Source organism: Macaca nemestrina, chromosome 3, assembly GCF_043159975.1.
Source record: "Macaca nemestrina isolate mMacNem1 chromosome 3, mMacNem.hap1, whole genome shotgun sequence".
NCBI classification, from domain to species: Eukaryota; Metazoa; Chordata; class Mammalia; order Primates; family Cercopithecidae; genus Macaca; species Macaca nemestrina.
Window position 1 is genome coordinate 57358553 of NC_092127.1, and position 72089 is coordinate 57430641.

The following is a 72089-nucleotide window of genomic DNA, read 5'->3' on the forward strand; positions in this document are numbered from 1 at the left end:
TTTTATTAATAACACTAGATCTGATGTTGCATCTTCACCTGAAGCAAAAATTGGTGACCTATTGCGGAACTGAGGCTGACTCACCCAATAAAACCCAGGAAGAATATCCAAATAATCACAGACAACTGCAGCTTGTCTCTTTTTTATCAAAAACTTCGTGGAAAAGCCCAGCTACTCAATGGGGTTATAGGAAACAAGGAAGGAATCATTAACCACTTCAGGTAAAAGAAAAATACTTCAGCGATGATTGGTACTGTCCGTGTCTTACTGTCAGATACCTGGACCAGGTTGACAATTATTAAATGTAGAACAGCATTTTATAACCTCTAAAGAGTTAATTTTTGCTGCTAAGGTGTAACATTTTTGTCACTTATGAAAATAACAAAGTAATCAACGCTTTATATTCTAGGGAATCACAAATGAATATGCCTGCTTTCAGGTAGATTGCTGCTTATGGAATATTAATAACCACCCACTAGTGTTTCTCTAATCTAACTGTGCAGTGGAATCACAATCAAGACTTGAAAAGAAATTCAGATGCCCAGAGACTCCTGTAGGGCCACTGGATCAGAATCTTGATTTAAAGGACTCTGTTTTCACTTGATGCTCAAGTAAATTAATTTTCCTTAATACACTTACTTTTTATTTAATTAACTTCCATTTTTACCTTTTACACCCACTTGGAGGAAATTCCTATCATTCAATTAAAAAAGTATTCCCTGTATCATCTTCCTTTGCTTCATATTTCTTTAAAAACTTTTTTTTCTAAAAGGCAATAATTTTGATGTTATATACTAATGCTATGGCTTTCCTACTTCTGCTGTTCAGCGAGTGGGAGGAAAGGGTGCCCAATGGCTTCTTCACTTCCATAATTTGGTGAGTGGAAGGAAGTGTTATAGCTCTTTTACTCCTGCTGGTTAGAGCTCCACGTGCTGAAGCACTACAGTTCCTGTGCTCCTGTAGTTCACCGAGTTCTGGATTCTTGTCCCACAACCAAGAAGAATAAGGTACATGGACACCGGAGAGTGAGTAAAGGCAGAGTAGGATTTATTAAGCAACAGAAAAAGCTCTCAGCAGAGAAGGAGCCCAAAAGAGAGTTGCCTGCTGCAGCGCTAAGTTTGGGGGTTTTATGGACTGGAAATGAGGAAGAATGTGCTCACAAGTCTGTGGGGTGTTTTGGAAAAAGCATCATTCAGAAAAAGACACGACAAGTATAAAGAGCCAATTGGAGGCGGAAGTGAAGGCTTGACCAGCAATCAGTAGGGAGTTTCACTCTATGTAAAGACTCAGCCAACAGCCAATCACAGAAAGATAAGTATCTATAAAACACGTGAAAGGTAAGCATCAACAGGGAGGAAGCACATGAAATGGGACAAAGGTATGCTGAAGGGAGAGAAAGCTACCCACAAAAGAGTGGAATTTGTCCACCTAGGCTCACAGAGAGGGCATTTCCTTTTAGAGATATGAGCTTTTTCTTCTCTGGGGCCTGCAGCTTGGTTTTCAGACTGTTCTTGGTTTGAGGGAGTTCTACCAAGGGCCCGCCTTAACTGTTTGCCTCACCAGTTCCTTCCTTCCTCCTCTCTCCCTAAGTTTTTATGTCCAGCATCAAGACTCTTTGCCACTTTGATATTATTTCTCTTGACTTGAAACTAGTATTCTTCTAGTCTTCATTACCTTTATATGCTTCTATCAACTAGTGTTTTAATTATCCTGTATGTCTACTAATGTGTGCTTTTCCATTTGTGAAGAACAAACTTATACTTCAAATTCTAACTGAAATGTAACTGAAATATAAAGTTTGAGTATAAAAGTATATACAGTGAGGATAAACTTATGCCATATTTATCTTTGCATCTCTAATGCTTAGCTTAGATCATTTAGAGGTGCTCAGTAAGTATCTACTGTGTGGAGATATACAAATATATAAGAGATTTGTGTTTTTCTAAGTTTTCCAAAGGCACAGAGGTCATTACTAAAGAAAATAGTACAATCAAAATAAAATCAACAAAAAAATTCTCATTCTTTCTTTTCCTTTCAGTACCAAGAATCAATGAGATTCTGATGCTTTTTCATACTGTGAAATCACAGAAAGGTGTAGGATCACTTGTTTTTATTTCTGTCGCTGAGTATCAGTTTATTTACTTGTAAACAAATGATCAAAAGACATATTCTCCCTGCCTCAAAACATACTTATTTTCGTGATATTGAAAGAGGTAAGATTCATGATACAGTTGTTGTTATTTTAAAATTGCTTTAAACATGTGTATCAGTAATAAATATTACTCCAAAAAATGAGAAACACTGCCATGCTAATTGGTCTTGTAAAAAAAAAATCAGAATAAATCTCATCCCAATCTAGTAAAAACTTAAAAAAAAACTCATAAAATTGAAAGATACTCTTTCCACTGAAAAGATAAAGTATGGGGAAACTGAACCCACAACACTAATACCAGCAAGCAATTAATTGCCTTAAACATTTTAAATACTAGAACTAAAATAATATTTGGATTTGATAAAATGACAAAAGTAATAACAATCATTTTTAAAAACTTTCATTTTTAAGTCATTTCTATATTCGAGGAATTTACCTCCCTGGCTTAACAGTAAAATATTCAATCTGCACAGATGTGAAGCCCACATATGTCCAATTGTCTCCTTCCTTTTTCGAGAGAAACTCTAACAAATCTGCATTAATATTTCTGCATTTCTCTTTCTAACATACACGCATATCCTACAAACCCCACAAACACCCCCACAATCCTCAAACACCCACCTTTTTACTGCCCTTAGGATGGTATTCTAAAAATGTTTAAGCTTTCTGTAACAAAAGCCAGGGAGATAAGTGCCTAGAATATAGAAAGGATTATTTTTAAAATAACCCTTTTAAAAATGGTTGTTATTATATTTTATCACTTTATCAAATCCAAATATTATTTTAGTTCTAGCATTTAAAATATGCAAGGCAATTAATTGCTTACTAGTATTAATATTGTGGATTCAGTTTTCACATACTTTACGTAACTTTTCAGTGGAAAGAGTATCTTTCCATTTTATGAGGGGTTTTTGTGTGTGTGTGATTACAAGTAAACTACTTAACTCAAAAGAGATGGAAATCAATAGAATTAGCTTAGCTTAGATAAGTGTAAGCAAAACAAGTTAGAACATTTCTGTACAATTTAATCCTTTTCTGCTTGGTTTTAATTTCCATACTCTTAAATACTTGCTACTTAATATAATTATTTTTAAAAAAATCAAAGAAGAAAATACTTCTGTGCTCTGGCAGAGTGTAAACGATGATTTAGTGTATGTTCATAAATATCTTTTTACTTTTTAGAAAGTTATTCAACTTTGTGCTTACCATACCAAAACACTAAACTTTTAACATGATGATATTACTTTGTGTGGTGAACCAAGTGGGTGCTTGCAAGCCTGTGAACAGACCAGAGCACTGAAACATTGTAATTCATACTGGATAGCTCTGGTGAGCTTGTTTTTTAAAAAGTTTTAAACGGTCTATCTTCTGTGAAAAACAAAACTAGGAGCTGCCTGAATTGAATTCCTAAAGGCAATTATTGTTTATATTTTATTTTTGGATTGAATGGTTCATTATGGGAATTTATGAAAAAAAGAGACTGCTTAGTGTTTAAAATTCTTTGAGTCTCTTTGACTGCTGATATGGGCAACAGCAGAAACCTATCGATAACTAGGACAAAGTTAGGTAAAGACAGGGATTGCAATGTATAAATTGTAAATTAAATATTTTTTTAAAACTGCTTTAAATATGTCTCTGAGCAAATGTTCATATACAGTGCACACATGCAGATACACATCCAACAACGTTTCAAAGGTGTTCATTTCTTTCCCACATAATTTTAACTATCCCATTTAATATAACCATGTTATTGATCTAAACGTCTTTATAATTTTCACACTCTTCTCATTTGGAAATTTTAAAGCAGATTTAAATATTTTATTATACATACATTTGAAGTAGGTGCAGCCTGATCCCAATGCTGATTTAATGTTTCCTGGGATGGAAATTTTAACAAAAAGATCTATTTTCTTCTTCAAGCATGGAGAAACTGTTTTCAGATATCTGTAAGCATATCTGAATTTCAGATATACTGTGCATATCATGATATGCACAGTAATGTGATCATTTTAGAAGTTCAGTTATGGAGTGTGTGAAAGGCAGAACCATTCACTCAGCAGGCATAATCTTATGCAGAACTGACACAGTCTGATATTCATCGGCAAGCTCTGTGTCTAACTCCCTGTTCCAGCAGCCCTTCTGTTACTCTACATTTAAAGAGAATATTAAATAATGTCCACATGCATATTTAAATCTTTAAGACGCTATTTTGCTAGTAAAATTCCTCTTACGATTTTACAGACACTTAGGTTTCCTAGCAATCAAAATAGTATTCTAAAAGCAAGTACTCTTTTATCTCTTGAAGGAAGAAATTATAAATTTTTTGGTTTGGGTTACTGGAATGTGATATGTATTAACTTGGGCCAGTTGGTTGATTTTAAGATATTATTATGTTGATATATTCATATAGACTTTACAAAAGAGAACATCATTTCTACTCAAAATATTAACCATACAAAAATAAAAAATAAAGTAAGTTAAAAGAGACAGAAAACATAAGGTAAATATAGCTTTGTAACAGTAGTATGCATACACATAAAACTTTATTAAAAAAGTAAATATTTTATGATATTTCATATTTCAGGAATATAATGTGAACGTCTGTAAGTGTTCAAGTGATTTGGGCAAAGACACTTATAGAATACATAGCTATCAGTAGAAATAAAAGTGAAACCTCAATTAGCTGTTTCAGAATGCTATGTTGGAAAATAATTATATATCTATAGTAATGTTCATGGATTTAATATATTTTAGGTTCATTTTACATACATTCTAATATAGTTTCATCAACAATGTCATCACTTTGAGAATACTAGATCACACCAAAACAATGATTGTATTTTATATTCTTATGAAATACTCTAGCTCCTTCTGGTTGCTTTAACTTTCTTTTCCAGCTATTGTTATATATTTTAAAAATCCTTTAGATTTGTTAGTCATTTCATTATTTTAATAGAATAATCAATAGGCCGAATGTGCTTTAATAATATAAAAATCAAGAAATGTACATAAGTTGTTAATATGAATTTTTTCATTACTTCTGCTAAGATAGAAATTCATGTGTAAATGAAAGTATAAATTTTTCACATTTTTAGGAAACTAAAAATACAGTCTCTACTCAACCGTATCACTTCCAGTAATCAAGTTATTAGTGTATATTTAAAAGTACAACTGGGCCAGGCGCAGTGGCTCATGCCTGTAATCCCAGCGCTTTCGGAGTCTGAGGCAGGCAGATTGCCTGAGGTCAGGAGTTCGAGACCAGTCTGGCCAACATGGTGAAACCCTGTCTCTACTAAAAATACAAAAATTAGCCAGATGTGTTGGTGGGTGCCTGTAATTCCAGCTACATGGGAAGCTGAGGCAGGAGAATCTCTTGAACCTGGGAGGTGGAGGTTGCAGTGAGCTGAGATCGTGCCACTACACTCCACCTTGTGTGACAGAGCAAGATTCCATCTCAAAAATGATGATAATAATAATAATAATCACTACACTAAGTATGTAAGAAGATATTCATTAAAGTATAGTTTGTATTTCAAGGGGGGTGGAGATTGTATTGTATTAGTCAATTCTGCATTGCTATGAAAGAATACCTGAGGGCAGGTAATCTATAATAAAGAGGTTTATTTTGGCTTGTGGTTCTGCGACTACAAGCATGGCATGAGTATCTGCTTCTGGTGAGTCCTCAAAAGCTTACCATGATAGTGGAAGGCAAAGGGAGAGCTGGTGTGCCACGTGGTGAGAGGGGGAAAGAGAGAGAGGAGGAGGTGCCAGACTCTTTGAAACAAACAAATCTTACTTGAACAAACAGAGCAAGAACTCATTACCATGGGAATGCACCAAGCCACTCATGAAGGATCTGCCTTCATGATACAAACACTTCCCACCAAACCCCACCTCCAACACTGGGGATCACATTTCAACATGAGATTTGGAGAGGACAAAATATCCAAACTCTATCAGGTACTAAGACTAACTAAGAATTAATTAATAGAAAACGAATTTTTAAATTTTGCTACATTCATGCAGTTAATTACTCTGGAAATGTTAAAATTAATGAAGTAGTATAACTCTAAGGCAGACATAGAAACTACATTATGAAAATAATGAAGTAAATAAGACAATTTTTCATAAAGATAAGCAACATAATGTTTTCAAAATACAAAAAGAGAAGTATAAATGAGTTTAAAAAGCTGTGGGGAGATATTCATATTTGTTCTACACTTTAATGAATTGACTGACTACTCTCACCTTGTCCAGGCATTACTTTTACAGATATTTATGTTTAATCTCAAAGTGGTTATTGTATTGGGATTATGGATCATTTTAATATTCTCCATTACATTTTTATTTATTTTGAAAATGAACAATTGTTATTAAAAATAAAATAAGATGCCAGTAAAGAGAACAGATTATTTTATTACAATAAAAAAATCCCTCTTAAGTATAATGCTTTTTATGGAATCTCTAATTTAGTTCTAGAAGTTTGAAAACTTGAATCTCCTAAGCCTTCATCTTAATTCATGAACCTTCAGGGAAAGAAAGATTTACTTGTCTAACATTTAAGTAATATTTTGCCTGGAGAAAAATGAAATGATTATAAATATTGAAAGAGTTACTATCCTGTAGAAGTATGGGATTTTACAGATTAAAACAATATAAACAACCATTTCCACACAAAGTGTCAATTATCATTTCCATTCATGAATTTCACCATCTGCACAAGCCTTACATAATTCCGAATTCAGATTTTGCTTCACTAATTAAAGGTACTTTTTAAGATTCAAAGAAAATAATTGAAGCCATTTTTTCTGCAATTGATGACACATTAACATAATTCGTGAAACTTAACTTTTTGTACGATTGTATTTTTACTGCTTTTAGTAATTTCTGAAGATATCTGCTTAATAACATGTTAATGTTTTCCTGTTTAAATTTTTGATTAATAACAACTAATAATTTTTTTGTTTCAGTAAATATATCCCTTGGGGAAATTGCATTAGCTATAAATATTTATCCAAATTTTCAACAGTTAAGTCTCATTTTTATAACAAACATTATCCATTATTATATAGAACTGTTTAAAGTCTGGGATTTTACCATATTTGCTAAGCTAGAAAACCAGTTTGTTAGTGTCTGTGGATGCTGACAGAAGACACATGATGCTTGGATTGAAGACAAATAAGTTTACTACGTATTGCAAAAGCCATGGCAAGACTTTCCTGTTCATGCTGTTTCTCCATGTTCCCCCATCCCAAAGGGGCAACTCAGGTGGCTGAGATGGATGACTGCATACACAGTGGGTTACACTAGAGCGATGGAAGTGCTGTGAGCTGAGGTAATCTATTACTTTTATTGTAATCCTGCTATTTGTCTGGTGGGATGTATTAAATTGAGATTACATATGAAAAGGCAATCCTCAGAAATGGCCCATATAAAGAATAGTGAGACATTGCATTCTCAGGTTACTAGTAAGAACACAGAGCCTTTGGAAGATTGTCTCTTACTCTGTTTTTAACAATTAAGTTTCACTTGTTAGGAGTTTTTTTATTGTATGACCCACAGGATATTTATAAGTGTCTGCCACAAAGCATAATTGATATGTGATGGATTTCAATTTTGGGGGAATCTTCTGGAAACCCTGCTTTAATGTATTATAACAAATGTAATAATATGTATAAAAAGTCAGTAATAGGGAACTTACTATAATTACAAAAATAGTGCAAATTCATTGGGGATTGATTAAAAATATGTCACAAAAGGGAATTATAAACCGGAAAGAGTGTTGAAAGTAGCACAATTAACTTAGGGGAAAACAACTGAAAGTAGTAGTAAGCTATTTAAAATAACAACAGTAACCGAAGCCAAGAAAGGAATAATTATTTCTAGAGATGTTAGAAGTATTGCACACATCAGTTAGATCTGGAATTTGGAATAAATATACAACTTTAAAATAACAACTTATAAGCCTTAAATAAAATCACTCTGGATTCAATTCAGAAAGTTTTAAAAAGCCAAATGAATAAATATTTGATGTCCAATAGTGAATTGGTAACTCATTTGTCCACAAATAACTTAATGAAGTAGGAAATTCAGACAAGTGTCATATCATCTAGGACCATGATATAAAGCTTGTCTTTTATTTTCAATGTAATAGAAAGCTATTAAAATTTTTGAATAAGTTTTAGACATGGTTTGATTTATAATTTGCAAAAATTACTCTGTCAGCCTTGAGTATTGACTATCTGGGAAGAAAACAATGGAAACAGGAAAACTAGTAAGAAAAAAGAGAGTAGAATGGAAATTGGGAGGTCAGTAAGGAATGGAGAGATGTAGGTCAAAGGGTACAAAGTTTCAGATATTTAGAATGAATAAATCTAGAGACCTACTTTAGGGCATGAAGACTACAGTTAGTAATATTTTAATATATAGTGGAAATTTACTAACAGTAGATTTTAGGTGCTCTTACGACATGCACACAACAATGCTAATGGTGTGGGATGATAAATATGTTAATTTTCGTGACTGCAACCGTCATTTTGCTATGTGTATATATATATATATATCAAAACATCATGTTGTACACATTAAATATCACAAAGAAAAAAAGGAAAGAGAAAGACGGAAGGGAAGGGAAGGGGAGGAGAGGGGAGGGAAAGGAACAGAAGAGGAGGGGAGAGGAAGAAAGGGGAGGGGAGGAGAAAGAAAGGAAGAAAAAGTTCATTTAGGAGATTAAAATTTTAGAAAAATTGTTCACGATTTCCTGATATTATAACAGGGTGATTTCTAAATGTGTAAAGAATTAAATATCAAAAATAATTAGTTCATTCCTTTTCATTCTTTTTTTTCTAATCTTGTCTTCATGCCTTATTTCAGCAAGGAGGTCTTCAGTCTCAGATATCCTTACTCCACCTTGATTGATTCAGCTATTGATACTTATGTATGCTTTACAAAGTTCTTGTGCTGTGTTTTTTAGCTCCATTCAGTCATTTATGTTCCTTTCTGGATTGATTATTCTAGTTAGCAGTTCCTATAACCTTTTATCAAGATTCTTAGCTTCCTTGCATTGGGTTAGAACATGCTCCTTTAGCACAGAGGAGTTTGTTATTACCCACCTTCTGTTGCCTACTTCTATCAAATTCCTCAATATCATTATCCATTCAGTTTTGCACCCTTGCTGAAGAAATGTTGTCATCATTTGGAGAAGAGGCATTCTGACTTTTGGAATTTTCAGTGCTTTTACACTCATCCTCATGGATTTATCTACCTTTGATCTTTGAAGATGATGACCTATGGATGGCATTTTTGTGTGGGGGTCTTTTTGGTTGATGTTGTTCTTGTTGCTTTCTGTTTGTCAGTTTTTCTTTTAACAGTCAGATCCCTCTTCTTCAAATCTGCTGCAGTTTTTTGGAGGTCCGCTCCAGACCCTCTTTGCCTGGGTATCACCAGTGGTGGCTGCAGAACAGCAAAGATTGTTGTCTGCTCTTTCCTCTAGAAGCTTCACCCCAGAGGGCACCAGCCTTATGCCTGCCAGAGCTCTCCTGTTTAAGATGTCTGTCAACTCCTGTTGAGAGGTCTCTCCCAGTTAGGAGGCGCAGGGGTCAGGGACCCACTTGAGGAGGCAGCCTGTCCCTTTGCAGAGCTGGTGTGCTATGCTGAGAGAATCGCCCTTGTCAGAATCAGCTGCTGTCTTCAGAGATGGCAGGCAGGAAACTCTAAAATATTGATTTAAAAAGTTAAAGTTTAAGAACTATTGTTTTTTAACTCTTTCATTTTAGTTAGAGTCAATTTGGATTCACAGATACAAAATGACATAGAACGCATATGGATGATATTTCTGTGGAAATAATATAAAAATGGAATAATGAATATTCCACTAAGATAAATTTTACTTCTGATGCTAACCTGAACTCTTCGTCATCTAGACTGTCTCCTACTGTATTTTACTGAATGTTAAATACAAAATATGGCCTATGATTCAGGTTTCAAGCTTGAAACTTGGACTCACCCCTGTTAATCATCCCAAATAGGTAATGAATCAAAAGTTCTATTTGTTTTACCTCTTCAATATCTCACAAATTACATTTTTATTTGTTATTTTCACAACGTAGTGTGTTGTTGCTGTTGCTTTTCCTCTCTCAAACAAAGGCAAGGAATAACAAGTTAATTTCCTCTAGTCTAGCTACTTCAGAATCTCTGTAAGATAACTTTTCCCCATTCAGGGTATTACAATGTACGCTTCCAGGTACAGTAAATGTGTGTGTGTGTGTGTGTGTGTGTGTGTGTAGGTGTGTGTGAGTGTGTTTGTGTTTATTACATATAGTAGAAATCATTATAATTTTGTAAGAAACATTAGTTTGAGTTCTTTAAAAATGGCATTTTAAATTTAATTGTAAAATAGTCACATTTTTTAACAAGTTATATTATGCAATTTTGATTGATTTCCAAATGAGCTATCTATATTTTTGTAGAAGTAATTTTTGGAGAGTTATTTAATATTAGGTATAAAAGGTGATTTATTTACTAGCTTTAAAAGTGAACAGGAATGGTGGCAAAAGGACATTATTCATAACTGATATCCATTCCTGATAGCTTTCTTTAGATTTTTTTTTAGTATATGTGCTGCTGAAGCGAGCACATCTTTAGAATCTTTTTTTCTTCAAATTATAGTTTATTTATTTATAAAATACAGACAATACCATTTAGCTTACAAGTTTTTTGTATAGATTAAATATTAAAATTTATGAACCATAGGACATGCTCTGTAACTGGCAAATATTTATACATGACTGACACCTCCAGCTGCCACCCTTTGGTTCTTTAATGGAAACTTATAACTATATAATGCAATTATTTACGTACATTGAAAACACTAAGCAGACTTTCTATGTGTTTTGGATTTGACAAAATGAGGAAGAATTTCAAATCCGGTTACTACATTTCTAATATAAATTCAATAGAAATGGGAGATAAATAATTTCTTTAAAGTATTCCTTCACAATTTGGTTAAATAAGGATATCATTCAAAAAAGAAGTTGATGAAATAATACTGGCACCTTAAAGATTAATCAAGGTTCCAAGATTGTCAAGCTGGGAAAATAAATACTAAGTCGTGTGGCCGGGCGCGGTGGCTCAAGCCTGTAATCCCAGCACTTTGGGAGGCCGAGACGGGCGGATCACGAGGTCAGGAGATCGAGACCATCCTGGCTAACACAGTGAAACCACGTCTCTACTAAAAAATACAAAAAAAAAAAAAAAAAAAAAAACTAGCCGGGCGAGGTGGCGGGCGCCTGTAGTCCCAGCTACTCGGGAGGCTGAGGCAGGAGAATGGCGTAAACCCGGGAGGCGGAGCTTGCAGTGAGCCGAGATCCGGCCACTGCGCTCCAGCCTGGGCGACAGAGCAAGACTCTGTCTCAAAAAAAAAAATAAATAAATTAAATAAATAAATAAATAAATACTAAGTCGTGTTATTTTTAATTAAACAATTTTCATATTTAAACTGTTAAAATTCTTGAATTCCTTGAGATTGAATGTATATAATATAAAAGAAACTTTTTTTCAATTATTTCTTGCTTAGTTTCAATAAATTACTATATGAATTTAAAGAAACTTTCTATGAATAAATATAGGATAGACATAAAAAGTGAACATAATTTAGTTTTTTTAGTTTTAGGTAAGTTGGAAAGATTTATCTAAAATATATTCTATAATTTTACCTCCAAATCCCCTTTTATGAATCAGAAGTTGCTGTACAGCAGTTTCTCTCCATGTAATGCTCCAAATCTCAGGGTGTAGAGTTCACTTTTCTCATTTATAGGTGTGAATAGAACTTCTACAAATGGCTTGAACATGTGTAGAATCATGACACAGCTGTCTGAATTCTATTTATGGTGGTAAGTAGCTGTCTTTCTGAATCAGCTCTTAATACTGACTGTAGTGACCTCAAGTTTGTATTGATTTGGCCACCATTAGATGAAGAAAACTTTTATTATCTGCTGTCTCATCTATTACTATGAGTTTTCAAAATATTTTTGACAAATAATTTCATTCTCTTAAGAATCATTTGACAGAAAAAATTTTAGAACACAATAAGGCAAATAATGGATTCTTAGTTTGTAACTGCATTAAATAAAGCCAAACATTTATCTAGGTTAACATCCTCTTATAGAGCAATAATTAGTGTATTAACTATATTGAAAAAATGTGTTTTTTATAAAATATGTTTAGCAAGGAGAAATATATTTAATTCTGGAAAAATAATGTCCACTGATATTATTCTAACTTTATCTCAATGTACTATAAAATAATTGTTTACTATTATTATTTTAATTTACATTCACTGCAATATTCACTTTTCTGATGTACCATTATTTATGTTTTGTAAGTGAATAGATTCCTATAACCACAACCACAGGCAGTATATAAACAATTCAAGTACCCTAAATAATTTCTCATGCTGTTCCTACATTTTTGCCTTTTTCAGTATGTCAGCCATAGAGTGGTATACTCTATGTAGAACCATGCAGTACTCCATGGGTTGAGTCTGCTTCTTTCACTTGGCATAATGCATTTGAGAATTTTCCATGTCGTAGCTAGGTAATATTCCACTGAGTAATGTAACACAGTTTGTGTAACCATTTGCCTATTAAGAAGCAGGTAGATTGTTTGTAAGTTCTGGCAATTATGAATAGCCACTGTAAACATTTATGTCTAGATTTTTTAAAATTTAAGAATAATATAATTTATACATGAAAAATCGGTTCAAACATAAGCCTATGAACATACATTTCTTGGGAAAATTCCCCCAAGAAATGCAATTCTCAGGTGCTTCAATCAATTTTTTTAAGTTTATAAGAAACTTTAATACTATTTTTTAGAGAAACTACATCATCCTGCATTGTCATCAACAACGTAGAAATGTTTCTCTTGTTTTACATCCTTGCTAGTTTTTTTTTGTCTTTTTGTTTGTTTAGTTATTCTAATAGATTATAATATGTATTTATTTCTCTAGTTATGGATGTTGATAAGCATTCTTTCATTTGCTGATTTTCTTCCCATTTATCCTCTTAGGTGAAGTGTCTGTTCACATCTTTTGCATGTTTTAAAATTAGGGTCACTAGTTTTCTTACTTTTGTATTTTTATAATTCTTCATATATTCTAGATGTAAGTCCTTTCTCTGAAACTTAATTTGCAATATTTCCCCCCAGTTTGTAACTTTTCTTTTTATCCTTTAACCAGTTCTCTTCACAAAGCAAGAACATTTTAACTTTGATGAAGCTCAATTTACAGTTTTTCTGTTGTATATTGTTCTTTTAGGGTCATATCTATGAATTCTTTGCCTTACCGAAGGTCACAAAGGTATTTTTTTCCTGTATTTTCTTCTAAGGGTTTTGAAATTGTATGCTTTATATTAAGGTCAATGATCTGTTTTGAGTTAATTGTTAAATAAGTTATTAGCTGTAGGTTCATTTTCTCTTGACTATGGATGTCTGGTTGTTACAGGCCCATTTGTTGACAACACTATCCTTTCTCCATTGCATTATTATTGAATATTTATTGAAAATCAATTAAAGTATGTGTGTGGATCTATTTCTGGATCTTCTGCTCTTTTATTTCATGAGTTTTACTTTCATGGATACCACACTGCCTGAATTACTGTAGATTTATAATATCTCTTAAAGTCTGAGAGTAAGTTCCCCGACTTTGTTATTTTTCAAAATTATTTGATTATTTAAGTTTCTTTAACTTTCCATATAAATTTTAGAATCAACTTGTCAATATAATTGAGATTACATTTCATTGATCAATTCACTTGGCAAGTTTTAACCTCTTAACTATGTTGAATCTTCCAAACTATGAACACAACACATCAGATCATATATGTAGGTTTGCTTTGGTATCTTTCATCAGCACTTTTTAGTTTTCAACAAATACATTGTGCACATATTGTATAAGATTTATACCTAAGCATTTCATTTTGGGAGGAGGAACTATAGATAGTATTGTGTTTTAAAATTTCAGTTGTTTATTCCTATTATATCAGAAATACCATTTTTGTAATTGTTTTTATACTCTAAACTTGCTAAAGCCACTTACTATATTTAAGAGATTTTTTCATTAATCCTCTGGAATTTTCTACATATACAATTATGTCATTTGTGAATAGTGATAGTTTTATTTCTTTCTCACTAATCTGATTGTATTTTATTTCTTTTTCTTGCCTTGTTAAAATTTCTAAAACTTCCAGTAGAATATAAAACAGGTGAGGTGATTATTACGAATACACATATATAAGAAAAAAATTAAAAATAAAAATAAAGAAGCACCAAGAGCTGCTAAAATATAGGAGTGGTAAGAGAACAAAACCACTAAACAAAACTGGTATCTCTCTTGTACATAAACACAGACATTCTCAAGAAAATATTAGAAAATTAAATCCATCTCTTGCCCACTCTGTCTCTCTCTGTCTCTCATACATGCATGTACACACACGCACACAAACACACATCAGGAACAAGTAAATTTTTCAAGAAATGCAAGGTATGCAAGGTTGTATCCACACTCAAAAATCCAGCAATAAAATTCACTTTATTGATAGATACAACAACAACAAAAAATAATGGTATAAATAGATGCAGATTTATTGCTTAGTTTCCCACCCTAAGGGGAGAACACAGAATCATCTTCATTAAATATGTTAGCTCTATGCCTATTCTAGATGTTTTGTATCAAACTGAGAAAAATATTTTGCTTCTTAGATTATTTCAACATTCATAGATACTGAATTTTTAAAAAGTTTGCTCACTTTAGATAGATAAACATATGGCTATAGATATAGATAGGTAGGTATTGCTGGATTCAATTTTCGAATACTTTACTGAAGATTTTTGTATCTCTGCTCTGGAGAAATGTTGGATTGTAGTTTTATTTCCTCTTATTATCTTCTGTTTTGACATGAGTATAATACTGGTCTCATAAAATGTGTGTTTCTCAAAGGAAGTTTTGTTCATCTTTTATTTTCTGTAAGAAATTGTCAAGAGTTAGTACCATTTTCCCCTTAAATAATCAGTAGAAATCACCACTAGAACCATCTAAAACCAAAGGGTTTTTTTGGAAGCTTTTAAACTGCAAATGTAATATTTGTAAATAGATACATGGCTGTTCAGGTTATATATTGTTCTGAGTGATTTTGGTAATTTATGTTTAAGGAATGGCTCCAGTTCATCTGTTTTCAAATGTATCATATGAATCCAATTACAGTATTTTCTTATCCTTTAATATCTGTACTGTATTGGTGATACTGCCTAGTTTCCTGATACCACCTCTTTTATTCCTGATGGTGATAATTTATGTCTTCCTTTTTTTCAAACTTATTTGTATTAACAAATAAATAAAATACATTCATTTATATCATGATTTTGACACAATTTTTCCTAAGATTAAAAATATCTCTTCTGATACTGTTTCAAAAATAAACAGCAACCAAATGAAATATGTCAATATTGAAATATGAAGTATGTGGGAACAATTTGCTAATTTATAAAAACTGTCAATTTTATCAGTGATGTACAGAATTCTATTGTCCTCAAAATAACATTAAAGTGTCCTATGTTCTGACTGAAGGTAATAGTTCTGTTATCACTTCTCTCTGTAACTTAAATAGCTACTAAATACTGTAATAGTTGTACATACACATTATTGTAGATTGGATTATATAGTAACTCTGGTTTCCAGAGAAATTTTTAACAATTTTATTTCTTTGTATGTACATACTAGTTGATTTTTCCAATTTTAATTTGCACTATTTGAATTAACCTTTAACAATAAAATCAAGTGCTTTTAAAATTCACTGAATTTAGTATACTTATTTAATATAATTTGATATATTTACAAGTAAAATAATTTAAAAACTCATAGCAGGGAAAAAAATCATAAAATGTATTTGAACCCAATATATAACACAGGTCTAATGCCTGACCTGATTACCTATTATTTTATTGAGAATTTATAATATGTATTAACAAAATAATCTAAAACTCGTCATATTGTTTAAGAAGATGAAATTTGATTTGATCTGATAGCCGATATAAACAAGCTAAATTAGTTTTGTTTACTTAAGTTGTTATCTCATGCAATATTCTTAACTGTCCTTTAAGAATAGGAAAGTTGTCTATTTTCCTTTTTCTTTTTACCCATAGCTCTAAGAATCGGGCTTGGCACATTTCAGTTGCTAAATAATAATTGCTAAATATAAATAAAGTAAACTTTTAAAATATTTTATTGATCCTTTTTTGTTTTTTTTAAAGAAAAAGAAAGAAAACACCTTTTATTTAAAATAAATACTTCTTAATATAAAAACTAGAGAAATTGAGTCATCACTGTGACTTGACTGTACAAATGAGACTGTTAAGAATAATAATGACTTCCCAAACATTGAGAACTTCAATATAACCTATTAAACTCTCAGTCTGAGTGACTTTTCTTAGTTTTATTTTATTCTCTAACATTTCAGAAATGTTGGAAAAAAAAAAAAAACTAGCCTTTTCCTTCTTTAACTGCAACTAATTATATGGCTTGGACTTCAATTTGTTCACTCATAAATTAGATGATTTAAACAAAATTGTTCTTATGGTTCTTTACATTTGTAACCTGTATAAGCTTTGATGCTTTTTACTTTGAAAATGAACTTCACTCAATAAATAAAATATGATAAAATCTGAATTAGTGCAATGACTGCTAAACAGTGAGGTATTGATATTAAGGAAAGTAAGAAAATATAGTGGAAAGAAAATACTCTTTGGAATTAGTCAAATATGAACTTGAATCCCCTTTGACTTGCTATCCATGAGATCTTCAAATGAGTTCAATAAAATAATGAAGATTTAGAAACTCTCTCTATAGAATAGAGGCAATGAGACATAAATTGTAAAGGTAATAGCTATTAATATCATAAAACAATGTCTGGCTTTTTTACATTGTATCTGTCTTCTTTTTAGTGTAATATATTTTGAATGAGAGTAGATGCTAGTAATTATTTTAGTGTGACAGAAATTTATGCTTTTTCGTCTATTTTGCTTCCTAGTGGTAGTTTTATTATTATTATTATTTTAATTGACAGATGAAATTGTATGTATTTATCATGTACAACTTAGTGTTGAGATATGTATACCAAGTGATAGTTTCTAAAAGGGCCCAGTTTCTGTTAAAATTTATCCATATAGTTCTTGAGTTTTTAGAAGCCAGCTAATTTATTTTTACCCTCACCACTATGAATAGTAGGCTGTTTATGGTAGTTCTTTTTTGAGCTCTGTTGCTACAATCATGCACAGCTTGAAAAGAATATGGTTCCAATTTCTTTGGAGCAACATTGTAGAAGCATATCTTAGCTACATCACATTTTGTTGTATTTAGCTCTTTCACTCTCTTTGCTTTCTCTGAGGCAAAACACAGTACTGATGCTCCCTTGGATCAGGTTAAAAACTCAAAACACTCAGATTTGTCTTTCCTGTCTGTTATATGTTATAAAATATACAACACAGGAAGTTTCCCCATTCAGGTATGCAGGGGACTTGAACATATCCAAGAAATCGTTAAGTTCCCTAAACAAAACCTATAAGCCATGGGGAAAAGCAAAATTCAGCTGGACCAAATCTGGGTGTCCCACAGTGCTTTCATGCAAATACCCAGACTAATCTCAAATAATTGCAAGTATATTTAAGGTTTTTACGCAGATTACATTTAATATACCTGTGCCTGCCATCTGCTGTACCTCTCAGGGAAATGACACTAGACATTTGGGAATTCTTTTTTTTATAAGCAATAATGTTTTATTGCTCATAAACTATGAATGAAGTAAACTCTTTTAATTTTAATTACATGTGAGACATTTATATTATGTCACTTCTGGGAGAAATAGTTATATGTCTTTTGTGTGGGAGTGGTGAGATGCGACGAATATATACAGATATATGCATCTCAAATATACAACCTTTTAAAATATTACTTTATATATTTTTTGACTTTGTTAAAGAGCAAAAGTTATTTTTAAAAAACGTGTAGCATCAATTCAGGCAGAGGAAAGACAGGAATTCCATCTTCCCAAGCAGATGTCAAAAACATTTAAACAGCTGTCAGACCAGTTCAAACTGTCATCAGAAGTGACCTTAAACCAAGTTTAGTTTTTAAATGTTCTTAAAGAGTGAATAAAAAAACACAACACAGTGCCATTATGCAGCTGTCTGAAATATTAAATGAAAGAATGAACATCTGTTCAGTTGCTCTTCAAACTTTAATGGTTTGGAGAAAAATTCTGTTGTCTTAGATCTTTAAGAACATCTGAGGCCCACACAGCTTCAACACCTGTGAAAGTTCCTCTCTGAAAACGTAGATTCCCACTTCAAAGCCTTTTACTACTGCTCTTTGCCAAACATATGCCACCAAACAACAGAAAAAAGTATTAATACTGTTTATAATATTTAAGACCTTCTTGTAGTATATTTTAGGTTGATAATAAAATTCTTTGGCCTTAAATAAGCTTTTATTCAGAAAATATACATTTTTTTTCCTTTTGATGGAAAATGCTAAAGTAGAAAAATTGGTAGCAACAATTGAGATATTATTTTTAGCATGGTTAAACATCAGATATGAGAAAACATTTGTTTTTAGAACTGATATATATATATATGGCATAATGTTATTAAAACACAAACTCTCAAATATCATGTTTTTTATTCCACATTTATAATATCATTCCTTTAAGAGCTAAAAGAAATGCTTCACAGAAAAGCATCAGGGTTACATAAAGTATTGATTGAATAAAAATTATCTTACTGATAAAAATAATATGCTCCCATAAATGCTTTTGCATATTTATTATGAACGTACATTTTCCACTAATGCCTTTATACATATATATATATATATGCTTGTGTGTGAGTGTATATGCATGTGTCTATGTGTGAATAATGTTTTCCATAATCTAGATAAAGATACAATACTCAAAATTTAATACAAAGAAATCATAGCTTGCCCTTATTAAAGAGACTCCATATATGTCTACTTGTATATGTTCCATATAGGTCTACTTGTTTATGTGAATTTGAAGAAATAATCATTAAATTCCCCAGGGCTCTTTTGTATCTATGAAGGGAAAGCAAGTTTAGGATTTAAAACACAAGAGACTATTTAAAGCCAGAGTCATTTTAAGTTAAATTGAAATTTAGGCACTTGCAAATCATTACATATGAGTTGTAAAGAGATACAATTTATTACCTGACTATACATATAAAAATAATATGTTAAATGTTTATCAGTTGAAAAATACTAATGAAAATACAGAGGGATTTATAGGAAAACTATACTTTTACTTTAATGCCTGGACACATGATGAATATTTCTGTAAACTGACATTAGACTGAAAAGTTAAATTTCTTAATGTCCCTGGAGATACTAGTCAGCAGCTCTTTACTCTGACTCCACATTAAAAACATCAGGGAACATTTAAAGCGTTTATATACCCAGATTATACCCCAGACCAAGTCAATTAGAATCTCTAGGTTCAGACTAGGCATCAGTAGTTTTTAAGACTCCCCACATAGTTATAATATGCATCCAAGTTTGGGAACCATATGTACAAAATGTAAACAAATAACCATTTATAACTAAATGATGCTTTGTATTAGTTTATATTTTATGATTTTTAGAAAGTATTTTAATGCATGTCTATTGCATTTAGTTTAATTTCCTTGGTTTGTATTGATCATCAGCTAATATTTTATTCTATAATGAAATGTGTAATATTTATTAAAGTGTTTAGTATTTCCATCAATCTGCCCATAAAGATTCATGGAAATATTTACCACAAAATATCACTGGTGGACTGTAAAATTAAATCTAGAAATGAGTTAATTAGAGAAACAAAGAAAAACAATTGTCCACCCACATTGCCAAAGGCAATTTAAGTTCAATTGGAACTAGTACAAACCTTTATGTTTACAATGGCAACATGTAAATATTCTAAATACATTATTATATATACATTCAACAGTATTAGTAAATTATTTGTACATTATTATTTTATTTTTACCATGTATATAGAAAGATTTAGATATGTAAATGATATATGTAGAAAGTATTTTGAACATACGTAACTACACAAATCTTATGAGAGATTAGATTTTGGATGATTTTTTTCCTGTTTATTTTATAATTTCCTATCATAAATATGTATTCATTTGTTTTAATAAGTTATTTAAATATAGCTTTTGCATGTCACAAAATTTCAAACATTAGATATTTCACATTAGATATTTAAATTTACCAATTGTAGTACTTTTAAATTATCACTATCAGTTAATTCTGCCTATTTTAACCTAATATTTTGTCAGGAGTTGCAGACTATTGAAGTGCAGACTGGTTTACAAATAGTAATCATGAGGAATTATTGCTTCATCTCACCTTTTCCTCATTACTCAACTTTACCAAACTTCTGAAGGTCAGAGGAAGTTTAATGTATTTTGCTGCATTTTCTCCAGTCTGTTTCATGGCTTTGAGAAGGTTTGCAAAAAATACTGACAAGATTGCATAAAAGAACATAAGGTCCTTGGAAAAGTAAATACTTTTTAAATAGTGCATTATTTTAGCCTTGTTGGAAAAGTTTTATGGTCTTGCAATTTGTTCCCATTATCTTAGCTACTTATCTCAAACCAAATTATTTCACATCTTTTCTGTTTTATTTTTTCCAAGAAGATGTTACTTATGAAATTCATGATTATCTCTCAGTCATATTTTAAGCTACTTTTAAAACATCAACATAAGAAATTTCATTTTATTCCTAGTTTAGCAAGGAGAAAGTTTTATCTTCTTTTGATTAGAGATAAGGTCTTGCTCTGTCACCCAGGATGGAGTATTGTGGTACAATCCTAGTTCACTGCAGCCTCAAACTCCTGCGCTCAAGTAATGCCCAGCCTCAGCCTCCCAATTACCTAGGACTGTAGGTGTTCAGCAGATTTGAATTTTCTTTTTTAGGGTCAGTGTCTTGCTATGTTGCCCAGGCTAGTCTTAAACATCTGACTTCAAGCAATCCTCCTGCCTTCGCCTCCCAAAGTGCTAGAATTATGAGTATGAGCCAGCACACATGGCCAGTTTTGTTTTCTTTATGAAGTAATAGATATTTAGAAGCTTTATTAATAGTAAAGTATATAGTAACACTCAGTATACTTTCTAATTAATTGAGAAAATCTCATTAACAATGAATATGCTTCTCACATTTATAGTGCATCTTACCATCTTAGAGTCAACTTGATTAACTTGATTGTTTAATAAAGTACCCAATTAATAAGGAAAAACGAACACAAAACAACACACACACACAAAAGAAACACACACAAAAAAACAAAAACACACTCACCTAGATGTCGTGACTAAAAAATTCCCACTTATTTTGAATGTATACATAATATATATAAATATGTATGCATACACACACTATAATAATGTAGATTTATCAGTTTGAGTCGTATCTTAGTAATAAAATGCTTAATAAGTTTATATGGACTACAGTTTACTATTTACAGATGAAAATTTTATGGAATGATTAAATATTAAAGAAAGGTAGATAATTTTAATAATTTTAATAGCTAATAATTACAACTTGTATTATTTTTCTGAGTACCTGAATCAACAATTATTGAGTGATACTTATTCTCCTTCCTACAAAGTTTTGTTATATACCTTTATTAGTCTGTTGTCACACTGCTATAAAGGAATATTTGAGACTGGGTAATTTATTTAAGAAGCATGTTTAATCAGCTCACCATTCTGCAGACTCTACATGAAGCATGGCTGGGGAGGCCTCAGGAAATGTATAATTATAGTGGAAGACCAAGGGGAAGAAGGCATAGTTTACATGGCTGGAGAAGGAGGAAGAGAGAGAAGGGGGTGGTGCTACACACTTTTAAACAATCAGATCTCACAATGACTCATTCATTACCATGAAAACAGCACCAAAAGAGAAATCCATCACCACGATCCAATCACCTCCCACCAGGTCCCACTTCCCACACTGGGGATTAAAATTTGACATGAGATTTGGGCAGGGACACCGACCCAAACTATGTCAGTACCATAACAGTCAAACAAGTTTAATAACTTCAAAAAGTTTATGTAAGTTGAAAAAATATTTTAAAAATTGTTTGCATTTTATTTTTTTAAGTCAAATTTGCATACTCAAAATGAACCAAAAAATGCACAATTCTTCATTAAAGAAAGCACATATCTGTAATTTATATCAAAAAACACAGTGAAATTTGTTTTGTGTTTGAAGATCCTCTTAAACTCAAAGTATTTAGGCTAACATTGTTATATGTTTCTCAGAAAAAGAGAAATTTCCATCAACTAGTATTCTGATGTTCTGCTTAACTTCACATATCATTTGCACATAATTTTAATTATTGCTTAATTATGTTGCTTTACATTTGAAGTTATATTTCAATTTATTCTTTGATAAAAAGAGATAGAAATCATTGAAATCATGAACCAATACTTATAAAACTCTTCAATTTTTTTCATGATTTTTTTAAATTACATGTTAAATTTTTTTTAATTCAGACCCTCTCTAAAACTAGGTATCCTTCACTTAAAATATAGAAAACTAAATAAGAAGATGAGTAGAATCAAATAATAAAATGCTAAATCTTATATCTTAAGTATATTATGTAATAGTTGATATTTAATTCAATAACAACAGTATTAATAGATAATGAAAAATCATCAAGGTATTGTTTGAAGTACCTAATATGTTTCCACTTTATTCTTTCAATCTGAGACTGTAAAACACATTATCTTATGTTTGGTGTAACAGAAGTAACCTCTTTTAGTCCTTGTGAAATAAAATTTGAAACAGCATATTGGTTTGTGTTTATTTTATTCTCCTAACTAAATATAGTTTAAGAACATATTTATTTAATGATTACTTGTTTGAAATTTCAAAACATACAAATACTAAGGCAGTATGTGTACACATACACATACCCTCTCACACTACAAATGTATGTAAATGTCTCTCTATTTATACATAAATTTAACTAAATGTTTTATATATGTAGATATATAATCTATTATTATCTATAACTATTTATAGACGTAATTTTTACATATGGATATTTCTGTATACACACAAATATATGTTTGATTTCATTTTTATCTTACATAGTTTGGTGTCTCTTAGACAAACATCTTTGTGTATATTAGGTTATTTAGTTATAGACATATATTTAAAACTCTATGTGTGACTAGACAAATATCTTTGTATAAATTAGGTCATTTAGTTACAGATATATATTTAAAACTCTGTGAGAAAAAAAACTCTTCTTGACTATGAGCAATGCAAGTATATAATAAAGTAGATACTAAACTGAAAATATGAAATTCTCTCTTAATATGGGTTTCAATGCAAATATTTGACATACACTCTTTTATTAAAACATTGTTTCATGTTTTTTCTAGTTGTTACTATTTTTCAAACTATTTAGGTCATAAAAACTGTGATAGTTCATTAGCAGATGATTTACTATCTGCACATAAAGCCCAGTGTGGATTCATTCTTGGCACCTGTGATTAAATGCCAAATATACAAAAAATGTATATTTCCTCAAGGACATGTTGCAGAAAATGGTGTTGTGCAAATTGCATACATGTACTGTTTAAGGAGAATGATGGATTGGAATCACAGAATAGAAGTAAGAAAATTGATAATTGCTTACAATGTATTTGCAAATATTCATTTATTGAAACAATATTTAGTTCTATGTGTTGTCAGTTATTCTTGGCACTTCATAATTTCTTGGCATAGTTTAAGCTTTGAGTAGAAAACAATTTATAAAACTGTCATACCAAATTGGAGAGAATTAGCTAAACATTATTTAGTCAGAGCAAAAATGTGATGATTTAAAAAAAATGTGGCAGTATAGCTCTCATTTAAGAACAAAATGATTTGCCTTCAATGAAATTTTACTATAATCACAGCCTTGTTCCAATGACAATAGTGCGTCATGTAGGTAAGAAACAACTGATAGTGACATCTGAAAAACTGAGTATGGTGCCAGGAAAGGAAAATGTGTGGAACTAAAACACAGTGCACTACATATAGACATATTTGGCACAATTTGAGATGGCCAATTGATGATACATTATTAAAAATAACAAATAAATTGAAGATGGTTAAGTTCCTGTTTTTTTCTCTTGAATGTGTCTAATTCAAGAGAAAAAACAGGAACTTAACCATCTTCAATTTATTTGTTATTCTTTTTGTAGTTAGTCGGTAAAACATCATGTGCTACAGCTTAAGAGAGCATTGCATATTTTGAGCCAACCTTACACCCTAGGAATAAACCTACTTGATAATGGTGGAAAAGCTTTATGATGTGCTGCTGGATTTGGTTTGTCAGTATTTTGTTGAGAATTTTTGCATTGATGTTCAAGGATATTGACCTAAAGTTCTCTTTTTTGGATTTTTTCTGCCAGGTTTGAGTATCAGGATGATGTTGGCCTCATAGAATGAGTCCCTCCTTCTCAATTTTTTGGTATAGTTTCAGCAGCAATGGTATTCAGCTATGATAGTATTCAGCCATCTTGTCCTGGGATTTTTTGGCTGGTAGGCTACGTATTACTGACTCTATTTCAAATTTAATTATTGGTCTGTTTGGGGATTCAATTTCTTCCTGGTTCAGGCTTGAGAGGGTGTATGTGTCCAGAAATTTATCAATGTCTTGTATATTTTCTAGTTTATGTAGGCAGAGATGTTCATAATTTTCTCTGATGATTATTTATATTTCTGTGGGGTCAGTGGTGACATCCTCCCTGTAATTTCTGATTATGTTTGTTTGGATCTTCTCTTCTTTATTAGTTTAGCTAGTGGTCTATGTAATTTATTAATATTTTCAAAAAATAAACAGCTCCTGGTTTCATTGATATTTTGAAGAGATTTTTGTGTCTCAATCTCCTTCCATTCATCTCTGATTTTAGTTATTTTTTGTTTTCTGCTAGTTTTTGGATTTGTTTGCTCTTGGTTCTCTAGTTCTTTTAGTTGTGATGTTAAGTTGCTAAATTTAGATCTTTGTAACTTTTCGATATGGGTATTTAGCACTATAAATGTCCCTGTTAACACTGCCTTAGCCATGTCCCAGAGATTCTGGTATTTTGTATAATTTTTCTCAGTTTCAAAGAACTTCTTGATTTCTGCCTTAATTTCATTATTTACCCAAAAGTCATTCAAGAGCAGGTTATTCAACTTCCATGTAATTGTATGATTTTGAGTTAATTTCTTAGTCTTGATTTCTAATTTCATTGTGCTGTTGTCCAAGAGATTATTTTTGGAATAATTTCAGTTCTTTCACAGTGACTGAGGAGTATTTTACTTCCAATTATGTGATCAATTTTAGAGTAAGTGCCATGGGGCAATGAGAAAAATGTATATTCTGTTGTTTTTCAGTGGAGAGTTATTTCAGTGTCTATCTGGGCCTCTTGATCCAGTGCTGAGTTTAGGTCCTAAATAACTGCATTAATTTTCTGTCTTAATAATCCAATATTGTCAGTGGGATGTTAAAGTCCCCCATTATTATTGTATGTGATTCTAAGTCTCTTTGAAGGTCTCTAAGTACTTGTTTTGTAAATCTAAGTGCTCCTGTGTTGTGTTCATATATATTTGGAATAGACAGATCTTCTTCTTTAATTGAACCCTTTACAGTTATGCAATGCCCTTCTTTGTTTTTTGTTGTTGTTTTTGGTTTAAAGTCTGGTTTGTCTGAAACTAATGTTCCAGCTCTGCTTTTGTTTATGACTTTCATTTGCTTGATAGATTTTTCTCCATCCTTTTGTTTTGAGCATATGTGTCTCATTACATGTGAGATGGGTCTCTTGAAGACAGCATACCAATGGGTCTTGGTTCTTTATCCAGTTTGCCACTCTGTGCCTTTTTATTGGGACATTTTGCCCATTTACATTTAAGGTTAGTATTGATATTTGTCAGTTTAATCCTGTCACCATAATGTTAATGGATTATTCTGCAGACTTTTTTATGTGGTTGTTTTTTAGTGTCATTGGTCTGTGTAATTAAATGTGTTTTTGTAGTGGCTGGTAATGGTCTTTTCTTTCTATACTTAGTGCCTCATTTAGGAACTCTTGCAAGACTGTTCTGGTGGTAGCAAATTTCCTCAGCAATTGCTTGCCTGAATAGGATCTTATTTTTCCTTTGCTTATAAGGCTAAGTTTAGCCAGATATGAAATTATGGGTTGGAATTTCTTTTTTTTTTTTTTTTTTTTTTTAAGAATGTTGAATAGTGGCCCCCATCTCTTCTGACTTGCAACATTTCTGCTGAGAAGTTTGCATTAGTCTGATAGGCTTCCCTTTGCAGGTGACCTGACCTTTCACTCTAGCTGTCTTTAACATTTGTTATTTCATTTTGACCCAGGAGAATCCGACGTTGGTGTGTCTTCAGGATTACCTTCTTGTGAAGTATGTTACTGGGGTTCTACACATTTGCTGAATTTGAATGTTGGCTTGTCTACCTAGGTTGGGGAAGTTCTCATAGATGATATCCTAAAATAAATTTTCCAAAATTAGTTCAACATATGCAAATCAGGAAATGTGATTCATCACGTAAACAGAATTAAAGAAAAAAACACATTATTACTTCAATAGATGTAGGAAAGACTTTTGATAAAATTCAATACCCTTTCATGTTAAAAACTCTTAACAAACTAGATATTGAAGGAACATACCCAAAATAATAAGAGCCATCTATGACAAACCCACAGCCAACATCATACTGAATAGCCAAAAGCCAGAAGCATTTCCTTTGGAAAGCAGTACAAGACATGAATGCCCTCTCTCACCACTCCTATTCAACACAGTATTAGAAGTTCTGGCCAGGGCAATCAGGCAAGAGAAAGAAATAAAGGATTTCCAAATAGAAAGATAGAAAGTCAAATTATCCCTGTTCACAGACGACATGATCTTATATCTGGAAAATCACAAAGTCTTGGCCCAAAAGCTTCTTAAGTTGATGAACAACTTCAGAGGAGTCTCAGGGAACAAAATCTATCTGGAAAACTTACTAGCACTCCTATACATCAAGAAGAGTTACGCCAAGAGACAAATCAGAAATGCAATCCCATTCACAAATGCCACAAAAAAATAAAATTACCTAGGAATACAGGTGAACAAGGAGGTGAATAATCTCTACAAAACACTGCTGAATGAAATTGAGATGACACAAAAAAATGAAAAAAAACATTTAATGCTTATGGATAGGAAGAATAAATATCATTAAAATGGTCATACTGCCCAAAGCAAAATATAGATTCAATGTTATTGCTATTTAAATACCAATAACATTCTTTGTAGAACTACAATAAACTATTATAAATTAATATGGAACAAAAACGAGCCCAAATAGCCAAGGCAGTCCAAAGCAAAAGGAACAAAGCTGGAAGCATCACACTACTCAACTTCAGAGACTATTACAGTGCTACAGTAACCAAAGCAGCATGAGACTCATACAAAAACAGACACATAGACTAATGGAACAGAACAGAGAACCTAGAAATAAGGCTGCACATGTATAGCCATCTGATTTTCAACAAACCTGACAAAAATAAGCAATGGGAAAAGGTTCTCTCTTCAATAAATAGTGCTGGCATAACAGGCTAGCCATATACAGAAGATTGAAGCCGTATCTCTTTCTTTCGCCATATACAAAAATTAACTCAAAATAGATTAAAAACTTAAATATAAAACCCAAAACTATAAAAACCTGGAAGACAACCTAGGCAATACCATTCAGCACATAGGCATAGGCAAAGATTTCATGACAAAGACATCAAAAGCAATTGCAGCAAAAGTAAAAATTGACAAATGGGATTTCATTAAACTAAAGAGCTTTGACACAGCAAAATCAACAGAGTGAACAGACAATGTACATAATGGGAGAAAATTTTTGCAAACTATCCATCTGACAAAGGTCTAATATCTAGCATCTATAAGGAACTTACACAAATTTACAAATGAGAAACAAACAACCCCTTTAAAAAGTGAGCAAAGGACATGGACAGATATTTTTCAAATGAAGACATGCATGTGGCCAGCAATCATGAAAAATTGCTCAACATCACTGATTATTAGAGAAATGCAAATCAAAACCACAATGAGATATCACAGCAGACAGAATGGCTATTATTAAAAAGTCAAAAAATAACAGATACTGACAAGGTTGCAGAGAAAAAGAATGTTTATACACTGTTGGTGGAAGTGTAAATTAGGTCAACCATTGTGGAAAATTGTGGTGATTTTTCAAAGACCTAAACAGAAATGCCATTCAATCCAGCAATTTCATTATTGAGTATGTACTCAAAGTAATGTAAATCATTTTATGATAAAGACACATGCACACAAATGTTTATTCCAGCACTATTCACAGTAGCAAACATACAGAATCACCCTAAATCCTCATCAGTGTTAGACTGGATAAAGAAAATGTGGTACATATACATCATGGAATACTATGCAGTCAGAAAAAAGAACAAGATCATGTCCTTTGCCAGAACATGGATGGAGCTGGAAGACATTACCCTTAGCAAAATAATGCAGGAATGGAAAATCAAATACTGAATGTTCTCACTTATAAGTGGGTGCTAAATGATGAGAACACATGGACACATAGAGGGGAACAACACACATTAGGGTCTATTGGAAGGTGGAGGGTGGAAGGAGGAAGAGAATCAAGAAAAATAACTAATAGGTCCTAGGCTTAAAACCTGGGTGATGAAATAATCTGTATGAAATAATCTCCATAGCACAGGTTTAACTACATAAGAAACCTACACATGTACCCCTGAATTTAAACTAAGTTAAATTGAAAAAGAGAGAAAGATCATTGGAGTCAGATTGTCTCTTTTGAATTCTGTAATTAAATATTATTTTAGTTATGATATTCAAATTATCTACAGTCCCATTCCTGATCTGTAAAAAATAAAGATGCCAATTTTATATAGGGGGATAAAAAGTTACATGAGGAAACGCATACAAAACTTAGCAACAAAAACCAATTTTTAGTGTTTACAATATGCTAGATACTCCATTTTAAACACTTTATATGTATTAGCTTATTTGATCATCACAGCATTATTAAGAGGTAGCTTTTCATTTCACTCTCTCATAATGATCAATAACAATAATTGACATGCAGAGAGGTTGAATAATACGTGCAATGTTGCACAACAGGTAATTTATAGACCAAGCATTAATACCTCTTTTTTAACCACTACATTCTACTGCTTGTTATACAATGCATTATTGTTTTCTGAAGGGTTCGTATTCAGAGTACTTCATATAAAAAGATTATAAACTAATTAAAATGAATGCTATAGAAGAAAATACAGCACCCAAATTTGTAATTTTATTGAAAACTCCAAAATTCCCTTTGGTTGATATATTTTCCTTATTTACTTACACATCCTGTGAAATAAATTAGATCTTTGACATCATAGAGTTCTGTAGAGGTCAAACACGATATGCCTCATTTCATACCTGTTTGAATAAAATGTAATAGAGAAACCAACATTTAAACAATGGGATTTTAGTATTTTGTTTCCTTTCAAAATGATGTTCATTATATTATAGTTAAACGTTAAACTGTAAAAAAGAAATGGATAATTAAGCTTTTTGGAAACTAAAAGTAACTTAATTTTGTGGTATAGTTTGATATTTGAGGAAATAAAATTATTTTCATAAGCATCTGGAAAAGAGGGATAAATTCAATTAAATTTTACTAGCTATAATATTTTAATCTCAAAACAAAACAATGTCCAATAAGGAAAATATATTAACTCTTATTTTTACTTTTGCCTAATAACTGAAGTCAAAATTGTACTATTCTCAGAAGCCAGATAGCTTCCGTAAATCTTGTAATCTTAGGGTTGAATAATTAGGACTCTTGAATTGTAATAATAAAGAGATCTATTTTATCTTTTGCTCTTCTTCTAAATGAATGAACACTCTGCAGTCCAAAGATTCTCAGGTAATTAATAGAAAATTCATAGTTTTATGGTCACTTTAAGTTGCAAAATACAGTTACTAAGTTATACTTAGAATATCTAGGTTTTGGCCGGGCGCGGTGGCTCAAGCCTGTAATCCCAGCACTTTGGGAGGCCGAGACAGGTGGATCACGAGGTCAGGAGATCGAGACCATCCTGGCTAACACGGTGAAACCCCGTCTCTACTAAAAAATACAAAAAGCTAGTCAGGCGGGGTGGCGGGCGCCTGTAGTCCCAAATACTCGGGAGGCTGAGGCAGGAGAATGGCGTAAACCCAGGAGGCGGAGCTTGCAGTGAGCTGAGATCGGGCCACTGCACTCCAGCCTGGGTGACAGAGCGAGACTCTGTCTCAAAAAAAAAAAAAAAAAAAGGAATATCTAGGTTTTAGAATATCCAACGTTTCTAGTTTGTTTCAAAGTTATAGGTATCCCCTTCCCTGCCACCACCAGTCCCAGAGAAATATCAGATATGTGAACAGAAATGTGGTCAGCTTTTCATTACTTGGCTTACATTTTTTCTATCAGCTTGTTAACTGCTTTTGATAGAATTTTGACCCATGACCAGTCAAATTTTTACATGGAATCACAGTTCAGCAGCACCTTTCTTCACAGACACCTTAATATTTCCTCATATCCATATACACACAATTGTTTTAGACTCTTGATGTAACTGAAGCATTTAAATGTGGCAAATTGATCCTTGGTACTTGCTTTCTGCAAAATGATCTGTCTCACAATATACATTCTCATCTAATTTTTATTTTAGGGAACCAATACAAAATTCCATGTTAACACCCTTTTTACTGGAATTTATTTGGAGAGGAGAAGAAGAAACATAAATAACTTGTAGTCAAATTTCCCTATGGCTAGCATGCTAGTTGGCATGCTCTTTTTGCTAGATAATATTAGTGTCCCATCAAAATTCTTAGTATTAAATATGTTTAATTTAAAAGTCTATTTGATTTTAGTAACATGAAGTTATTTCCATGTATAATTCCATGACCATGTCATTTCCATGATATATTCCTGAATATAGATTCAGGAATTAGTTTTTTCCAGGTATGGCAGAGTTATTCTTCAAAGTGTTTACACGGTACTCAATAAATTCAATTCTCTAATCAATATATGGATATGTTACAAGTTGGGCTATGGGATGCAAGTCTGGAAAAGAGAAATGCACAACTATGGAAAGACATGATATCATTTATATAGAGTTTTATATTAAGGTATAGTCTTTCTCTGCCACATCACTCCTTTCTTTTTCTCACCAATACTTACTATGTATTGTTGCAGTGACTACCTTTGAACATCCACCTCCATAAGGACTAGTAGTAAATAACTGCGTATGCAAGGTGACATTTGTTGTACCTAATAGTCTTCTTAAATTGTATATTATTTTGTTCTTGATCAGAATTCAGGCACTTTCTCACTGCTATTATATATATAGCTGCTCTCTCTGTATTACTTATATCCAATGAATTGGCAAGAAAACTAATTTTATTCATGTGAGAAAATCTCAGTTGTTATTTCAAGATAAATACTTTTGAATTAGTTATTAGTGTCAAATTAATTAAATATTTACATATTATTTTAAAAGAGAGAAAAGTAGGCAACCCAAGATCCAGTACTAAATAGTAAGAGAAAGACTCGCTGGAGCTGGAGGGGAAAGAGATAGAGTAGGAAGAAGAAGAAAGAGTAGAAAGGTACTTTTGTATATTAATATGATTAGGAAATATCCACTAGAAATGTGATGCACTGAAAGAGCACGGAGGCCAACCTGGATAATAGCCTCTAATAGACAACAGAGGATGGTATATATTATATTTGTAAAGGGGTTGGCCATAGTAGCAGTATAGGCAGTTTTTTTTATTGTAAGAGGCAGGAAAGCAGAGTAGATAGACTCAGATTTCGCAAGACAGATGATTGTGGTTCTGGGAGCTTGTAGTTCTCTCTGATTCATTTTATTTTCTTCTTAAAATGGGATAAGTATACTTGCTGAGAGTTAAGAAGGAAATGGAATGTTGGAAAATTGTGTAATAGAAAGGGGAGGAGAGAGATTTGACTGGAGAAATAAGATTGTTGAATTTTATAATCATAAAATGAGACCAGTCAATATGGTTGCTGGACGTTATTGGTAGAATTTTGTGATATAGCTTTTTCATCTCTGTGAACCACAATTCACTGGTAAAATGGAGCTTTAATATTTACTCATTATCATTTTGTTATTATTAGCACATCTAAAAAATTACATTTTTTAATCTACAAAATCAATTGATTAGAGCAATTAATTTCTCTGATTAACAAAGACATGATCAATAAAAATTGAATTTTTATGTAATAATAATAACAAAAGGATGCTCAGTAAATATTACTGAGCCTTATAAATAGCCAAATCTAATTAATGAGCTAATATCTTGTGCTACCTGCAACTGTATTTTGTGTAATTTTCACAACTCAGACTAGTACGTTTCTCATGAAAACTGATTATTTAGAAGTAGTTCGATGTGTGACTGAGAGCTATTTTTGTTTTTCATTCTCCCTTCACTTACAAACTTCAACATTACAGGATTTCTACAGATGATTTTCAGATATCTAATTATCTTACTACTATTAGGCAATGCTACAAGGTATACTGCAGGCAGTATGCTTTAATCACATTCAGGACCTCATAAGTAATGTTTTTTGTATATGCAGAATTAAACAGTAATTTTATGGGAGAAGAGTTTAACATTTCTTGTGCAGAAAAAAGGAAAGATCTCGTTAATTTTTTCTTGAAGACTACCAATGTGGATTTGTTGCATGAATTAGACATTTTGTGGCTAAGCTTATTTATTTCTTCAGTGTGAATTTTAAAAATAGTGCTTATTTCTCTTTCTCTGGTCCTTTCAAGCGTATAAGAATGGGTTTCATTTGAAAAATATTTTCTAATTTGACTTATTCTAATCCATAAAAATGAAATTTACAAACCTGTCAATTGACTACTGAAATTGATCTCTTAGTATGTATGCTATTTTCTTCTATATGTTTATTTTTAAATAACAACAGTGGTCTTTGTTAACTTATAAAGAGTATTTTTTTAACGTTAATTTTTGTTTACTTTCCATTTATTCACATTGCACGGATTGTTACATTTCCTCTATGGGAACGTTCAAAAACGAATACAAGCTGAGATTACATTGTCTGATAATTCAAGTATTTTAGTCTTAGAAAACAATTTTCTGGCCGGGCGCGGTGATTCACGCCTGAAATCCCAACACTTTGGAGGCTGAGGCGGGCGGATCAGGAGGTCAGGAGATGGAGACCGTCCTGGCTAACAGGGTGAAACCCCGTCTCTACTAAAAACACACAAAAAAATTAGCTGGGCGTTGTTGCAGGCGTCTGCAGTCCCAGCTACTCGGGAGGCTGAGGCAGGAGAATGGCGTGAACCCGGGAGGCGGAGCTTGCAATGAGCCGAGATGGCGCCACTGCACTCCAGCCTGGACTACAGAGGGAGACTCCATTTCAAAAAAAAAAAAAAAAAAAAAAAAAAAAGGAGGGGAGGGTAGGGAGGAGACGGGAGGGGAGGGGAGAGGGAAAACAATTTTCTATCTGAAGTAAAAAGCAAACAATTATTCCATTTGATTGCTAAGGAGTTTTACATCTCAGTTACAATTTTGTCTGCATCAAATGGAGAGTCCTTAGTCCTCAACATGATTGTGAATGGCTGAGAACATACAGTGTCCTGTGTTTGGAGCACTAGATTGGAAAAGACCTCACTATCATCTATTGGTACTGCAGGAAAAATCAGTTTCTACTTAAAATCCCCACTTCCAGAATGAGAAGACTCATCAAGGATTCAGGAGTTTGCAAAGCCTTCAAATGCATCTTGGTTGAATTTTGACTATATCGAGTAATTTAATCACATAACCTTGTCAATTTTTAAGGTAAATATTTATAATTCATTCAAAAAATGTATTGTGAACTTTAATGTATACTGTATGAACTGTGGTAGCTGGGGTATAATAAAAATAGACTATTCAAAAGAAAAATGATATAGAATAACTGTGAGTAGAATAAATAATGTGTCAAAACAGAAGAATTATGAGAATTCAGGAGAAAATAATATTATTTTTATATTTTCAGTGTAGGAGTCTTACGGGAATGAGGTTCTGAACCTTGTTTTGAAATGTGTAGAGGATTTGGGAAGGTTTACCTTGTGAGAACACATAGATAATCACGAGTCATACACTAGGGGATGAAATCAGGAGCAAACTTAAAAAGATACTTGGTTGAAAATAACTCCTAGGTAGGGATTATCACATTGCTTATTTAAAATAAGTCATTAAATGTATATTGGAAGGGAAAAATAAATTAAGCTATGTTGCATTGCAACTCTTTTACAATTGGGTACGTGGTAGATTCACTGAAAGAATTGGAGAATGGGGAAAATAGTCAAATGGCATTTCAAGCCTGGACATGATTATCTGTATTTTAATAGAAATTGTCAGAATCAAGAAGAAGGAATAGGGTTGAGTAATATTGGGGATGTAGATCACCTGTAGGCCTGAGGAAAATAAATTAAGTTTAAAACAATCCTGGATGATTGGGATGATATTAATACCATTTTAAAAATTAAACAAATGAGTAGGAAGAGCAGTTTTGTATTTTATTTATTTATTTATTTATTTATTTATTTATTTATTTATTATTTTTTTTTTCTTGAGATGGAGTCTCACTCTGGCACCCAGGCTGGAGTGTAGTGGTGGGATCTCGGTTTACTGCATACTCCAGCTGCCAGATTCAAGCGATTCTCGTGCTTCAGCCTCCTGAGTAGCTGGAATTAGAGGTGTCCGCCACCATGCCTGGCTAATTTTTGTATTTTTAGTAGAGACGGGTTTTCACCATGTTGGCCGGGCTGGTCTCAAACTCCTGACCTCAAGCAATCCACCAGCTTTGACCTCCCAAAGCGCTGTGATTACAGGCGTGAGTCACCCACGCCTGGCCAAAAGAGCAGTTTTAGAAAGAAGGATGATAACATCAATTTTAGATGTGGGTTTGAAGATTCGTAAGGGAAGAATGTTAATAGGTTTCTATAAAATGATCACTTTGAGGATAAGAAGTTCCACTTATATATATAGACTTTGAGATCATTCATACTTAGATAGAGTTAAAGCCCTAAGGTTGGATAGGATAGGGAGACAATAGCAAAGAAGAGATGGGAAAACAATACCATAGGAAAAACCAACTTTAAAGTGTTAAAAAAAGGCCAATAGAAAAGTATACAGAGATTATTTATAATTTGTAAGTCATATAATTCCCTAATAATTTTAAGCATCCATGAAACTTCAAATTATATCTCCTTTATTTGTTTGTTTTTAAATTACAAACTTCAAAGTCAATCTATTTTGGCTAGAGGTCTGTTTACAAGAACACTGCCATGTTTTTCCTAACTTCAATATAAAGACAATTCTAGAAAACTACTAATTTCTATATAGCACATTTTTTTCCAAATAAGAAAATATTTTTATGACAAGTATATATGCCTCAACATAAGTATAAGATCTAGTTATGTGTTATTCAAAAATACTTGGTTATTATAAACTACATATAATAATTGCTCAAAATATTTATCAAATTAATTAACATACAAAAATACAAACAGGTTTAAGACTTTTTTTAAAAAAAAGAAGTGTTGAAATTAAACACAAAATGATTAGTCATATGATTTCTCCTCACTACAACCATTATGATATTACAATAAAATGAAACATTCCCCAAGCTAATATAAGTTCCATTGAGAATAAAGCAGTAATAATAAGAGTTATCAATATAAAATTCTCCCTAGGAATACAGATTATAACTTTAGAAATGATTATCAAGTTATTGTTTAGTAATTATAAATTAGCCTCAAACATATGGAAAACAAAATGTAACTAGTTGATAGTTTTCTTTTTTTTTTTTGAGACAGAGTCTCACTCTGTTGCCCAGGCTGGAGTGCAGTGGCACGATCTCGGCTCACTGCAACCTCTGCCTCCTGGGTTCAAGCATTCTCCCTGCCTCAGCCTCCCGAGTAGCTGAGATTACATGTGCATGCCACAATGCCTAGCTAATTTCTGTATTTTTAGTAGAGATGGGGTTTCACCATGTTGGCCAGACTGCTCTCGAACTCCTGACCTCAGGTGATCCGCCTGCCTTGGCTTCCCAAAGTGATGGGATTACAGGTGTGAGCCACCACACCTGGCCTGATACTTTGCTTTCAAACCATAGGGCTTCCAAAGCTTTTATTAAGCTCTGTAGCTGAAAATGCCATTTCATATTTAGCAGTCATGATAGAAGTCCTTTATTATATTCATTCTGCCATGGACACCCTCAGGTCATATTTCTTCCCCTGTCAAAATATATTTGCTTTTATTATAAGCTTGTCATTCTACTGTATTAGAATAAAATAAGTGATGGTTTAAAAATCATGAATTCTCTTATAATGGCCCTTGATATCTTAAACTATTTTGTTATATTTCAAACCAAATATTGATTCTAAAATATTGAAAAATACAAAAAGCAAAAGAAGAAATATCTGAATTTGGAGATAGTAAATTTCTCATGCTCATTGACAAGACCATTTTTCCTGGCATAAGCCAGGGTTACAACCTGATTTACACAATGCATATAACTGTCTCTTTGACTGATTTATGGTTAGCACTATTATATGGAATGTTACCTTTTTAAGCTGTGAATACAGGAAGAAACGGGATGAAAATAGCAACTTGAAAGAATAATTTTGAGAATCCAGAAGGATAACAACTCTGCCTCTGTGCTCTTGACCTAGGTATAGTCACTTTTTAAACAAATAGATAATCAGGGAGAAACATGTAGCAATAAGGAAAAGGAGAGTAGCTTTACCAGATGGGTCAAATGAGCCTGATAATTAAACATTTCACAAATATTGCCCCCTGTTTACCCATTCATCCTGGCATGACTCTGAAGAATAGATCATATGCCTGACATTGTAAGCCTTGGTAAATTTATAAGGCATAAAATGAAGCAAATAAATTATAAGACACAGATATCTAGTAAGATATTTCTCAAGAGGAGAAATTCCAATTTGTAGACTTTCAATGATATAGTTGCCAACATTTCTGTTTAATTCAAAATGTACGTAAATATGGTTTTAGAAAGACCAATATAGAGATTTTTTAAACTAATGCCTAATTTTCTCTAAACTATTCATACAGTGTTTTTGAAAAAAAAATATTGTTAAATATAGTAACATTTGTAAGCTAAAAATCTCCTGCTCAATGTATTTTGAGATTTAATTATCCAAATGTGAGAAGTGGTAAACAAATTTTTAAAAACCAATGAATTGAAATTATTCTTCAGTAAAATTAGTTCACTCTAATAGCAAGAGTTTAAATAGCAAAATAGTCCCTGAGGATCCCATTGTTCTTGGAATGAATTTTATTTAACCACTCAATTACATCTTCATTCTTTCAGGCACTGATTTCAGGAAGACAGTGCTATAAATTTATCAGGTGCCTTGAAGTCTAAATAGTAGCTCTGTGTGTGTGTGTGTGTGTGTGTGTGTGTGTGTGTGTGTGTGTGTGTGTATGTGTATGTGTGTGTGTAACTGTGTGTTTTCTATGCAGAAAAGCCAAACTATTTCTGTCTTGAACTTTGAACATTAGTTCAAGATAAAAAGCAGTTTAGAAAGTAAGAGCACAGGTATATTACAGATACTGAAGTATCTTGATAATGGGAGTACAAATAAATCTTATCATCTAAATTGAGGAAATAAAGACCTACTATTCTAAATGCACCTTTAAAAGAAAAATAAATACACTTAAATGTAAAAAAATATATATCATTTTATGTTCAATGTTCCTTCTGTCTCACAGTCACGGATGAAGAGGCACTTCAGTACAAACGATTTCAACCTTTCCACAGAGCCATAACTGATTTTAGCAGGGATAGGCGCCTGATCTGAGGTTAAAAGGAAAAATAAAAATTATAGTCAACATTCTAGTCTATAGGGACTCATTAGAACAAAATCACTCAGAATGTTCCAGGAAACAGGAAGAAACTCAGATTCTTAGCAGATATATCTACACCAAAGGGATAAATAAAGTAACCATGCACTGTTAATGAAGATTCATGGTGGGAAAATGTTGAGGGAGTAGTCATTTATTCAGAGAATTCCTAAGCCATTTTATTTATTCTTTGTCATCCATTCATACCTCAGTCTAAATAGTTTTGTATTATTATCATCTCAATGAAGAAGAAGGGGTTCTCTAACATCATACTGATAATTCAATGAGTATATATTTTTTTCTAGTGCTTCATAATTATCTTACCCTTCCAATATTTTTTTCATCTGCTGAACTGTTCTATTCCATATGTACCTCACTATCTATCAAAAGAATTAAACTCTCCCTAATCCTTAGAACAATCAATCTAGGTTCTTCCATTGGGCCCATTTTACAAATCCACAATCCTAAATCAAACACACAGAATATCTTTGTTCGAAAATCCAACTAGGTATGCTTTACTAGAGAACATTAAAAAAAAAGTAGAATATCATAACCAAACATTAAAATTTGGAAGCATAGTGGTTAGAAGCATGGCTCTGGAATTAGATTTGTTATTTGTTTATTTATTATATCCAACATTTATTTTAGGTTCGGGGGTATATGTGCAGGTTTGTTACATGGGTAAATTGTGTACCATGTGGGTTTGGTGCAGATTATTTTGTTACCAGGTAAATGAGCGTAGTACCCTATAGGTTGTTTTTCCTCATTCTCCTCTACCCTCCACCCTCAAGTAGGCCCTGGTGTCTATTGTCCCTTTCTTTGTGTCCATGTGTACTCAATATTTATCTTTCAATTGTAAGTGCTTAGGATAATGGCCTCTAGCTGCATGTATGCTGCCGGAAAGGGCATGGCTTCATTCTTCTGGATGGCAGCATAATATTTCATGGTTTATATGTACCACATTTTCTTTATCCAGTGCACCATTGATGAGCTTCTATATTTATTCCCCATTTTTGTTGTTGTGAGTAGTATTGCCATGGACATACACGTACATGTGTTCTTACAGTAGAACAATTTATATACCTCTGAGTATATATCCAGTAATGGGATTGCAGGATCTAATGGTAGTTCTTTCTGTTTGAAGTTTGTTGAGAAATCTCCAAACTGCTTTTCACAGTGGCTGAACTAATTTACAGTGTAAAGAATTCAATTTTCTCCGTATCTTCACAAGAATGTTTTTTGTTTGTTTGTTTGTTTACTTTATAATAATAGTCATTCTGACTGGTATCTTATTGTGGTTTTGATTTACATTTCTCTAATAATTAGTGGTGATGAGAATTGGGCTGTGACCATCTGATGCAGCCTTGGACAAAGATCAAATCATGTATGTGACTGTTAGACCATCTAGTAAAATTTCTGTTTAAGTTAATAGAAAAAGAAACCATATAAAATGACCCTAAGTCAGAGACTAACTGTGGTTTCATTGAAGTCTAGCAAACTACATTTTACCAGGTAAATCTGTATTTTAAATATAGTGAACTTGCAAAATACTCAAAAATTCAAATGCACAATTTTTGAGATAATAATAATGTTAATTGTCATGCCAGTCTAGATTAAAATAGGATTGACAAACTGAGATGTAAAAGGATCAAAGGACTCTCAACTTGCTAGCATTAAGAAGTAGGCTGAGATTGCTATTTGCCTGAAAAAATAAGCATATCATCTGTCCAAAGTCCTGTTTAGAGTGTGGCCAAGGAAGACAAGAATAAAAAGGAAATGTCTCAGGAGGCAAAGCTGAGAGCCCGTGCACAATGTACTGGGAAACTGTTCTCAGCAGGAAGTACAGGCACCTATTCAAGAACAATATCTCACCTCCAGAAGGAGGGAACATATGCACTTGACCAGATCTTATAAGTACTATGGCTAGAAGATTAATGCATGCCATTCCTTCTTGCCTTTGTGGCAGGGACTAGAATGTAGTGAGTGAGGTGCTTGCCTGGGGTGCAAAAGGTCAGTAACTTAACTAATAATATACTGATAAATATTTTGAAAAATAAAATTTAATGCAAACTACAAAAGAGAAAATACATTTAAGAACTATCAAAGTACTAAAACATTAAAATGTTTGAAAAAGTTTGAATCGGTATTACTGATTTTAACTTCTCAAGATTTAATTTAGGTCAATATGGCTCTGTTTCTAATTCTGAAATTAACCAATATTTTGTTCACCATAGATTTTTCTGTTAATTATGTTTCTTAAAAATTGTGTTAAAGAGCCATTTTTCTTGGTTACAGAGATTATTGACATCCTTTTACATTTTGTACCCCAGCCAAGTGTTTCACTCCTGTAATCCCTGCCTTGCTTCCTGATTCTGAGCAGAAAAATATATTGAAGCTGTGCTAATTCTGTTTAATCGTTTTATGGGGGTGAGGCATATGGAAGGAGTAGAAAAATTTTGTTAGTCCCCAGATCAATAGAGGTGGTATTCATACTCAATATAGATTAGAAGATCCTGGATTACGAACCTGGTTGCCTGAGACATTTGGATTTTATGGGTAGAGACTAATGTATTTTGCTTACAGAATGAAAGCAATAATTGTGGCCAAAAATAAAATCTAGGGTATATGTTGTAGATATGCATTTTATTCATAGATCTTTCCTCCAAGGCATTCTCATGGCTACTTTCTACATATTGGGCATAGATTTTGACCTGATGTGGTTAGTGGAGAATAGGTAGATGTTGACCCAAGACAAGGGCTTACTGTGACTGCATAATTTAGCTGGTTCTCTTATACTCCTATGCTGTGCCATGAAAAATGCAAAATTCATATATCTTCTAATGCCAGAATGAAGAACACATGGAGCAGGCCTGAACCTTACTCACAACTAGGGCCAAGCTTAGGCAAGCTCAGTAGACCCACAGACTTATTGAGACAAAGTAGAGACAAAACTTGACCCCACAAATATACATTTCTATGCATACCTGCTAAAAACCAGACCATGCACCACCAACCCCACTGGTGTCAAACCCGCTGTGACCTTGCAAGTTATTTAAGGAAGTTAAGATAAGCAACATTTTGCTGCAAATCTTGCCCAAAGTAGTCGACCCTGCCACCTGCATGCACACAAGACCAGGAGGGTGACCAAACATAATCTTTGCCTCATTATAACACTAAAATATTTGCCCAAGGTGGAGCTTATCTGCCATTTTCTGATCACGCAATGTATGTGTCAGCATAAACACTTACTACACCTGTGTACCTGGCACTCCACCCCGCACATATAATGACACCACACAAATTGTTTGTGTTACCCTCCTCAAGACCACAAGACCTACCCTGGGGGAATCTGTCAGAAAACTCTTCCTCCAGAGCTGTCTCCCTTGTGCCCAGCCTTTTAGGGCATAAATCTCAATAAACCTTATTTGAGAAAAGTTTGACTGCCTTCATGTTAATTTACATTACATTGAGAGCCAAGAACCTTGCACCAGTAACATTGTGAGTGAGAAATAAATGCTTGCTGCTGTAAGTACTGAAGTGATTTTGTTAGACAATATAATCATATAAAGGTGAAGAGTAGAGGTTTCTCTTTTATATCTTTCAATGTCTAATTTAAATCTGCATACCATCTTCTCGAAGTTTTGACCCATCCTCTGTCCACTTCAGTTATCAGCATATGGCCCTGTTACTATTTACTGAAAAAACAAAAGACACTAAGTATGATTTTTCTCAATGTTTTCATGTCACTAATCTCCAAATTTAGTGGTGCATGCTGTCATTCCTTTCTTCATATGCCTTCTCAAATGACAATTTTCTACTTCTTGAATTTAATTCATTCACCTGTGATCTGGATCCCTTGACTTGGAAATTTTAAGTGACTTCAATGAATTGAGTGTGCTGGTCACTCACCTGTATCAACAAGCTTTATATGATGTAACTTGAATGTTATTTTAATGTTATGAATATGTTCATGTATCTCTCATTTAAGTAAAACTAACCCTGGATGTTTTTCTAAACTTGTACATCAAAGGCATATTGTACTATTTATATGTCTACTTTGCTGTATTCCCTTCAAGTACTAGAGTCCAGTTGTAACGTTATTTCTGATTCTTTAAGTTGATTGAAGTTGTATAGCCAAAAGTGACTCTTTTGATTCTGCATATTTTAATGTGTATGTTACAGCACAGATATCATCTGCTGTCATGACAGCACTGCTGAATATTGTCTCATGTCACTCTTTTAATTAATTTATTTTTTACCATTCCATTTCAGGTGCTTATCTCCTTTTGTACATCCCTTAAATATGTATGTTTTAAGGTACTTTAAAAAATCATTTTTATATTTTCATGCTACACACCTCTCCTTAGACGTTGCCATGTTCACAGTTATACTAGCAGGTAACAAGTAGTATGAACTTATCCTTTCTAGATATTTTCACTGAGCTATAGTCTTATATATTCTAGCGTATTCTTAGCATGAATATTCCTCAGGCTTCTTTAATTTACCATGCACAAAACAGGTACTTATTGTCATTGCCCTTTTTTATACAATCTCTGGTTGTGAGGCATTCATCAGTCTTATAAACATACATTATATAAACCTGTCCTTCTTTTTCCACATCGCATTCAACCTATCAGTAAATTGCATTGGTTAAACCAAAAACTTGTCTGTAATCTACATCTTATCCCTGAAATTTAATGTTTAATGTTTTAAAGATTAAAATCTTTGTTATTAAAAAAAATTACAGAAATTATCAAACACAAGTAGGCAAATTAAAAAGTGGTAAACATTTCACAGAAGTGATAAAACATGTAACAATGTCTTTGGCAGTGTTCAACCTAACTGTAAATACAAATTAAGCAAATTTAAATACTTGTGAATGGTTAAATACTTGTGAATGCTTTGTATATGTTAATTTAGAAAATAATAAAATTTAAAATCAAGTACTTATAATGATATTGATGCACTGAAACACCATTGTTACATCATATATTGTTTCAATTTACTTGAAATTTTGCAGAGCCACACATGTAAATAGCCATAAAAATTCACATTTTTTAATCTACTGAGCTCTTCTTCTCCATTTCAGTAATATATTCTTAGAAAAAGTTCAAGATTACAACATAATGCTGTTAACATATCTGACCAGTACTCTGACTTGGAGGACTTTGCTATTCACAAGATTGGCTGCATAATTTGCCAACTCAGAGACCCACGAAAATGTGGGGCTTCTTGTTCAAAAATTACTTATTTCAAAACAGCAGGGATTGAAACCAAGCATTGGGTCTTTCTCTATGTAAGTGTCTGTTCAAGAGCACAGGTCACATATCCATAAGGCTGGCTGTCCAATGTATCTGCTTTTTTAATTTCCATGTTGTTAGGTATATTATACCATTGCATTTCCTTAATTTATTTTTATTTTTAATTTCAATAGCTTTAGGGTTACAAGTGGTTTTTGATTACATGGATGAATTATACAGTAGTGAATTCTCATATTTTAGTGCATACATTACTCCAGTAGTGTACGCTGTACCCAATATGTAGTTTTTTATCCTTCATGAGCCTTCCCTCTCCTCTCTTCTAAGTCTCCAATGTCCATTATACCACTCTGTTTGCCTTTGCATACCCATAGCTAAGTTCCCACATATAAATGAGAATGTATAGTATTTGATATTCCATTTCTGAATTATTTCACTTAGAGTAATGGCCTCCAGCTCCATCCGAGTTGCTGCAAAAGACATTCTTTTTTTCTTCTTTCTGGTCAAGTAGTATTTCATGGTGTATTTATAACACATTTTCTTTATTCACTTATTGGTTAATGAACACTTAGTTTAGTTTTATATATTTGCAGTTGTGAATTGTCCTGTAATAAACACACAGGTGCAGGTGTCTTTTTCATATAATGACTTATTTTCCCTTGGATGGATACCCAGTAGTAGGATTGCTGGATTGAGTAGTAGATCTACTTTTAGTTCTTTGAGAAATCTCTGTAGTGTATTTTGTAGTGGTTGTACTAATTTACTTTCCCACCAACACTGTATAAGCATTCCGTTTTCACCACATCTACCCCATCTATTGTTTTCTGACTTTTTAATATGATCATTCTGGATGAGGTAAGGTGGTATCTCACTGTGGTTTTATATTTGCATTTCCCCACAATTAGTAATATTGAGAATTTTGTCTTTTCATTCATTTGTTGGCCGTTTGTGTAACTTATTTCCAGAAATGTCTATTCATGACGTTTGCCCACATTTTGATGGGATTATTTGTTTTCTGTTTTGCTTTGTTTTTGTTTTTGTTTTTTCCTGCTTATTTGTTTGAGTTTCTTGTAGATTCTGTATTTTAGTCCTTTGTCTGATGCATAGTTTGTAAATATTTTCTCCCATTCTATGGATCATTTGTTTATTCTGATGATTATTTCCTTTGCTGAGCAGAAGCTTTTTAGTTTGATTAGGTCCCATTCAGTTATTTTTGGTTTTGTTGCACTTACTTTTGCAGTCTTAGTCATTAATTTTTTGCCTAGGCCAATCTCCAGAAGAGTTTTTCTTAGGTTATGTGTCTAGAATTTTTATAGTTTGATGTCTTAGGTTTAAGTCTTTAATCTACCTTCAGTTGATTTTTGTATATGGGGACAGAAAGAATTCAGTTTCATTCTTCCACATGTAGTTATTTAGTTTTCTCAAAACCATTTATTGAATAGGGTGTTCTTTCCCCCATTTTTGTTTTTGAATACATTGTCTAAAATCAGTTGATTGTAAATATTTGGCTTTTATTCTGGTTTCTCCATTCTGTTCCATTGGTTTATTTATCTACTTTTATAACAATATCATATTGTTTTGGATACTATAGCATTGTAGTATAAATTGAAGTGAAGTGCTTAACACTAGGCCTCCATATTTATTCTTTTTGCTTCGGAATGCTTTGGCTATTTAGGCTCTTTTTTGGTTCCATATGTATTTTAGCATTGTTTGCTCTAATTCTTTAAATTTCAGAATCATTTTCATTAATCTGAAAAGTGATATTGGTGTTTTGATAGGAAATGCACTGAATCTATGTAATGCTTTGAGCAGTGTGGTCATTTTTATAATGCTGATTCTTCCAGTTCATGAGCATGGAATATATTTCCATTTGTTTGTGTCATTTATGGTTTTATTCATCAATGTTTTGTAATTCACTTTGTAGAGATCTTTCACCTCCTTCATTAAGTATAATTAATTTTCATTAAGTATATTATTAGGTATTTTACATTTTTACAATTATTTTAAAGAGGATTGAGTTCTTGATTTGATTCTCCACTTGGTCATTGTTGGGCCATAGCAGTGCTACTGATTTGTGTGCATTGATTTTGTAAGCTGAGACTTTACTGAATTCATTTACAAAATCTAGAAATCTTTTGGAGGCGTCTTTAGGGTTTCGTAGGCATACAATCATATTATCAGCAAACAGTGAGCTTGACATCCTCTTTTCCTATTTGGATACATTTTTTCTTTCTTTCTCTTGCCCGATTGCTCTGGCTAGGAATTCCAGAACTACGATGAATACAAATGGTGAAAGTGGGCATCCTTGTCTTGTTCCAGTTCTTAGGGGGAGCATTTTAAACTTTTCCCCATTCAGTATATTGTTGACTGTGGGTTTGTCATATATGTCTTTTATAATTTTGAGATCTCTTCCTCTATGCCTAGTTTATTGAGGGTTTTTAATTATAAAAGGATACTGGATTTTGTTGAATGCTTTTTTTGTCCATGGAGGTGATCATAAGGGTTTTGTTTTTAATTTGGTTTACGTGATGAATCACATTTATTGACTTGCATTATGTTGAACCATCCCTGCATCACTGGGCTGAAATCCCACTTAATGCTGGTAAATTACCTTCTTGATGTGCAGTTGAATTTGATTTGCTAGAATTTTGTTGAGGATTTTTGCATCTATGCTCAAAAAGATGTTGGTCTGTATGTCCTTTCTTGCCTTGGTATCAGTGTGATACCAGCTTCATATAATGAAGATTTACTTGGTTCTTATGGAGGATTACTTGGTTCTCAATCTTTTGGAGTTGTGGCTGTAGGATTGGTACAATTTTTTTTGTGAATGTGTAGTAGAATTTGGCTGTTAATTCATCTGGCCCTGGCTCCTTTTGTTGCAAAATTTTTGCTATTGATTCAATCTCACTGCTTGGCATTGGTCTGTCAGAATTTCTATTTCTTTCTGATTTAAGCTAGAAAGGTTGTATGTTTCCAGGAATCTATCCATTTCCTCTATATTTTCTAGTTTGTGTGCATAGAGGTGTTCATAGTATTCTGAAATAATGTTTTATATTCCCATGGTATTAGTTGTAATTTTCATTTCTAATTGAGCTTCTTTGAATCTTCTCTCTTCTTGATTGATGTAGCTAATGGTTTACAGGTTTCATTATTTTCTCAAAGGATCAACTTTTAGTTTCATTGATCTTTGTATTTTTTTTGTTTCAATTTCATTTAATTCTACTCTAATCTTTGTTATTTCTTATCTTCAGTTAGCTTTTGGTTTGGTTTGGTTTGTTCTTATGTCTCTAATTCAAGGACTAATGTTAGGTTGTCAATTTGTGATCTTTCAGCTTTTTGATGTAGGCATTTGGCATTATAACTTTTCCCTTAGCACTGCTTTTGCTATATCCCAGAGGTTTTTATACCTTGCATTAACTGTCACACATTTTAAAATTTCCTTCTTGATTTCATTGTTAACCCAAAAATAATTCGGGAGCAGACTGCTTAATTTCCATGTATTCGTAGAGTTTTGAGGGTTCCTTTTGGAATTGATTTTAGTTTTATTCTGCCATGGTCTGAGAAAACACTTGATATGATTTCAAATTTTTAAAATTTATTGATACTTGTTTTGTGACTATAATAGAGTCTATCTTGAAGGAAGTTTCATCTGCTGATGAGAAGAATATGTTCTGCAATGCTTGTATAGAATGTTCTGTATATATCTGTTAGGTCCATTTGTTCTAGCATGCAGTTTAAGTCCAGTGTATCTTTTTTGATTCTGCCTTTTATTTGTCTATTTTTTCCTCCAGTATTTTTTGTCACTAGGTTGAACAGTTCAAGCTTTACTTAGGTCAGTAGGAGGTGTCCATGGGTAAAAACTGGCTGTGGCTAAAGCAGGTTGGTAAATGCAATACGCAATAGTGGGCAAAGCTTCCAGCTTTGACAGAGCGGGGAGCTCTCAGCAAAATGTACTGAGGTCTTTTCAGGGGGAAGGGCAGGAGCCACACAGCTTCCCTTCCAGGCCACCAGGAAAGCAATACAGCTCCCAATCAACTATTGACCCCATGTTTTAGCTATTCATATCAGAAAGGCTTCTCATTTTATCTGCAGGAATGCTAACATTCCATGTAGAGAATAATGGTGACTTTACCCCTCATGCAAGCCTGAACCTGAAGGGTACTCTTTTTTTGGGGATACTGTCACCCTGAAGTGTTCCAGTAAAGCTCTCTACAGGTGAACACACAATGGGCTCCTGTGGGAGAAGCCCCAGCTAAGTCTGCAGTGGTGGGCAAGCAGGGGAAGTTGCCTTCCCCTTCTGCTAAGACCATTTGCAAGCACCTGGGCTGTCTGACTGTTGGGTAGAGCCGCAGACTTTCCCCACTGAGCACAGTGTTGCACCTGTGCTTCTGCTGAAAGAAGCTTCCCACAAGTGTAAAGTTCTGGGACTCAAGGCCTGCCATCTGTATTCTTTTGTCTTAAGGGTGCTCCCTTGATGGCGTGTATTCTCCCTTCCCCTAGGAGTAGGAGTTCCTAAGAGTCAGACTGCTGCTGCTCCTCTGGGTCTAGTCAACAGATGGGGCTTCCACACTACAGGTTAATGCTGGGGAAAGATCTGCAAGGGATCCAGTGATGTGACTTGTCTTCAAGTCTCCCAGCAATGGGTACCAGCACCAACTCTGATGGGGATGGCAGGGAAGTGTCATAGACTCTATAAGATTTCCTTGGCTATAAATAGCCTTAAGATGCTGGGTTTCTAAATGCTGGTTGTATTAGTGATGAACTGGTCACACGGACAAACTCAAGACCTCTTGGTTAGTCAGGGTAATGCAGGCAATGGTGATAGCTGAGGCGATGCACAAGTTTTCTCTTTCCTGGGTGCTGTGTTATTCTGCTTTCGGGTGTGATAATGACCTGTGGCAGTTGGCCTCTAGCTGGGAGGTGGCATCTGCAAAATAGCACCAGCTGCAGTGGTAGCAGTGGGATTTGTGCTTCTCTTATGTTACCCAGGGAAGGTATTCTGGTGTTTTGGGCAATGTTTGAGCCATAGAGCTTCCAAAAGTTTGTCCTTTGTGTTAAACTATCAAGGCCAGTGGAGAGGAGATATGGTTTGGCTGTGTGTCCACCCAAATCTCATCTTAAATTGTAGTCCCCATAATCCTAATGTATCATGGGAGGAACCAAGTGGAAGGTAATTGAATCATAGGGGCAGTTACCCCCATGCTGCTGTTCTCATGATAGTGAGTGAATTCTTTTTAAATTTAATGATTTTCTAAAGGGCTTTTTTCCCTTTTGTTCAACACTTCTCCTTCCTGCCATCATGTGGAGAAGGACATGCTTGCTGCCCCTTCTGCCATGATTGTAAGTTTCCTGAGGCCTCCACGGCCCTGTGAACAAATTATTATTTTTTCCTTTATAACCAGTCTAGGGTATTTTTCCACAGCAATGTGAGAAGGGACTAATACAAGGGGCCACTCTAGATGGCAGCTGGATCAGGAAAATCTGTATTCTGGCTCCCCTATGCAGGTATAGGCAGTGACCCCAGAGGATTGGAGAGCAGTTTTCTGAATGCTAGGGTAATGTTCCAGGGAAGAGCACAGCTGCCTCTGCTTCACAGAAGAATCAGCATGGAGAATAAGGAGTAGCAAGTGGAAGTAAGCCCCACCCAGCTCTCATGCACTTAGCAAGGCAGGTCTCACACCCACAGTGTTCCACCAGCAGCTACTAGCTAGGTTCTAGGCAGTCTGCACTCAGAATTCAAAACTCCTTCAAGCTTTAACACTTCCTCATCAAGATAGAAACCATGGCTTTCAGGTCATGCCTCTCCTGGTCTGTCCATGAAGCAGGGCACTCAGCTCCTGCACTTACTATAGCCCATTCCCCACTTGCATCTCACTCAGTTATGGCCAAGTGAGTTCAACTCCACTCAAGATTATATCATGAATCTCAGCTGGGCACTTCCCTCAACCTATGACCGCCACCTGAGTAAGCTGATTGACCTCTGCCAGGTCCTCTGTGAGGTAGGATGAGAAATGGCTTCCTCCTTTTGTGCTGGAGTTTGGGGGTGCATACAAAACATGTCCCAGTGGTGCTTGTTATATATTCCTCACCACTCACTAAATCAGCTCAAGCGGTGGGTAGGATTAAAGCCTTCCCCTGTGACCTCGATTGCCAGATTCCCCAGAGGGATTGTCTATCCTGGAGGCAGTCTCTCCCCACTCACACTCTGGGAACGTAGTTTGCCACATGGCTCACAGGGTAGGCTGCAGCCCACTGCGTCTTTCAAAGGTCTTTGGTTTCTTTCAGTTTTCCTGTTAAGTTTCTGCATTGCTTCTTGGTAAAAAGTTCACAGTACGAGTCTCTACACACTATTTTGATTTTTCATGTGGAAGAGGCATGCTAACAATGCCTCCAATTTGCCATCTTGAGAACAAAAGAGAAAGAAGGGAGGTTGCAGAATTTTTAACCAACAGATCTTGTAGCAACTAATACTGAGAACACAGTCATTATTATAAGGAGGGCACCAAGTCATTCTTTAGAGATCTTCTCCTGTGATACAAACACCTCCCACTAGGCCCCAACTTCAACACTGGGGGTCACATTTCAACATGAAATATGGAGGGGACAAATATTCAAACTATCATGGCCCTTTACAGAAACTGTTGCTGACTCTAATTCAATTTGCTGCTTCTCTTTTAAAATAATTTTGCTCATTTGTCTTTGAAAGTGTTGGAAGTTATTCTGGAAATTAATTTGGGAGGGGTCACAGGTCAAATTTTAGTTCTGTCAGCTCACTTGCATATGTCTATAGGGGGGCAAGGAAGATGGAATGAACTATGTTCTCACTCAAGTAAACAATTTAAAAATCAGAGGTTCACTCCTATTTTTCCAAGGAGAAGAAGCTATTCCTGTGACTGTAATGTAATATCTCTAGCAGACCAACATTATGCATTGTTCCATGTCCCTTCACTTCCTCAAATTTCAGTCCACCTATGGTTCCATAAATCACTGCCAGGTTACCTCATAAGGACTGCATCACTGCCTCTCTATGCTCTGCTTTCTCCTAAGCTACAGTAGTGAATGCACTAGTCCTGAGACAGCACTACAGAATGGAAATACTCATTACCTAGTTCAGGGCAGGATTTCCCTGATGGCAGCTCACAGTTCAACCCTCCTCAGGAAAAGTTTTCAGCTGAAGGGAGATACCTCGTCCAGGCATTCCATTCCTTGTCCAGCCCGCTTGTCTCAATCTGGGACATCTCTGAAAAATCATTTCACGTTTAGAGCTCTCTGAGGTATTCTCTAAGTTATCTATTTATTCTAACAGAATCATATTTCATATTCCACTCTTCCCAATGCTGTTTACTCTATATCTTTGTGCGACGGTGTGCTGGAGCCAGTGGAAACTGATTTTTAATATTTAGGCATTTTGCAGTCATGTTAAACCACTGCCAAATTGGAAAAAATAAAGGCAATGGTAGGAGTATTTAAACCATAAAAATCAGTAGATTCAGCAGATTCTGCACACCAAGGCTTATTTCTCCCTAGAGGACTGATTTAGCAACATACTACTGCTTATAACTGCTATGTCCAAGAATATTCCTTAATACATTTTCTTTATCCAACTCCCCATTTCAGAGGCTGATTCCTGGGAAACTTACTTAAGAAAGTCAGTAACTGGAGAGCTTCAAGGAAGCAAACTCAAATTGGAAATTTTTTAGCTGGGTTACCCAACCCTTGGATAACAATGGGAACACTATTACTAGTGTGAGAAAGAATACCAACATGTGTGGCATGATGGAGTTGTGATATTGTTACAGTCATCACTGGTGGTGAACAGGGATTGAATGCCAGTAGAAGAAAATACTCTGATACAATATCTTAGATATCTGAATCGTTCAGGGTAGTAGTTACAAAGCAATGGAATTAGATGCCTTTTACTGAATGAGACAGATGCATTTGAGAAATACAATGACAGGTTGAAAGTGATTAATTAACAGTTTAAGGAAGCTTCAGTCTAAAGGGCCAATTTTATAGCATGCAAAAAGAGTCTTATCTTTTGGAGTCAGAAGGCAGAAAAAGTTGAGGATCAGGTCCAAAACTTAATTATAAGGCTAGCAGAGATCCAGAGAAATGTTGAATTCTCAATCCTGGACAGTCTGTTGTGCCAAGTCAGGGACCTAGTTGAGAAAGACTAACGCTTTTTCACTTGAGACAGGAATATCCGAGCAACACACTAAAGAACTTTGAACCTCCAGATTCCCCAAGACCTTCTAGTTTAAGGAAGTTTTCCATTGTTCCCTCTTAAAGACTAGAAATATCCTCCCCTCACCCTCCACTCCTTTCTTGAAGATGATATGGCTTGCAAAGCAAAATCAATCCCCTTCAGAATCTACACATACTTTTTACTTCCAACCCATAACTAGAGTAAAATCACAACCTAATCCATTCTGGAAAGTGCTGAGTGTGCTTTGTGAGGACAGTTACTATCCCACAAAGGAGCTGAAGACCTATTAATTATTTATCAGCAGGAAACAGGACAATATGTATGAGATTAAATCCTGAAGGTGCAGAATCAAAGGCGAAGGGCTATAAAGTTGAAAAGGGGATAGCTTATCCATACGGGAACATATTCATCTGAGAGAAAATTTAACATCCTGGCAAGGTCCTCATAATACAATATTAATGCACTGCCAAGTGGAATTTTGGAAACTTAAAAAAGTGTGATAGCTTACACAAATTGAATTAAAACTGGCGGAACAACCATGGTCCAACATGGGAATAAGGATCAAAGGGCTCAAGAAAATGAGAATAAGAGAATGGATATGTTATGCAAGATCAGAAAATCTACCTGGTGACTATGGTCCATGGGAAGACCCAGAAGACACTCACTTCCCCAAAATAATTAGAAATGTGTCATTGAGAAAGGATTTAGGACAGAATGGATAATAAGAGATGTTACAGAATTATATTCCCTATTATCAATGTAAATGATCAAATATCAAAACAGAATATTGGACCTTAATTGTGAAATAAAGATGGACAAATTTATTTTAATAAATGGCAAGGTGAGGTTGATAGCATAGGGTGCTTAACCTCAGAGACCTAGGCAAATCTTTCAAAAGTATAGTGTTATGAAATAAGTGGTCATCAACATCTTCTCAATTTATAAAATTTAAGGAACTAGAGAATTGATGATGAGGCCACTAGTGTAATACAAAATCACGACTACTTGCCCATTGTCTGGAATGGAGTCATTGTTTTAGCTCTGTATCCTGCTGAAGGAGAGTATATTCCTCTGAGGACCCTGATTATCTCATATAACCTGATTTAGATGATGATATTCTGAACTTCAAGCATAGGACTGATACCATGAGGGAATGAGGCTTCTAGGGAAAAAGGTCTTGTGAGAGGGCTATGTGTATTGTGCATGTGGTAGGTATGTGAAATGTCAGAGAAGACTTCTAAAAACTGTAATTTTCCTTAAATGACAATGTTATTTCCTATCATAAATGGTCTTCCAGAACATTAGCAGTCTGCCATCAAGAGTTGGCTAGCTCTTTCTAGCTTTTAAGCCACACAGGAGCCATTCTTTGCTCTTCTTAGCAGCTCCAACTTCTCTGGTAAATTTCCTCACAAACTGTGGCAGTATTAAAGTTTAACATTCCAGTGTATGCCTCTCAGCTCATCTAGAGTGCTATGATCAGCTTGGGCTACACCTCCTTGCATTCCAGTATACAAAGTTCCCCAAGAAAGAAAAACAGGGGATTAGTAGGAGTCTGCCCATGAAACACTTCTGTCAGCGACCACTTTCCAGCACTATCTGTTATTCAAAGTCAGAAAAAATTGTGTCATATATTTTGTTCATTTTTATGTTGTGGATTGTGAAAATATAACCAAGACTGTGACTGTTGGTACACAGCAAAAGGTCTAATATCCAAAGGTCCTCATAATACAATATTAATGCACTGAGTCTGTCAGTGGGTGATCAGTCGTTGGTCCAGACAAGCAATTGATGACATGATTGCTGAAAATATCCCAAATGTGGTGAATTGAAAATATCATGAATGAAGACTTTGATCATTTCCATTTCTCTACAAGGACCCCAAATTTATCAAGGGAGACTGGTCAAAAGTGCACAGTTTCTTTTGCAGTTTTACTATACTTTACAGATCTGCTATAAAGTCCTCAAACTGACCTTTGATGCAGTCTTTCCTACTGCTGCAGGAGCAGGGTGTGGGTAGTGGAGGGCTCTTTAAATGTTTTGCCAGGGACCTTCTGGCTTTTATTGTACCCATGAAGTTAATTTAAAAATTAATAATAATAATAAGAGGTCCAGATCATCACATTTCTTCATTACTTTTACAGTTATTATAAAAGCTATATTCAAGTCTAAAGTATCCTTAAACTATATACGTGAACTATATGTTCCATGTGTTAGAGCTATGAACACTCAATGTTTTACTTTTACTTCTAATTAGTCACAATCCACCATACATCAGAGTCTTTCTACTATTGATACTACAGCCCTCCAGGTGTCATCACTCTCCTAACTTACACCAGAAATGCGACTAGCAAGCTATCCACTTCCAGAATCTCAAGAGGCTACTTTCTGCATGTATTTTGTAAAGCATTTGACTGTTTTTCTTTACTTTCTTTTTTTTTATTATTTATTTATTTATTTATTTATTTATTTATTTTTTTTTCTGGAAACAGGAATGAGAAAAAGACTCAGCTGTGGCCAATTAATTTGTAGTATAATTTCACAAAGCAGGATTTAAGGAACAGGTAGACTGGGAGAAAGAAGAGGAAAAACCTAACTAAAGGATCATTATTGAGGTCACTGCTGCAGACAATGTAACCATGACTGCTGCTGATTCATTATTAACCCTAGAATCTGTACCAAAGGCAACCCAGAACCATTGGTTTCTTATGAAAATCCTGGATTATTTATTACTTCCATCTGATTTTGAAAGTTGCTCTTTTGGGGTGCTCACTGCATTTTCTGGGACCGTAGCATTAGGTTACACTTGTGCTGCAATGTATTTGATTCTGAGTCAAAAAGCAGAGCTCATGGTTCATGCAAACCTGAAACAAGTGACTAGTACCATGAGGTGAATCTGATCTCAAGAAACTGACTGCCACAGCTGAAATTGAAATTACTTGTGTGCCAGAGGACTTTAACATGGGCCATCAAATGTATTTGCTACAACTCACTTTTAATATTCTAAGGGTTTGACTATCTGACTAGTCTATTATCTCTTTTCCCATTCTCTATCTTTCTGGGTAAATGCCTTTTTGATTCCTTTAATTTTGTATTGCTAGGAATTCTGGAGTGAGTAAAGATAACTGTTTCACAGCAGATACCAAAGAAGCGTACCTTATTGCCTATTTTTTTTTTTAAAAGATACTTTGAGTAAATCATTAAATAATTTGCACAGTTATAAAATTACATAACATTCAAATGCAGTTAATTACCAAAGACCAAGATTTACAATGTAGATTATGCTGTCAAAAAATCACATAACACATTCAATTTGTTTACATGCCCAACTTTAATATATGTTACCTCTCAGAATTAAAGTACATGGAAAATAATTTATATCTTTCACTGGTGTACTTTTATATCTGAAAATATAGTGCTATTGTATTAAAAAAATGTAAACTCAATATAAAGCCCAACCAAATATATGTGAAAATTTTTAAATTATCATTGACTTTGATAAAAATGCTTTGTTGGTACTATATTAATGCAAAGGTTTTCAGGACAGACTATGTTATTTTTAATTGAAATCATTAATGGTCTAGTTCATTGCACTGTAAGAATCACATTTTTCAGGCATACAAAATATGTTTGTATTATTTATAAGATTAAATTTATGAAAATTACTTGTAATTTTTTGATATACATTTGACACTATATGTTGTTTTAAATATCAGCTGAAAAAGTATTTATTTACAATTGTGTTTACATAGAGAAAATGCCTCAAGGAGAAAATGCCAGGCTCTTTCTTTCTTCAACTGATAAATAATTTTATGACAACAGTGATTAATTTTAAGAAACATAAATTTTAAATCAAGATCTATCAGACAACTTCAACAGAATATTTATTGTTATTTTTGTCTTTAAAGACCATAAAACTCTGATAACATTTAGTAAAAAAATTATGTTTCTCACAAAACAATGAATAATTTGACTGAATTTTATTGTTAAATATCTTCAGCTTGACACATTGCTGGTTTTGTTGACAGGTTACATGGAATTATAGTACATGCACACTTGGCTGATATTACAGATCATCAGAATGTTTCAAGCAAGAGTATGTTAAAATTCATGTTCAGCTAAATGTGGCATGAAGAGAAATATATTAAAAATCATGCTATCATTCTCAGCATCTGCTAATAATGTTAATTATGAAAACATACATGATATCATCTTATTGTGCTAAGGTTTTCAATTAGACAGTTATCTCAGAAGTAAGAGTGTCTATTGCCTCCCTTAACTAGCCTCACCTATTAATACATGCTGGGTTATTCAGGTAGCAAACTGTGAGATGGAAAACAGCATGTGGAAGTCTATTAGGGAATATTCTTGGAATATTCCCTAATATTCTGTGAAAATTCCCTAATGTTCTGTGAAAATCTGTGGAAGCGAAATGAAATGTAGTAAATTCTTACAATTTTATGTTGACTTGGGATCCATTTTGAATGTAAGTTTAACTTTCTCATACCAGAAGCAGAGCTCAGTCATCCTTGACACAATCTCCAATTCTACACCACACCCAAATGGCTCAAGCCAGAGGTAGGAACTTAAAGGCATCTCTTCCACCACCCTGACTGGGCTTCCCACTTTCCCGTCTGCTTCTTCTTCCTCTAAACAGATCATTCAGGTATTTGTCCATTGTGGGTGGCAAGCCACCCAGGTGCCAAGGCAAGAGACCCAGGGCACAAGCTGTTCCAGTATAATAAAGAAAATATATAGAATAAGAATAGTTATACTAGAAATACATTATATATGAATATCATTAATCATTAGTTTGTAGCATTACTCTTTATTCCAATATTATAATAATCTTTGTTCTACAACTATAACTTAGGAAAAACCAGGCCATACAGAGATAGGAGCTGAAGGGACATGGTGAGAAGTGACCAGAAGACGTGCGTGAGCCCTCTGTTACTCCTAGACACGACCACTAGAGGGCTCCCTGGTCTAGCGGTAATGGCAGGGTCTGGGAAGGCGGCGGTTACCTAGCGGACCTTGGTCTAGCAGTAGTGTCAGTGCCTAGGGAATGCACCCGTTACTTAGCAGACCCAGGAAAGGGAGTCTCCCTTTCCCCAGGGGAGTTAGAGAAGACTCTGCTCCATCACCTCTTGTGGAAGGCCTGACATCAGTCAGGCCCAACCACAGCCATCTGGAAGCCTAAATGTCTCCCTGTGATGCTGTGCTTTAGCAGTCACACTCCTGTTTCACTTTAATGTTCCACCCTGTACACCTGGCTCTGCCTTCTAGATAGCAGTAGCAGAATTAGTGAAAGTACTAAAAGTCTTTGAAATGCATAGAAGAAATAATGGCGTAAACCGTCCTCTCTGTCTCTCTGCCCCAGCTGCCAAACAGGGAAGGGCCACCTGTTTGGTGGACACGTGACTCACATGACCTTATCAATCATTGCAGATGACTCAAACTCCTTACCCTGCCTCTTTTGCCTTGTATCCAATAAATAACAGCACAGTCAGGTATTCGGGGCCACTACCAGTCTCCACATCTAGGTGGTAACGGTCCCCAGGATCCAGCCATTTTTTTCTATCTCTTTGTCCTGTGTCTTTATTTCTACAATCTCTCATCTCCGCATATGAGGAGAAAAAACCTACAGACCCTGTAGGGCTGGACCTTATAGTCCATGAACTTAAAATGACTCTTATTCTATTCCCTTATGAATACTCCCAGTTGTCATTCACATTTCTCTCTCTGCCTGGCTTTTTATTCCTGCCTAGTGAGACCTGAAGACAAAAGATTGCCTTCCCAGGCCTTTATGCCCTTTTAGCTCAGGATCTGTAATAATCTTAGTACTTGTTTTCTATTGTGGTGGTGTATTGAATTTGTGCCTTCCGTCTGAAGAACTTGGGATTGCTCCAGGCTAGGTTTTCCCTGGGACTTGGAAAGAACACAAAGTTGAGCTCCCAGCATCACAGCAATGGTTATGCAGGTATAAACTGGACACAGGTCAGGCAAGAGCCACAAGGGAAACTGTGAGTGATTCTCTTCACATGAGGATCTTATCTATAAGATTTTCAAATAAGAAAATCCCTTTTTTGTTATGGGTTGGACAACTAGGGGTTAGACCATATGCCAGTAAAAAATTATCCCATGAATGGCAGACTGGAAACACCCATCTCCAGCTTCCCTTCATTTCCTGTTATGGCACAGTTGCTAGCTGCTCTGATCACAGTTTATGTGGGGGTTCTCAAAATAAGGAGAAAGCAGGATTAGGCAATGGGAAAAGTTAGGTGCGACACAGTCTCAACAATAACCTCAGCCAGTTTCAATGAGACTGCTAAACCTGTAATTGCCCAATGGGTTCTTCTTGCCCAGTGCACATATAAAATTAATTTACTGATACAGTGGTATTACAGTAGAGAAAAAGTTCAAGTATCACAGGGCTAGCCAAGTAGAAGATGATAATTTATTATTCAAATTAGTCTCTTTGAAATTTCAGAGACTACAGTTTTCAAAGGATGATTTGGTGGGCATGGGGCTAGAGAATGAGTATGCTGATTGGTTGGCGATGAAATTAAAGGGGGTCAAAGCTGTCTTCTTGTGCTGAGTTGGTTCTGGATAGGATCACAAGACCAGTTGAACCAGTTTCTTGGAATGGATTACCAGTTCAGGTGGTGACAATTGCCCTTATCAGAACACAGGATTTAAAAATACCTCAAACTCCAATTTTAGGTTTTTACAATAGTGATGTTATCTGTAGGATCAACTGGGAAGGTTACAAATCTTAGGACCTCTTCCTACAATGCCTGGTGATTGTTTACCTGTGGCTTCAATTTAGCAGAGTTTAGACCCCTCCCATAATCCTAATTTTGTGGCCTTTCATTTGTTTTATAAAAGTGATTTTTTTCCCAGACAAATAGCGGGTAATTTTGGGAAAGGCTATTCTTATCCTTGCTTGAATGTTCAATTATAACCTAAATTTCTCCTGAAGTTAGCGTTGCATATTCACAGGAATTAACAGGGAGATTTTGCCATTAGAAGCAGCACGGAGTCACCTATGTTAGATTTCTCTTACTGTCATAATTTTGCAAAGGTGGTTTTAAAAATGAGATGGCTTATTCAGAGTAGTCTTGAATTGGGGTAAAGGAGCTGAGCCTTTTTGCCCCTAGCTAAAGCAGCCATTGGTTGTGGGCTGCCTCCATGAAGTTAAGGAAATCTTAAGCAAAGCTATTTTCATTAGGTAATGCAAATCCAAAGGCTAACAATCCAATGTAGTCTGTTAGAAGTGCTCCAGGAAACTGAAGGAAGTTGAAAGTGTCTTGTTGCTTTGTTTTTGTTTTTGTTTTGAGACAGAGTCTCACTCTGTTGCCCAGGTTGGAGTGCAATGGCTCAATCTCGGCTCACTGCAACCTCTGCCTCTCAGGTTCAAGGTTCAAGTGATTCTCCTGCCTCAGCCTCCCAAGTAGCTGGGACTACAGGTGCACATCACCACACCTGGCTGATTTTTGTATTTTTAGTCGAAATGGGGTTTCACCATATTAGCCAGGCTGGTCTTGAACTCCTGACCTTGTGATGTGCCTGCCTCGGCCTCCCAAAGTGCTGGGATTACAGGCATGAGCCACTGCTTTTGACCGAAAGTATCTTATTCTTGAATGGGAGTCTGGGTTCTGTATCACACAATCCACTACCGTTTACCCTTTTTGCTACACCGAACTATGTATTCACATAAGTTTTTAGAGTAGCTCCTCTAGAATTTGGGCACATTTATTTTCCTAAGGGAAACATAAGATAGGAAAGCTAGTGGGACAAATTGCTTCCCTTAGTATTGCAGCTGAGCTGCGAACAGTGACTAGTATGCATCATGTCTTATTATCTCCCTTCATATGATCATCTAGATTCATGTCAAACTCAAAAAGCAGCTATGCCAATATCAGTGGCTAAACTGGTATTATGATTTAGATTCTCATTCATCAGTGAAAAAATATAATATTTGTAGGATGTCCAGCTGGGCCAGGTCTTTTTGGATGATGTTAAGATAGAAGGTGGAAGAAACAACATAGCTCTGGGCAAGATTGCAAATGAATACTGAGGTCTGTTCCAAGTAAATACAAACTGTTTCAGATCTGCTTTTCTGATAAAAATGGAAAAGAACAAATTTGCCAGAGAAATGACTGCATACCATGTACCAGAGGCCGTGATAATTTTCTCTAGCAAATATATTACATCTGGCAGAGCAGCTGCAGTTGGGGCTATTACCTGGTTGAGTTTGCAGTTATCCACTGATCCACTGTCATCATTCAAGTTCCATCTGTGTTTTTTTTTTTGTTTGTTTGTTTGTTTGTTTTTTTAACCAGATGGGTAAATTAAATGGAGATATGATGGAACCATAGATCCTTTAGGTCTTTAAGAGTTGTACTAATTTTTACCATTTCCCCCGAGACTCAATATTGTTTTTTATTTACTTTGTAGGCTAAGGACTTGTACATTTTTAACATCTACATGTATTTATTTTGTTCTAAAAGCATGAGGTTTTGAATTACAGGTCAGGCTTATTATTATAGAAACAACAGCACTGATTCCCTGTGATTAATCTGGGGTGATATAATGAAGATGGATATAACCTGCACATTTGTAGGAGAGAGACCTTGAAATGATATGCATTAGAGCTTATACAGGAACTCCTTTATAGTTCCCCATCTCCTGCCACACTGCTCTTGAGCTAGGAAGAGAAAACTTATTTTTAAAGTGTAAACAAATTCTGTTTTGGAAGAGAAAGAGAAAGTCACTAATTTGTAAAGGCCTTTGGGAGTATAAATAAATGATTAAAGATTTAATTAGGTTTAAAATATAAGAACATGGCCATAGGTATAACACCCTTAGATGTGAAGAGCAAATAATTCTGGGGGAACTTGCGCATTCTCTATAACGTTTCAAATTTATTTTATCATAAGGTCCTGCCAATGCAGAAACATGAAAATATATTCCTCATAGGAGGTGGCAGTTTTAGAGTTTTACACTTAGGCTTCACAATGATAGTTCTTATTCTCAAAGGCAAAGAACAATTAGAGGATTCTTTCAATTACATAATGTGCCTAAAAAATTACCCGTTTGAGACTAGATGGGCTCTGAAGGCCTTGGGCAGCCCTTCCCTTGTGGCTCTGTGAGATACAACATTCATAGCTGCTTTCAAGGGCTGGCATTGAATGTCTGTGGTTTTTCCAGGTGCACGGTGCAAGCTGCCAGATAATCTACCATTCCAGGGTCTGGAGGATGGTAGTGCTCTTCTCACAGCCCCAGTAGGCAGTTCCCCATGGGGACTCTGTGTGGGGTATCCAATTCCACATTTTCCCTCCACACTGCCCTAGTAGAAGTTCTTCATGAGGACTCTACCCCTGCAGTAGGCTTCTGCCTGGGCATCCAGATGTTTCCATACATCCTCTGAAATCCAGGTGTAGGCTCCCAAACTGTTGCCTTCTGTGCATAAGCAGGCCCAACACCACTTGGAAATCACCAAGGCTTATGGCTTGCACCCACTAAAACAATAGCTTGAGCTTCACTTGAGCCTCTTTTAGCCATGACTTGAGCTGGAGCAGCTGGGATGCAGAGCACCATGTCCCAAGGCTTCACAGAGCAGTGGGGCCCAGGGCCTGGCCCACGAAACCATTTTTTTTCCTCCTAAGCCTCCAGGCCTATAATGGGAGGGGCTGCCACAAAGGTCTTTGAAATACCCTGGAGGCATTTTCCCCATTGTCTTGTATATTACCATTCTGCTCTTCTTTACTTATGCAAATATCTTCAGCCTTGAGTTTCTCCCCAGAAAATGGGTTTATTTTCTACTGCATGGTCTGGCTGCAAATTTTCCAAGAATTTATGTTCTGCTTCCCTATTAAAATAAGTTCCAGCTTCAGACCATCTCTTTGTTCATGCATATATGCTGTTAGAAACAGTCAGGTCAAATCTTGAATGCTTTACTGCTTAGAAATTTCTTCTGTCAGATACCCTAAATCATCTCTCTCAAGTTCAAAATTCCACAGCTTCCTAGAGCAAGGACACATTGCTGCTAGTCTCTTTACTAACACATAGCTGGAGTCGCCTTTGCTCCATCTCCCAATACGTTCCTCATCTCCATCTGAGACCACTTCAGCTTGACTTCATTGGCCATATCACTGTCGGCATTTTGGTCAAAATCCTTCAACAAATTCTAGGAAGTTCCAAAATTTCCCTCAGTTTCCTGTCATCTTGTGAGCCTTCCAAACTATTCCAACCTCTGCCTGTTACTCAGTTTCAAAGTTGCTTCCACATTTTCAGATATCTTTGTAGTAGTACCTCACTTTTCTGGTACCAATTTTCTATATTATTCTGTTTTCACACTGCTATAAAGAACTTCCCGAGACTGAGTAACTTATAAAGAAAAGAGGTTTAATTGACTCAGTTCCACAGGTTTAGTAGGAAGGATGACTGGAAGGTCTCAAGCAACTTACAATCATGACAGAAGGTGAAGGGGAAGCAAGGGCCTTCTTCATATGGTGACTAGAGAGAGAGAGAATGAATGAGGAAGTGCCACACACTTTCAAATCATCAGATATTGTGAGAACTCACTCACCATCATGAGAACAGCAGTGGGAGAGGGAAATCTACCCCCATGATCCAATCACCTCCAACCAGGTCCCTCTCCCAACACTGAGAATTATAGTTCAACATGAGATTTGGGTGAGGTCACAGAACCAAACCATATCAGTTCATGTATCTGTATATCCCATATATCCCACTACAATAGGGACTCACCATGAGATTCCGGTGTCCTGCATATCAGTGTCAACTTGAAATTTGTGTCTAATAGTCCTCAGTATACATGACCCTTTCCTCTCTCATACATTTAACTGAATACATACTTTAGGTCTTTTTGAAGAATAATCATTGCCATGTACAGAAGACATGGTATTGCAGTTTTTCCTCCTGGAGACCTAGACTCTTCTTTATTCAGTGTGTTCTAAGTATGAATTCTAACAAACTTGGAAAACAGCAAGGAATTATGACATTTTTTAAAGCTAGTGCCTTCAATCTTCTGATTGTCTATATTTGATTATATAAATGGACTATTACCTTGGGTGACTGTCCATCTATTTTGCCCTTAGGGAAGACATAATCCATTAAACATTTTCATCTGCTCTTTTGGCCTGTCCCTCACTTCAACCTTGTCCCTCATTATGTTGATTTTTTTTCTTGGCTTCTGATAACTATGGGTTGACAGAAATTGAGAGGTACCAGCTCGTAATGGAGAGACATGAGACCCTACTGCAGGCTCAGAGAGTTGAGGAAAATCTGGAAATGCATGATTATGGGGCACATCAGCCCAATTATCTCCATCCGTGTATCACAAATCCATTCTTGCCCAGCTAGGGACTTGATATTGAGATAGCTGATCTACATAATTTGATAAAGTAACTTTCTTTGAAACTCTGCTACTCTAATAACTTACAAGTCCTCAGCTTTTTCTTCCTTCTGGCCTCAGAATTTGAGTCTTTTTTTATACTAAACAAGAAGGACTCTGACTTTTATGTAAGGAGTTACTTGTTAATTAATCAGTCTCATTCTTTTACTTTTTAAAGTGTAAATTATGATTAGGAGCATCAGCTCAATTCCAAATTCCTCATAGTTACTAATTATCTCTTATTCTAAAAAAAAAAAAAAAAAGACTTTATATTTTGTACCTACTAGTTAATTTCCTTCTACTGGCATACCACTCCAGTGTACCACCAGAGAAAATGTTAAAATTGCACCATTACCTATTGCCAGGAGCTTCCTTTGCTTTACCTTGTACTAGTGATTGTGACTTCATTTCCAGCTAAATAGCAGTTGATCCAAAAACTTATGTTAGTGTCTGCTTTCTCACACCAATGCTGATAATAGATGCCATATGTTGAATTCCTCAGTAAGTAGATTCTAAAAATCCCTTTGAAGTAGCACCTAAGATGGAGATTAGCAACATGTAGAAAATATAAGAAGTGCTCTTGGGATCTTTGCTTACTGAAGGGGAGGTTATAAAGCTGTATTAGGCCAATAGAGAACTTGGGCTACAATGCAGTTTCAGTGAAGGTCTCACATAGCCCCATAGGAAGTTCTGTAAATTTGACTTATTCTGAGTTTTAACAAAAGGATTGGACATTTAAACCCTTGTATCAAAATTAGTCACTAGTTTTGAGCTGTTCTTGCAAGGGAGTGTGATCTTAGATGAGACAACTCCCTTTACCTAAAGCAATTCTGCAAGAAGGCTGAGAGCAAAGTGCTAGCTACCTGCAGGTAACACTCAGTAGCTGAAGCAATATGGCTTGAAGAAGGATCTGGTTGATGCATTCCAGTAGGTGTTATTTCTTCTAAAGTAGAACACATTTTTTCTTTCTTACTCCCTCTTTTTAAGAACACATTTTGTATATACTTTTGGTGGTAAACATGATCAGTTAACATGGACACTATTATGAGTTGCATTGTGTACCCCAAGATAATATGTTAAATATGTAACTCCCCAGTATTTAAGATTGTGACCTTATTCGGAAATAGTTCTTTATCGAGGCATTCAAGTTAAAATAAGGTCATTAAGATGTGCCTTAGTCCAATATAACTTGTGTCTTTATAAAAGGGGGAAATTTAAACATAGAAACAGACATCCACAGAAAGAAGACAATGTGAGAGAACACAGGGAGAATGTCATGTCAAGGATTGGAAGGATGCATCTATAACCCAAGAAAGAGTAAATATTACCAGAAAATCAACAGAAGCTAGGAAGAGTGAAAAAACCATTGCCCTTCAGTTTTCAGAGGGAACATCATTCTTCTAAAACCACAATTTTGGACGTCTAGCATCCACAACTGTTAGACAAAAAAATTTTACTTTAAGATACCCAGTTTGTGATCCTTTGTTATGGAAGCCCTAGGAATTAATACAGAGCCCAAAATAAATAATGTAACAATTCACTGAGACTTTTTCTCAGTTTAATCAGTTATATTCCCCACTAAAAGATGTTTCTTTACATAGATGACATACAATAAAGATATAAATGAAGAAACAATATTAAATATTTATGAAATTACTGACATTTGTTACATTATACAGATTGAGGATTTCAAATCTAAAAATCTGAAATCTAAAGTGCTCCAAAATTCAGAACTTTTAGAATGCAAACATGACATTATTGGTGGAAGGTTCCATACCAAATCTCATGTGGCAAGTTGTAGTCAATATACAGTTAAAACTTTGTTTCATGAACAAATTTATTTAAAATGTTGCATAAAATTACCATCAGCCTATGTGTATAAGGTTTATGAAAAACATAAATTTCATGTTTAGACTTGGGTTTCAAGACGGAGATATCTCATTATGTTGTGCAAATAGGCCAAAATCCTCTGGTTCCAAGCACTTTGAATAAGGGATACTCAAGCTGTAACAATATTAAAGGTTAATAAAAAATATGGAGAAAATTGATTTTATGTATTGATCATTGAACAAGATAAAGACAGGTTGTGATATTAAGTGGTCTGAGTAGTCCTCACTGAAAAGATAACGTTTGAGCAAAGATGGTATGGTACAATTGGGAACGTGCATGATAAACTGTAAGAAAATTAATGCATCCAAAGTGAACAGAGAGAATACGTTATGGGGCAAATAATAAGATAATATATATATTTTTTAAATTTTATCTCAAAGAAACTTAAATATTGTTAAAGGAAACATACATTAGTAAAATGAGATTCTATTGCAACACTTTTAATAGAGAAGTGATATATTCTGATTTTCATTTTAACTGCATCACATACATTATTTTATTAATAAACATTAAAAGAGAAAACAATAGAAGCAGGGACAAAAGTTAGGAGACTACAACAATTCAAGTAAGAAGTGATGGTTTGGATCTGGGTGGTAGCACCCTGACAGATTCTTTAGATTTAGATCTGACTGAATTGTGGAGTCGGCTAAGCAATGTATACATAATTATTTTCTGACTCTGGTGGTGAGTAAAAATGCTAGGTCCCCAGGGGCAGCAGTTGGGAAGCAAAGACAGGCATGAATCAAAAGAGAGTGTCTACAAACTGAAACCTCTGAGGACAAATTGGATCCCCCAAGAACAAACTGAAACATATAGGACAAAATAAAATCTACATTTAACATTCAACAACTCCAACATCATTAGTGCATGTTACCTCCAGAAGAAACTGGCACCTTTCACCATAGAGTTACACATTTACCTGAATGTGAACTTGAAGAAGCTTAATGAGAAAATCTAAGGGAGCTAGAAGAGCTGTAGGTCTGACTGTTGCCCCAAACCAACAAGACATGCCAGCATATCAGTGCCCTGAGTCATCTGCAAGTGCACCTGATGGTGTACACAAACTCTGAGAGTAAAATGACTGCTGCTTCAGTTCCACCTTTCAAAATAGCACTTACATACCACTTGCCCCCAACCCTAGCCTGTAATCATACAGAAAGGAAATTCAGCCTGCAATTTTGCAGAAAGAACATTCTGAGAAACTTCTTTCCACATTGCTAAGTTGACACTACAAAATCACCAAAATGTATCCTTTGTCAACTTAGTCTATGTATATTCTTCTAAATTTATTCAATTTCTTTTTATCATTTTGTATTTATTGAGAATTATTTTATGGTTCAGTATTTGATCTATCTTGATTAATGTTCCACAGACACTTGAAAAAGGAGATCTGATTATTGTTCCCTTTACTCTGTCGGTGTCTGTTTCACACATTTTGAAGTTTCATTAGGCTCACCCATTTAAGATTGTTAATTTTAATAAGTCAGAAGCAAAACCATGCTTTCACTTAACATGATGTAACTATCTTTCATGCAACTTAAAATATAATAACTCTGTTTCTAAAATGTATATAACATGTTAGCTCTATCTTACATATGCAAACTAACCTGTAATCATGCAGAAAGGAAATTCAGCCTGTAATCTGGCAGAAAGGAAACTCTAAGAAACTTACTTCCGCATTTCTATGTTGACACTAGAAAATCACCAAAATGTATCCTTTGCCAACTTAGTATCCATGTATACTTCTTTTAAATGTGTTTACCTTTTTTAAAAAGTCAGAAGCAAAACCAGGCTTTCACTTAACATAACACAACTTTCATATAACTTAAAATATATTAAGACTTTCTCTAAAATATATGTTATATATCACCTCTATCTTATGCATCAACCTATCCATTTGTCTTTGAATGATGGCCATTATTCTTCTGACTGGGTCATAAACATTATTTGATATTCTGTAACTTAAATACTGAAATATAAGTTAGAGCACTGTTATGTTATATTAGATTATATTGGAATGGTGAAGGAGAAAATAATTGGTTGACATATAAACACATATTTATACCAAGATAAGAAATAAATACTTTATTAAAGTCTGTTTTGGCCATGGGTTGCATGGGCATAGCTAGTATATTTATAACTTCCACAACCCCTTCCATAGTCCCTTTATTTTCTCAGCAAGAATTTAGAAAAGTGGTAATTTACTGTCTTGTGTAATTACTTATTTATTTATTTATTTTTTTAAATGATCAGGTCCTAAGCTCTCCTACCCATATTGTATTTTTCTTTAGTTTTACATTGAATTTTATCAAAGTACATGGCAAAACTGAAAGGTTGCCTAGGAGAGTCCATGCATTACAGATATCCTGTTCCTTATCTTCATTATGTAACAGCAATCCAATTTTACCTTGATTATTAAGATGAAAAGCCCTAATCAGTACAGTAACCCCATTGTTTGTCTGCTAGTTCACTGACATAAGCAGCTGATGTAGACAGACAATAGTCCTAACTGTCATTTTAATGGAACAGATGCTATGTCCCCTGGTGACACATTGAGAACCAGGTCTCTAGACCAACCAGGCCCAAAATTGGGGTGACTGAAAACAACATTCCACTAATAAATTATCCTGAGTAATAATAACAGAAAGACTTATCTGATATACCTATAACTCCACCCCTTAATTCCAGACTTAGGAATTCTAAATATGGAAAACTCATGACTGGGCTGGGCACGGTAGCTCACGCCTGTAATCCCAGCACTCTGGGAGGCCGAGGTTGATGAATCATTTGAGGTCGGGGGTTCGAGACCAGCCTGACAAACATGGTGAAACCCCATCTCTGCTAAAAGTACAAAAATTAGCTGGGCATGGTGGGGCGTGCCTGTAGTTCCAGCTATTCAGGAGACTGAGGCAGGAGAATCGCTTGAATCTGGGAGGCGGAGGTTGCAGTAAGCCAAGATCGAGTTATTGCACTCCAGCCTGGGCAACAGAACAATACTGTGTCTCAAAAAAAAAAAAAAAAAAAAAAAAGAATGAAAAAGAAAACACATGACTGTATATTGGTCTATGATTTAGAGAATATCTACATATACCCTGTTAGGAGGATGTACTTCAGCCACACAAGGTGTTTCTAGCTGATGGCTTAAGGGCATCTTCAGTTGTTAAAGGCCCTTCAGTTGTTTAATCAGGGCAGTTGTTTCAGTGTGAAGGAAATATGGTAAAACAAGAAATGTTCATAAGCATGAGGTCGTTTCCATACTTTGCTATAAAATGAATTATTTAATGGGAAGTAATGCTATGGAAAGTTTTCCACATGACGATGAAGAATAAGACATTAAATATGATGGTTTTGTTGGAGGATTTATGAATAGGAAAGACATTTTAATATTCAAAGTAAGTGGCCATTACTATGAAGAAAATTGCTATCCCTTTCCATGATGGAATTGATCTAATGTAATCAACTTGTTATGAATATCTGGCTGATCCACCTAAGAAATGATGTCATATCTGGGCTTATGTTTGATATCAGATATTGAAAATGAACCACTCAGTAGTAGGTATAGCCATATATCCCCTTGTGAGAAGAAATCCATGTCTTATGTATATTCTATAGGCAAATAGAACAACTGCTAGTACTATTACACATCCTTAATAACCTTAATCATACAGATTGTAGCTACCAACAAGCTTTTGGATTTTAAGACTATAGATTTTTTCACAGTTTAATGAGATTATTTTTCTACTTTTTGATATTTCCATGTAAGATTTTTTCCTCACTACCAATGATGAAACATGAATATTTAAACCTCTTACAAGTTTCTATCTCCCTTCTTGCATACACATAAACACACACTCTTCTCACCCATAGATCCAATATACTTATAGATTTATTTTTATAATATCACTTTTCACTATGTATGCCGTTATTAGTAGTTAAATATTATTTATAACTAATTCACTTAATGCTCTGTGTTTGTTATATAACCTTTCTTACATAATTGTTTTCTCTTGAATTATTGATTACACTTTTACATTTGCTGATTTGAAAAATTATTTTATATTTGTGTGTGGGTGTATGTATTCATTTATGTATAAGAGATTGCAGGCTGAATAGCAGTGGTGCAATCATAGCTCACTATAGCCTCAAACTCCTGGGTTCAAGTCATCCTCCTACCTCAACTTCCTGAGTGTCTGGAACTACAGGCACATGCCACCATGCATGGCTAATTTTTAAAATATTTTTTAGAGACTGAGTCTTACTGTGGTTCCCAGGCTGGTGTTATAATTTTCACTGTAGCTTTTTTTTTTTGGAGTATTTTATTAAAATTAAATATAATAGAATGTATATTTTATTCTAAAAAAAAAATCTCTTCCCAGGAATGATTATTGAAATAATCCCATTTGATAGGAAATCATTATAACAATTTAGTGTATATATTCTTATGGAATTGTTCTCATGCACATACACATGCATAAGAAATATATATTGCTTTTACACCAAAATATGATAATATTAAGTATACACACAGAAGTAGCACAGTGTAATGATTTATGAGTACAATTCTGGAGCCAGAATGTTTACGCTTAGTTTGAAATCATAAGTTTCCATTTCTTCATCTGTAAAATGAAGTACATTATAATAACTACTTGATAGCCCTGAATATACATATATACACAGAAATACTGTTTAACCAAATATCAGGGCACCCTGTGATTCAGTCAAATTGACACTTAAAATTAATTTTGGTAGCCTTCTGATATAGTACATGTTGTCTCCAAATACTAAAGAGGAGTACCATAATTCTGCCGCATTCTCAGTGATAGAAAAGGCAACATTCAGTAAAGTTTTCCTTTACCTGGAGGAGAAATTCTTAGCACTTCTAATTAATATCTATCTAATAATATCTCTGATTAATATCTCTAATGTGAAGTCTTACACATTTCAGCATGGGTAGGCTGAACCTTTGTAGGGTCTATTATTTCCTGCTATGCATATTTCTTGTTAGGGCATCTAGTGTACTTGTTACTTCCTGTTCTTTAGGTATAATTAGAATGATATTGTGAAGCATTACAGTGGATGGCTGTGAATTGTGTGGAATGTCAAGATGATCAAGGTCCTTTCAACTGTGTTTTAATAGAGCAAGACAGTTAACATAACTCTGGTGTAAATTATTTAATGCAAACTGCTGTTCGTATGTGCATAGGGGCTGAATTTTATTTTCTTCAGTGATAGGGATTGCAACTAATGCATTTTCTAGATCAATAACCTCATAAAAAAATTTCAGAGACTGTATTTTTCCCCCAGTGCAGACACTATACAAGTTGTAATGGTAACTACTGCTTAGTTGGCCTATAATTGGGACAATGATTTGGTTAAATTTTCTGGAGTAATTGACAACTTTGAATGGGAGTAGAAATCTGAAATAAATGAGGAAACGATGAGCAGCACTACTCTTTTATCCTCATCTTTAGAGGTAAAGAGGATAGAGGTTTTCAGCCTCTATCCTCAGCTTTCTCAGCTTCACCCTTTGATTCATTAATGGCTCTTAAATTAAAGGTCAGCGGTAATCAGTAAATTACTAGATGTACCTATTCTAATTATATATTGAAAAAAGTATGAGCTTGTGGGTGTTTTATTTAATAAAATTCAGAGGTAAACCAGGACTCTATTTATCACCTGGTTTCCATATGTCTCCTGCCTACAAAGAAGCCCATTACTTTTTTCAGGTATCAGTTTCATCTCAGAGCTTCTGTTGGACAACGCTGAAAAGGTTTACTTGTTTTCTCTCTCCACTACCATGTAAATGACCACAAACCCTTTGGAAAAATTGAGAAAATATTTGCTCCCATATTTGCAGTGGTGTTTCAGGTCATTTTAGGGAAATCCAGCCTTCATGTCTATAGGCTCCGGATTTAAGAAGTGCTCAAATATGTAAAGAAGGTGTGAAATCATGATTTGCCATTTGACACTTGGCATGAGCCTTCTACTCAACAGATTTTTACTTGATTTGGTTTTCTTGTTATAAGAGTTTAGTAGTAACTAGGTCATTTGCTACTTATCTCACTCTTAGGAACACTGTGGATTGTTAGCTATCACTATAGGTTTCTGTAAATATAGATCCCTGTAAATATAGGGACTTCGGCTGCCACTTAGTATTTATTGTACATTTAATGAATTATTTTTGCCCTTGCATTTGATAGTTAAATGTCAATATCTGACCTTTGTTATTCAAGGATCATCTCCTTCCCATTAACATGGAAAAGCCCAGTTACATGGCTATTAATGTTAAAGTTGTCCTTCTGAGAAAACCACTTAGCTAATCAAATATGGTAGTACAACCTTACAAGTATATTCCTTTTTGTAATAATAAAGGTAATATCCTTTTAGCTAACCTGGAAAACATCCTTGGTTTGTAGATTCTCTGAGTTTCTCCAATAATTTCATTTTAACCATACCATATACCTGTGCATTATAAAGTCTTCCTCATACTCAACAGGACAATTTTGGAAGTTTTATTTCATTTCTTTAGCGTATTAACATGTCATGGTTTCCAAGAACCATCTTCCAAGAATATTGTGACTCTTAATGGTGTTCTTGCCAGGATCTCCAATCCCATGTCACACTTACATTTCAATAATATCTTCTCTATCCAGTCTCGTATTCTACTCTTTGAGGGTTCAGTATCCTCAAGATCCATTTTTACATGAATTGTTCAGCTGTACATGTAATTACTGTAATTAATATGATGAGTAAATTACTTCTTCCCAGAGCAATGAGTGTCTGACGCAACTTAGACTATTCTGTCACCTCACCTTTGTTGATGCTGTGAAAACAATTAGGAAAGGGAAGGAGTATATTGAGGAGGATAATCATTACAAGGTATCCCCATAAAATGAGGTTTTGTTTTTGTTTTGTTTTGTTTTTGTTGCATGGTCTCCAGACAAAGAGTTCTCTTTCTAATAAAAAGGGTGACATAGGCTGGCCCAGGGGTGTTAGGGAAATCTAGTGTTAAAAGTTTACATGAGCATCCATCTAAATATCCTCATCTGGTCCCTGAACACTCTTTTCTAATCAG